General features: G+C 34.1%; 9 protein-coding genes across 24 annotated transcripts; 4 read left to right on the top strand and 5 right to left on the bottom strand.

Moving 5' to 3' along the window:
- Positions 1–3555: 3555 nt before the first annotated feature.
- LDOX (leucoanthocyanidin dioxygenase) lies at positions 3556–4996 on the top strand. Its single transcript, XM_068613075.2, has 2 exons — positions 3556–4175; positions 4264–4996. The coding sequence occupies exons 1-2, from the start codon at positions 3676–3678 to the stop codon at positions 4823–4825; spliced, it is 1062 nt and encodes a 353-aa protein (XP_068469176.1). The 5' UTR covers positions 3556–3675; the 3' UTR covers positions 4826–4996.
- Positions 4997–6001: 1005 nt separating this feature from the next.
- LOC137811370 (YTH family protein) lies at positions 6002–9993 on the top strand. 15 transcript variants are annotated; one of them, XM_090298552.1, is made up of 10 exons: positions 6033–6337; positions 6433–6469; positions 6813–6915; positions 7440–7669; positions 7802–8053; positions 8155–8218; positions 8308–8692; positions 9282–9341; positions 9450–9507; positions 9590–9993. In XM_090298552.1, exons 3-6 carry the CDS (start codon positions 6825–6827, stop codon positions 8164–8166), a joined length of 585 nt encoding a protein of 194 aa, XP_090154678.1. In that variant the 5' UTR covers positions 6033–6337; positions 6433–6469; positions 6813–6824; the 3' UTR covers positions 8167–8218; positions 8308–8692; positions 9282–9341; positions 9450–9507; positions 9590–9993. The 15 variants fall into 15 exon arrangements, with proteins under 15 accessions (XP_090154679.1, XP_090154675.1, XP_068469171.1 ...); XM_090298550.1 differs by having other exon boundaries at positions 6433–6543; XM_090298551.1 differs by having other exon boundaries at positions 6433–6543; positions 9413–9507.
- A 1499-nt stretch (positions 9994–11492) lies between these two features.
- LOC137809690 (subtilisin-like protease 3) lies at positions 11493–14228 on the bottom strand. The gene is made up of 2 exons (XM_068610786.2): positions 13503–14228; positions 11493–13244 (listed from the first exon to the last, which is right to left on the bottom strand). The coding sequence occupies exons 1-2, from the start codon at positions 14207–14209 to the stop codon at positions 11654–11656; spliced, it is 2298 nt and encodes a 765-aa protein (XP_068466887.1). The 5' UTR covers positions 14210–14228; the 3' UTR covers positions 11493–11653.
- Positions 14229–18092: 3864 nt separating this feature from the next.
- On the bottom strand, positions 18093–21538 carry LOC137811369 (subtilisin-like protease). Its single transcript, XM_068613066.2, has 3 exons — positions 21045–21538; positions 19142–20278; positions 18093–19006 (listed from the first exon to the last, which is right to left on the bottom strand). The coding sequence occupies exons 1-3, from the start codon at positions 21484–21486 to the stop codon at positions 18345–18347; spliced, it is 2241 nt and encodes a 746-aa protein (XP_068469167.1). The 5' UTR covers positions 21487–21538; the 3' UTR covers positions 18093–18344.
- Positions 21539–25315: 3777 nt separating this feature from the next.
- Positions 25316–31968, bottom strand: LOC137811368 (protein TPX2). The gene is made up of 18 exons (XM_068613065.2): positions 31302–31968; positions 31069–31203; positions 30669–30761; positions 30130–30271; positions 29655–29763; positions 29212–29262; positions 28860–28957; positions 28694–28769; positions 28548–28610; positions 28162–28248; positions 27841–27899; positions 27673–27751; positions 26430–26495; positions 26274–26336; positions 26026–26103; positions 25886–25930; positions 25671–25753; positions 25316–25588 (listed from the first exon to the last, which is right to left on the bottom strand). The coding sequence occupies exons 1-18, from the start codon at positions 31495–31497 to the stop codon at positions 25570–25572; spliced, it is 1542 nt and encodes a 513-aa protein (XP_068469166.2). The 5' UTR covers positions 31498–31968; the 3' UTR covers positions 25316–25569.
- Positions 31969–36337: 4369 nt separating this feature from the next.
- On the top strand, positions 36338–40343 carry LOC137811366 (1-aminocyclopropane-1-carboxylate synthase 6). Its single transcript, XM_068613064.1, has 4 exons — positions 36338–37723; positions 37798–37923; positions 38016–38176; positions 39011–40343. Exons 1-4 carry the CDS (start codon positions 37370–37372, stop codon positions 39855–39857), a joined length of 1488 nt encoding a protein of 495 aa, XP_068469165.1. The 5' UTR covers positions 36338–37369; the 3' UTR covers positions 39858–40343.
- Positions 40344–41002: 659 nt separating this feature from the next.
- Positions 41003–45026, bottom strand: LOC137811364 (putative LRR receptor-like serine/threonine-protein kinase At1g12460). The gene is made up of 2 exons (XM_068613063.2): positions 42907–45026; positions 41003–42821 (listed from the first exon to the last, which is right to left on the bottom strand). Exons 1-2 carry the CDS (start codon positions 44067–44069, stop codon positions 41330–41332), a joined length of 2655 nt encoding a protein of 884 aa, XP_068469164.1. The 5' UTR covers positions 44070–45026; the 3' UTR covers positions 41003–41329.
- Positions 45027–49593: 4567 nt separating this feature from the next.
- LOC137811363 (Golgi apparatus membrane protein TVP38) lies at positions 49594–52975 on the bottom strand. The gene is made up of 4 exons (XM_068613062.2): positions 52439–52975; positions 51809–52045; positions 51491–51708; positions 49594–50302 (listed from the first exon to the last, which is right to left on the bottom strand). Exons 1-4 carry the CDS (start codon positions 52679–52681, stop codon positions 50122–50124), a joined length of 879 nt encoding a protein of 292 aa, XP_068469163.1. The 5' UTR covers positions 52682–52975; the 3' UTR covers positions 49594–50121.
- Positions 52976–63318: 10343 nt separating this feature from the next.
- Positions 63319–67830, top strand: LOC137811361 (putative sodium/metabolite cotransporter BASS5, chloroplastic). 2 transcript variants are annotated; one of them, XR_016518616.1, is made up of 8 exons: positions 63319–63689; positions 63805–63905; positions 65268–65395; positions 65567–65760; positions 65836–66088; positions 66220–66420; positions 66500–66582; positions 67300–67830. XR_016518616.1 is itself a non-coding variant. In XM_068613059.2 (8 exons), the coding sequence occupies exons 1-8, from the start codon at positions 63515–63517 to the stop codon at positions 67381–67383; spliced, it is 1272 nt and encodes a 423-aa protein (XP_068469160.2). In that variant the 5' UTR covers positions 63319–63514; the 3' UTR covers positions 67384–67830. The 2 variants fall into 2 exon arrangements, 1 of the variants encoding a protein (XP_068469160.2); XM_068613059.2 differs by having other exon boundaries at positions 66167–66420.
- Positions 67831–69503: the final 1673 nt, after the last annotated feature.

Below are 69503 nucleotides of genomic sequence, written 5' to 3'. Positions count from 1 at the left end.
AACTCGACTATACATCGGCCCAGACCCAGACGGCTTGACATCGGCCCGGACCCGGACAACACTACATCGGCTCGGGTCCACACGACTGGACATCGGCCCGGGTCCAGACGACTCGACATCAACCCGACACGGACGACTCGACATCGGCCCTGGCCCAAACGACTCTACATCGGCTCCGGCCCGAACGGCTCGACATCGGCCTGGGCCCGAACGACTTGACATTGACCCGGACCCGCTTGGCTCGACATCAGTCCGGACCCACTCGGCTAGATATTGGTCTGGGCCCGCTCGGCTCGACATTAGTCGACCCGCTTGGCTCGACATCGACTCGACATCGACCCAGGCCCACTTGGCTCGACATCGGTCAGGCCCGTTCGGCTCAACATCGGTCCAGGCCCGCTTGGCTTGACATCGGCCTAGGCGACTCGACATCAGCCTGACCTTGCTTGGCTTGACTTTGGCCATGGCCTGCTCGGCTCGACATGGGCTTGAGACTACTCGGCTCGAAATGGGCCTAGGCCCGCTCGTCTCGACATGGGCTCGGGACCGCTCGACGTGGACTTGGACCGACTTTTCTCAACTAGGGCCCGAATTGTCTTGGGTCAACTTGGATCGGGCCAAGTCAAAATCCAACCCAAAATGCAATTTGGTTAATCCAAAAATGTATCCAATCTATATCTAATTCATATCCAATTAAATTGATTGGATTTAAAATCCAAAAATATGGATTTGGATTTGAGAGAAATCCATTTAAATGGATTAAAACTAATATGAATTTGGATAATTATGGATTGGATTTTGTAATTTGAATTTTTTGTCCACCCTTAACTATGCCATATCAAGCTAGTCATTTCTTCTATTTACATTCTCCCCTTTTTGCTAATTTTTTTGTAACAAATTAGATACAGGTAGAAAAAAACTCTGATAGCTAATTAAATACTAATTTAGAAATCATTTAACAATAATAAAAACTAATTTAAAAACCTTTTTTTTTAGTTTCTAAAACGGTCTTTAATTTAGTCACTATAACAACTAATTACTTTTTGTCTATAAAATTAGTTTCTATTTCATAATTTTCTTGTAGTATATATTTCAAAAATTACTTTCTATAACACATTTTTAGCTTTCTTAAAATTTATAAAAGGTATTATGAAATTGAATAAGTGTTCTAAAAATACTTTTGAGAATATTAATAAAGTAAAAATATGTTTGAAAAAGTACATTTATGCTTCCAAGGAGAGTCTTATGGAAAAAAATTCCCTTAATGATATTTTATTTTTAACATTCAAAACCATAATTGTTTTATTAATTATTTTGAAGAGACAACAAAATTAACTAACGTTTTCACAAAATACTTTTTAAATGCTAAGGAAACAAAAATGTAATTCTAAACTAATATTGTTGATTGTAAGTATATGAGATTGTTTCAATAAAATAAGTACGATGAATATGTATTTAATTGAAAAATGAGAGATGGAAAAGTAAAAAATATTATTAAGGGACTATTATACTCTTATCTATATAGGTAATATTACTCTAAAATTCTTAAACCCCACATTAATGACCCAATCAAATGGCAACTACTTGAAAAAAAAAACTTACTCAATTGATCATGTTTATGGTAGTTCCATAATTGACTATGCCCAACTATATGATCAGTAATATCAAAACAACCTATCACCATTAATATAAGATGTGAAAAAGTTATCGTAACTCCAATTACAGTAAATTTTATTTCTATCTTTGTCGTTGTTGACCTTCCACAACTTCTAGCAATCACAGCAAAATAATTGTAACATTACAATAAAAATGGCAATAATTGCACAATACTAAAATGTAAAATAAAATAAAATAAAATAAACATAACGTCCCTTTAATCGTCAACTTTGTTAGGTGGGTTCAAATGATGGAATAGGATCTTCATAGGTTGAGAACCAATTTTTTCTCATCTACTTACAATCAATAATACTACTATATATTTCAATATTTTTTTTATATTATTTAATTACAAATTTATTTTTTATTTTATATATATATATATATATATATATATTTACTAAAATTATGACATGAAAAATTGTATAGGTTTTCAAAACATTTATACTCAGGCAAGGATAAATGGAGGGAAACATATGTTCTAGAAACCGCGATCCATGAGGCTGGTGGTTTTGGTGGCATGCCTCTGACCTTATCAACCATTCTCCCATCCAATATAAATTTTATCATTTCATTTTTTTTTTCTCCTTTCTTTAATTCATTTTCAGATCATTTCAATACATTACGTACTGAATAAAATCCTCTAAGAAAATAACAGAAAAAATCGACACTAACTTTTTTATAAGCTTCGTAAATTTTAATTTTGACGCGTGTATAGATTAATTTTAATTTATGAAAGAAAAAAATCTCACACAAGAGTTTACGGCTAAAATTGTCTATGTTACATCAAACATTTTATCAATTAAAATTTGACTTTAAGTATAATTTGAATTTTTTTATCATATTAAAATAATTGAGAATCTGAAATTGTTGAATGAATAATCGCATCTTTGATGGAATGGCGCTGTAGTCATTTCTTTTAGACTGTGAGTTTTACATGTTTAAATGTTATGTGAAATGTGAAGGAAGAACTTGGATTTTTTAGATTTGACTACTAAAAATGAAATATGTTTGACATTGTTGGTTAGGTGCGTCCATCTTATTTTACTACATTTATCTTTTTACTTTCTTCTTCTTATTTACTCGATTGTTTTTACAGAAAAGATTAATAGGAAATGTTATTTAGATATTTTTTTTCAATTTTAATAATTAATTACTACATTTAGTGAACTCATTAATATTTTTTTTAGTGAATCAAGTTGTGAATCCATTGATGAGTTGAGGTTTTTTAACATATTTTAAACGCTACCATACCCGATTTTAGAAAGACCAATGACAGAATAAAACAAATTGGCCCGTTTCCAAATTTGAGATTGATGGATACCCGATTATAGCCGACACGACATTGGAAATTAATTTCTTATAAGTACCAATATATTTTAATATATGTATATAATATATTGGTTGAATGGAGAATTTATTTGAGGGAAGGAAGTGTAATAAATAAAGGGAGAATAAAATTGGTTTTTAGGCAGTGTTGTAGGGGAGTTAAATGTGGTTGATGGAAGTGTTATGAGGCTCGAAGTTTTCAATACAGCACATTGGTATTTGATCGGTAAAGTGTTTATTTTATAAAATATTTGTTGAAATTTTGATAATTTTAATATGGTTTGAATTCAATTTAAAGTGATATTTGTACGTAAATTTTTATTGTTACTCTATAATTTTTATAATTATATAATATATACATTTGTATTATAGATATTATAATATGTATTTTTGTGTTTGTATTTGTGTATGTGCAGTGTCGATGTACATAGTAAATGTGAAAGAAAAAAAAGGAAAGAGAAGTTTGAGAATGGCGAGGGTTAGGCGGAATGGTGTGCATGCAGATGAACCCCCAGTCAAGGGGCGTTGAAATTTGGTTTGTTGAGGAGTGTCACGTGAAGACCAACGCATATGCATGGGGACTGTTAGGGGTTTCGAATATAAAGGCCAAGGAGAGGAATTGGGTGTTCAGGAAGTTAACGTTCAAGAGTTGAATAGTTGAAGTGAAGTAAAAAGCGTTGAATTGGAGAGATGACGGGTATGGTGGCTCAAAGAGTTGAAAGCTTGGCTAGCAGTGGGATGAAGCATATCCCGAAGGAGTACGTGAGGCCGCAAGAGGAGTTGGACAACATAGGGAACGTCTTCGAGGAGGAGAAGAAGGAAGGGCCTCAGGTTCCAACCATTGACCTGGCAGAGATAGATTCCCCCTCCGAGGTTGTTCGAGGGAAGTGTCGGGAGAATCTTAAGAAAGCGGCGGAGGAATGGGGCGTCATGAACTTGGTCAACCATGGCATCCCTGAGGACCTCTTGAATCGGCTGCGTAAAGCAGGGGAAACCTTCTTCTCTCTTCCCATTGAGGAGAAGGAGAACTACGCCAACGACCAAGCCTCTGGGAAGATTCAGGGCTATGGGAGCAAGCTTGCTAACAATGCCAGTGGCCAATTGGAGTGGGAAGATTACTTCTTCCACCTTGTTTATCCCGAGGAGAAGCGTGACCTCTCCATCTGGCCAACCAAACCTTCTGATTATACGTGAGCATTCCTCATCCCTTTTCTTTCTTCTTTCACTCTTTTTTTATTTATAAAACTTTCTTAATTATCAACAAATTTGACATCTCAGTGAGGCTACAAGCGAATATGCAAGGCGATTGAGGAAGCTTGCGACGAAGATACTAGAGGCACTTTCTGTTGGATTGGGGTTGGAAGGTGGAAGACTAGAGAAGGAAGTTGGTGGAATGGAGGAGCTTTTGCTTCAATTGAAGATAAACTACTACCCAATTTGTCCCCAGCCAGAATTGGCTCTGGGAGTTGAAGCTCACACGGATATAAGTTCACTCACCTTCCTCCTCCACAACATGGTGCCAGGTCTGCAACTTTTCTACGAGGGCAAATGGATCACAGCAAAGTGTGTGCCTAATTCCATTTTGATGCACATTGGGGACACCATTGAGATCCTGAGTAACGGCAAGTACAAGAGTATTCTCCACAGGGGATTGGTGAACAAAGAAAAGGTTCGAATATCATGGGCAGTGTTCTGTGAACCACCCAAGGAGAAGATAATCTTGCAGCCACTTCCTGAACTTGTGACTGAGAAAGACCCAGCTCGTTTTCCTCCTCGCACTTTTGCTCAACATATTCACCACAAACTTTTCAGGAAGGACGAGGAAAGTCTCCCAAAATGAGTCTGTGTCTCCTCCTTCAATGCCTTCTCTTCTGCACTTCTTAGTTCTTATGGCTTGTACCAATAAAATGACCATTCATGTGGTCTCCTTCTCATTTTCATGTTAAACTTTGTTTTTTCAACTTCTTCTTTTTATCCCTATTATTAACATTCCCTTCATCATTATCCAAAATATGCTCAACTCTTCACTTCTTCTTCTTCTTTAAATTAAATATATTGATCAATTGCAACAACTATAAAAAAACTTGTTTTTGAGTTTTTTTATGGGATAAATCTCACTCACTATTTAAAGATATTTCAAAATGTCTTAATTCTTTCTCCAAGCAGCTCAATTTTATAAATATAAATATTATGTTACCCATTAAAAATATAATAATAATTCTTATTATATGTAATAGTCAAATCTGGATTAAAAATATATATAGAAATTGTAAGTTACTTAAACTTCTCTAAAATCTCTTTCATTAAAAAAATAAAATAATTTTCTTATCCATTATGGGTTACGGTAAATACCACAAATTACATTTTGAAATATATACGAAACAATTAATTCTATTTATGATATGGATTAATATAAATTCACTACTTTTAATATAAAAATTCAAATATCTATTAAATTCTGACTATATTGGATTAGAAAATATTCATTAAATGTTGATTAGTTTAAATTTAAATATCTATTAAATGTGTTCCTTTGTAACAAGAGTAACTCGGTGGTGTCTATACATAATTTTAAATATTTTTTTATGCTTTCAATATTAAATAATAACTAAGACTGATTGTAATTACATGGAAATAATTATTTTTATTTAATTTTTTAAAAATAAAATACATAATTAGTACAAATATTGTTTCACATTTATGATTTGTTATTATAAGTGTTGCTTAGACTTGATATTTAATTTTTTATTTTTAAAAAATCCTGCAATTATAATCTAATAGTAAATTTTATGTATGCTACATTTATTTTTGTTACATTAAACTGTATAGAGGAGATATTAATTTAAAATACAGTAAAAAATATAATTATTTAAAATATAAAATAATATAGAAAACAAATTAGAAGTTAGATTAAAATTACAATGTATTTGTTTTAAATGGAGTGACAGAAAATACAAATTGAATAAAATAATATTTAAAATTTCAAAATATAAGAATAATTAGAAATGAATGGATAAAAAAGGGAGTGGGAAAAGACATGAAAAAGTAGGCGTAATGGGCGTTACAGAAGCGATAAGGATACGACTCAGAACGCGAAACTCATAACACCCGCGCTTCAGACTTCACTCATCTCTTTCGTCAGTCTCTCAAACTTCCATTCCAAATTCTCTTCTCCTTTGTTATGCCGAATTGGAATGCGTTCTTGAATCAAGATTCAGTGTCTTTGTTTTCACCTGAACCACCACACACATCACCACATTTGCAAGCCTTTCACTGTTAAAGGGATAGGTTATGTGTTACACCTTACCTTTTCTTCTTCTTCACCAATCACGCCGCACTTAGGATTCAGGAGGTTATGTTGCTTCTTTTTCTTTTACTTCGAATTTTGTAATTCTTGCTGTAATTAACTGTAGTACCTACTCATTATTCTCTTTGCTTCGACTTTAGGCAAAATAGGAATTTCTGACCAAGGTTTCTCACTGAGGTCAGCTTTGACTTATATCAGTATTCTGTGTTCTTGAGTGTGGGGAGAGAGAGACAGCAAGATTATTCGGGCAGGTTGTTTACCCTATATCTTACATTAATTATATTTAAGTGCTCATAAATACCGAAGAACAGGCGTCGTCCTAGGATAAAATTGCATAAATATCTGCTTAATTTTTTGCGAAACCATGTTAATAACTTTAGCTAAACGGTTATTTATGAAAATTGTGTTGCTATACCTGTATTCTGCATAGTTGTTTTGCCGTTCTCTTCCTAGTTTTGGTATTGGGTGGTTGTAATGTTTACTTTGCACTCTGCTTTTAACTTTCATAATTTGATGACAGGTCAATTCGGATATGTCTTCTGATAGCACAAAGGAAAATGCGTCGGTAGTTGATTCATCAGTCACTGAATGGAGGAATGACATTGGAAATTCAGATGATCCAGGTTTTGATAATATTTCTCGTCACATGCAGATCAAGTGGATTAAGGAGCTTGCATTGTGTGGGTGGGTGGGGGGAGTTAGAGAAGTTATAGATTTAAATTACAGAACATTTAATGTAAGAGAAAATATGTAAAACAAAATGACTGACAAGAAAAAGTAAAGTTACAGATTTCTAACCTAAGCAAAATTTCCTGGCATGTATGGAGGGTTAACCCCCTCGTCCCACATCCTTCCTTCCATTGTTTAGTTATACTTCCAAATCGAGAATCACCTTCTCAATCCATCAAATCTCACAAATCCAAACATACTCTTAATTAGCTAATTTTTCTTCGAGTTTGTCCAGATGATCACTGACTTTGGCATGTGTAGTGAAGATTGGGATAGCGAGTTTATCATATACTCAAAATTATTCACTTACATATCTATTTTTAGCACAGATGCATGCATGTGAGCTTTTTCCCTCTCATTTCTTTTGTATTATTTTTTTCTACTTTGAGTTCTGATTTATCTGTGATCCTTTTTTCAGAGAGCTCCTGTTACAAGTTTAATGAAAATAATAATCCAATTCGGGCAGATATAGCGGGACACTCTTATGGTCTGGTAGGGCATCCAACAGGAATTGGAGTGGAAAAATGGAATGATATTAAGTATTTCATCATTAAGAGTTTGAACCGTGAAAATATCGATTTGTCTATTAAGAAAGGAATTTGGGCTACTCAAATCATGAATGAACGGATTCTAGAAGAAGCTTTTCATGTAAGTAACCTCCTTTTCTGATCTCCAACTGTATTGTTGAAATAGTTCTAGGCTTTAGGGTCCGTCAAGAATTAGGAAATAAATTACCATAAGATAAAAAAAATTCTTGAGAATTATCAGCATATTTTGCAGAACTCGGGCTGTGTAATCCTTATATTTAGTGTCAACATGAGTGGTTCCTTCCAAGGATATGCACAAATGATGTCCTCCATTGGAAGGGGTAGAGACAATGTTTGGAGTGAGGGAATTGGTAAAAGTAATCCTTGGGGCCGCAGTTTTAAGGTCCAGTGGCTGTGTTTCAATGATTTGCCTTTCTACAAGACTCTACATCTCAAGAATCCATTGAATGACTATAAGCCTGTCAAAATTAGCAGAGACTGTCAGGTTTCCTTTCATTTTAACCTTTCAGATCTTTCAAAATTTGTGCATATGTTATGCAAATTATAACTCTAAATCAAGTTCCCCCTCTTAGGAGTTATCTCCAGACATTGGCCTAGCTCTTTGTGAACTCCTTGATGGTAAGAACGATACAAATGACCTACTGACCAGGTATACCTTTTAGGGTGGTAATTGATATCGTGTTATTATCAGGCACTGGTTAGAGGAGGCTTCCTGCTTATTGGTTTTTGCATGTGCAGTTCATCAAGGGATGATTTTTCATTTAAGGGCCGCTATGTGAATACTCCAAGTTCAATGGGAGACGAAGACTGTAATTTTCCTCCATATCCTATGTCATGGTCAATGCCCCTGCCTTATTCTTCCATGTTTTACCAAAATCAACCTGTAGTAAATGAATTTCGTTCAACAAAGCAGAGATTCAGTGGGACAATGCTTACTGAAACATTGCCTATCAATTCTTGTGTGTCGCCACAAGTGTCAGGGATTAAACGTGCTCATTATAGTGGACATATTCCAGAGATACAAACAAAGAAGGACGTGGCTTGTCAATTAGATTTTTGGGGTGTGTCTCCAGGCTGCCCTTTAGCTGGTAGTACCCTAACTGAGGATGATTTTCTTGACATGGTACTGGGAATATATCTTTCTTCCTCCAATCAATTATTTTATATTTTTTCCATTTTATTTCTGATTGTTGGTTAGACAACCTTAAAGGAATGACATGCAGTCAAATGGCTTTGTCAAAGCCAAAGCCAAATATAAGAGCTTTCTTGTTCTAAAAAGTGGTGCTATATTTCAAATGGCCTTAATCTGGAAGGTCTTATTTTTGCTATTAGAATGTAATATTGAATCACCATTTAGGCAGACTCTTGATTTGTGAAGAACTTTAAATCATATTTATGTATTTGCTCTGCAATTATAATTGCAATAAATGAATATTCTCCATTACTGGCTTTTGAGGACACTGGTCAGATCTGGTTAGAGAGCATAGCATACACTGAACAATTTGTTATTTGGATTGGATCATTTGACAGCTCAAAAGGCATGTAAAGGTCGAGCATGCTTAGTCCTCTACTTTTTACTCATCCTATTGCAACTTTGGTTATCTTTTTTTTTTGAATTTTGGTGTCTGAGAGTTTTCCAGTTTAAATTTGTGTCTTCTCTATATTTGTGTCTTCTGCTAATTCTGATTGAAAGTATGTTGTGTTGGTTGTAGTCCTATGAAGAATACCTGGAGGAGGTGCATAGCAGAGGCAGGAAACAGTTACGGATCAGTGTCAGTATTTAGATAAACATCATTTTGCTATTTTCTTGTGTTTTTGTTTATCTGGACATGGTATCTATCAGTCACAGGAAACCATAACCAAGCCATCAAAATTCTCAGGCAACTAAACCATGTTTGAAATGACTGGAATTGCCGAGAACTTACCTGATGATGATAGGTGAATGTCTTCACTGTAATCAAATTCCAAATCGTAATAAGTAGTCAATTCAGTGATTCCATAACTAGGATGTATTTTGCAGGAACATAGAAGAATGTGCTGATAGAAATAGGAGCAACCCTCGTGGGAGGATACATCAGTCATCTTTTCCATGGATATAACTTCTCCAATATGCCAATATGGTAACCTTTTGGGCAAGGGGGCCCTTTTGCTGTTTTCATATAGCAAAGACGACATGGAAGTTAATTGTAACTGTCTAAAATTAGGACTTGATATTGAACCTCATATTAATGCGATTCAATTACAAGGTTACTTCGAGGCTTGTTGACAAATTGTACAAAATTTAGACGTTGTACAAAATTTAGACTAGAGTTGGAATGACCAAAACATACCTTGTGTATATAATATGCTCCCTTTCCCTATGCTAAACCGGCATTTTATCCCTCTGGAAAATTGTCAGCAAAGTTGATGCTGATATTGGTTTAATGTTTAAACTGTGTTCAATTTTTTTAATGTTTTGTTAATCTGTTTTTCTTTTAAGATAAATACGTGTTCGATTACTCGAATTTTGTACACATTTGAGATATAGAGATTGTTTGTTTTGGAGTTGGACGGTGATTTTGTTCTTAAAACTTAGATCGGAGTTTAAGTAATATGAAGTTATTAGGTGTATTAGAACAAGTGTTGAGTTAATGGTTAAGGAGAAAGAGAATTTATTTTTGAAAACAATTTTCGATCCTCACATGTTTCCTCAATTCCTTAACTTTAATTAAAATAAAGAGCAATTATAAGTTTAACTTCCTTAAAAAAAAAACTTTTTAAGAATAAATTGTCATGTAGTTGTTTGATTGTTAAAAGGATTATTTTCCATCCTCAAAAGAAAAATAATTTGACAACTTTATTTTTTATCTAAATAGCTACTTGATAATTTTTTTAATAATAAAAAATCAAAATGTAAATGAAATTATTCAATAAAGGTGAATTAAAACAATTTGTAAGGTTTTATGCAATAATAAGGTTGGTAACGTATCACAACTTTTTTTAAAATCATTGTTTTAAAACATAATTTATAATATATATTAAGACATTATTTATATTTTAATAATAAAGTATCATATTATATTCGGATGAAAAAAATAATTATAAATGATTGTTGGGTGGTTATATAAAAGAATAAAGTTTGTTTCATTTTACAACTATTTTTTGGAATAAAATATTGTAATAAATAATAATTTATCATGTATAAAATGAATGTAATCACAAACTCTATAAAGATATCATTCGTCTATATAAAATATAAAAGTTATCAACATATCACAATCCTTATATTTAACCGAGGAGTGCGTTTAAAGATATTAGGATTCTAATATGTTCACAGTCCTATTATTATGTACATAATTCTCAAAGGTTCTATAGGAAAAAGAAGGAGGTCAAACTATCTTTTTCCAACATATTAGCATATTTCCTTTAAAATTATGTTAAAATAAAACTTAATTTAGGTAATATATTTTTAATTTAATGTTAGACTACCCGTTGCATGAAGCTAATGATTAGAGGCGTGTCTCTTCTCAATTATATCAAATGTTTTATTTTCTTGAAATTTTGGAGAGAGAAAATAATAATTCCTGCACAGACACTAACTATGTAAAACCAAATAATATTTATCAACCACTTAGACAACTCATTTTTAGAAGTAATATGATAGTAATTTTTTATATTTATAAAAGGAAAAGAAAAGATGAATGGTAGAACAGTGGATGTAACTTGGGTATAAAAATGTATGGGATGTTAAATTAACATGTTACAAACATTAATAAGTGAATTTTAACAGCTAAAACATATTGATTCCACCTAGTTGTGCTGGTGTGAAACCAAACTCACTTGTCTTTCATAAAATTACACCTTTTAATATTTGGTTCAACAAAATAAGAATTGATTAGTTCAACTAAAAAGAGAATATCAAAGGAAGTATACAAGACTATTTAAAACTAATAACTTCATATTATTGAGAGAGTTACAGTGAGACCTACACATTTTGAAACTGAACTGATGTCATTGCGCATCAACCTGTCTCTTTGGAGAGTTCAGGTTCCAATCTTTATTCCTTTAATACAAAATAACATGATGCTGCAACTTATCCAAATTTTCATAGGAAAACAACAGCTATAGGGATGCTAACAGAGTACTTGCCATTGCCAGATACCCACCTGATAGACCCTTGAGAAAACGGGTGATTCCCTCTATTCTTTTTGTCTTCCGGAACAAATCCAACAGAGTATGTAACCTTCTGCTTCACCTCTGTGAATGTTATCTCAGCAGGGCTTATGCTTATGCCTACTCCCAAAGGTGCTTCAATTTCTACGTTGTAGGTTACACTGGCGGCTCCAACATTTGTGAGTGTTCTGGTGTAGAATTGTGAAGTAGATCCCAACCGAATTGAAAACGAGGGATAATTGAGTTGAGCCTGAGGTATGCTTTTCACCTGGGAGCAGTCCACATTTTGGTTCAAAATCAGTCCAACTTCTTCATCAGTGTAGTTCAAGCCACACAAATAAGGAATGTAATCATTTGGTTCAATATCATAAACGAGGCCGGGATCATTGGCCTTCAAAGGGTTAACATGTCCAGCTCCTGTGGCAAAAACATCAGCAGGTAGAAGCCTTTCATCCAATATGGACTTCCCTCCAAGGTTTACTGCATTAGCACTGGTCATGATTGCTGATTTTATGGCAGCAGGAGACCAATCTGGATGAGAGTTTTTAAGCAAAGCAGCAATGCCACTGAGATGAGGACAAGACATTGAGGTGCCTGAAAGGATGTTGAATGAAGGCACATTGTTGTCCAAAGACACGGGCCATGCAGCTAGAATGTTCTGTCCTGGACCAATGATGTCAGGCTTCAGAATTCCCGGGCTTGCAAAACTTGGACCCCTCGAGGAAAAGGAAGTGACTGCAGGTGCAGAGACACTTCCAATAACGGTTCCTCCGAACAAGATTGTTGCTGTTGGTGTTGAGGTTGAGTTTATGTAACTTTTGATGGCTAACCCGGCAGGGTAACTCACGTGTGTAGCAGGAAGAACGTGAACATCGGCAAATGGATTGAAGTCTTCCTTTAGTGAGTTCATGAGGATCATGGCTACACCACCAGCGTTCTTAACTTCTTGTCCTTTGCTTACTCTTCTAATGAATCCACCAACCTCGCACAACACTACCTTTCCCTTCACGTCTACGTTCTCTAAGGATCCAGGGGCACACAAGCTCGACGAGGAATTTCCAATTGAACCTGCATACACAAGTGGGAGTAAAGTGGAGGTGAAGTTGTTGGGTTGGAAAACAGATTCCCCGTTGAACACTTGCCCGTTGCCAAGTTTTGCTGCTGCTACTATTCTTCTGTCAATGGTGCTTGCACCAACGGTGAGAATCCAGGGAGCCTCATTGGACAAAGTGGTATAACCAGGACCAGAGTTACCAGCTGAACAGCTAACGAAAATTCCCTTTTGAATTGCACTGAATGCACCAAGTGCAATTGGATCGTCAAATAAAGGACCAGAGCGTCCCCCAATGGAGAGAGAAAGTACATCCACACCATCCTCTATGGCAGTGTCCATTCCAGCTAGGATCGCACTTTCTGAACAACCAAAGATGTCACATACCTTGTATATTGCTAAGTGTGCATCAGGTGCCATGCCAACCGCTGTACCCTTAGCATTGCCAAAGACATTAGCACCCTGCACAAACCTGTGAACAGAGAATCTCTTACACTTCTCAAATTCTAACTTATAAAGTATATACTGTAAATTACATTTAAAACCATATTTATCCTATAAATTACATTTAAAATCATAGTATAAATAATATTCAAAACTAGAATTAACGTATTTTAAGGACAAAATCTTTAAAAATAGACATTATCGGTGATTGAACCTAGTAATATTATCTTCCGGACTTGAGTTTAAAAAGAAACCGATGACATGTTGAGTTTAATGATAACAAAACCTTCCTGTGGCTGTGCTGGCTGTGTGAGTCCCATGTCCAACATGATCCAGTGGAAGGGATGAGTTTGAGCTTTTGATAAAATGTCTTGCACCAATGAGCTTGTTGTTGCAAGTCCTCCGTCCTGAGAATTCACAGAGCCCCTTCCATTTTGCTGGTGGAAATGGCATTCCTTCATCAGAGAAAGAAGGGTGATCAGGGGTTATGCCAGTGTCCAGAATTCCAATTATGATGCCTTTGCCAGAATCGGAATTGCTCCATAATCCTCCCAGTCCTTGTTGCAACCCCAAGAACGATGGAGTGTGAGTTGTGTGTAATGAAAAGGTCCTTTCAGGACGTACTGACACAACCTCCTCCTTCTCTTGAAGAGCATCGGCTTCTTCTGGGGTCAATTCCACGGAAAATCCATCCATCACGTTGCGGTATAAGAAAGTAATGCGGTTCTGCTTCTGATCGGATCTGGTACTGGAAGGGAGAAGCGAATGGTACCAACTATGGAGGTCCATAGACCCAAGAGAATCACCATCCCCACCCTCATCACCCTTTTTAACGCGAACAATGTAAGTCAACAAGCTGTTTGGAACATCAATTTCCTGAGTTGGAAAATAATGTTCCTTTATTGCTTTCACGAATTCTGGATTTCGATGTGCTGAAGTCTGACATATACTAATTAGCATGAAAATAAGAGCAAGAGGCAATGCAAGTTCCATATTAGTGGAGAATGTTACTGTGATGTTCTCAGAATGGTAGCAACTGGGAACTCCACGTGGTTATATATACTGTGGAAGAAGACATGGGTGTTAACGTAAGGGGAATATTAACATTGAAGGTTGGGTTGTTCTCGACTATACCAAGGTTTTTTTTCATCGGAAACTATAGCAAAGTATATATGCAAGCAGAGGCTAGCTGGTTAGAGCTTAACAAAGTAACAAATTATTATTATCACGTAAATTCAGGCAGTTGCATGGTGATGCCCGCTATCCAATATCAATGCTTTGTCTGGTAGCTAATTAATAATGATTAAAGTGTATTATTTTTTTTTTACGTCTGTGTATTAATATAATAATTAATTATGTTCGATTAATCATGCTATATTGGATTTGTCACTCTACAACAAAGATTGAATTAACTAAAAATTAACGAAAGTGTAGAATGGGTATGATGCGAACGACTTAATCTTGAAGCGTCTTCTGCACAAATCTTAAAGCGTCTACTGTTGAAGATGGGTCTGATTAATTAAAATTTTGTTGTTTTTCTAAATCAAAATGAAAATAAAAGAATTAGAAAATAAAACATATAATATCTCATAAGCGAAGACTAAAAAATTTTATTAAATAATAATTAAATTTAAAGATAAAAAATAATTTGTTATTATATTAACTAAATATAAATATTAAACTAAGACTAAAAAATTATTCATATTTAAGGTTCCTATTATTAATAAAAATTTATGAAATGGTTTCTAAAAGGTTTCTATTATTAATAAAAATTTATAAAATGGTTTCTAAATTTGTACCTAAATTAGTTATATAATATTTTAGATTCTAGATTAGCTAAAACATTAGTAGTTAATGCCTATATACTAATTTAGAAATCATTTTATAAATTTTTATTAATAATAAAAATTACTTTAGATAACAATAGTCTTTTTAGTTTATAAAATGGATTCTAATTTAATCAAATAATAACTAATTATTTTGGTCTCTAAAATTAGTTTTTACTTAATATTTTCTTGTAGTGGAAGTTTATTATCTAAAAAAAATAAAAAAAAACAAAATACAAAATAAATTTAAATTTTTTTGAAAAGTTGGAAACTAATAAATAAAATGTATAATTACCTTATTCGTCTAGGATCAATATTCAATTTAGTACAGTAATTTTTTTTAAAATTAATTGGTCTCTATTTTTAAAAAACTATCCAATTTGGTTATTTTCATTAAATCACCCCTTATAACGATAAGTGCTATTTATATTAATAAGAGAGATGAGATTAAGAGATTGAGGTGTCAAGTGTAAGATCGTAACCCCGCCGAAGTAACTCCTCCAAATGAGCGACCAAGCCTCCGACAGCGCGGCACCAATGAGCTCCCCACCAGCTCTAGTTCCGGTGAACTCTCCCCTTGCTTCCTGCCCTACTCCCGTGGTGACGCCGATCATGTATGGTACCTAGCATATGTGAACCTAAGTTATGGTTATGGTCCTTGTTTGGTGCTCTGTTGCTTTAAGAAAGTTATCTAAGTTTTAGCCAAAACGACTCCAAAAAATAATTTCACCCACTACATTAAAACTCCAAATACACAAGAGATTAAACTCATAATGATAATTCTCACATAACTTATATTGGTGTTGAAGATATTCTTTAAAGGCACAGAGCTTGCTCAGCTTTGGGGCTTGTGAATGCTACTGTCAGTTTATTTGATCTATGAGGTAGAAGAAAGAAAAGGAAAGAGACTTCCACTCCCATTGCAACTACAGGGAATCAGATTTTCTAAGATTAATGATTCAGTGCTATTTTAAGTAACCAATTCTTATTTTAGCTTAAAACGCTGATTCACCAATGTACCAATTTTTTTTCTTGATGGTAACTATTTGTCTCTTTTTTCGTATTTATTTCCAACAAAAGAAAATATCAGAACCTTTTTGTTTATTAACTCATGTGCCAGGAGTCTACAGTAAGAAACTAGGAGTTGGATGGAGCAGTCTTTTTATTCATAGCAGTAAATGCATCACACAAGCTTTTATTCATAGAAGTAGTAGTAGACGCATCATATGTGCATCACCACTTTTCACAGCCATACACACTACTTGGAGATTACTCTAGGCATTGCCAAGAACCCTTTAAGTGCTTCAGAATCAGAGTTAAAGCACCAACCATAATCCATATAGTGATTGGGATAACGAGCACAAAAGTTTCCACTTCCTTTCTTCATGCATTCTTCATCAGATTGACATAAGTTGGGATGTTCATCTATCATCTAGGCCTAAGGGAGAGCTCACGGGAATTAGAGTTGTACTGGCACCAGTGGCTTGGTCGCTTGATCACGAGTCACAAGGGTGGGAGGAGATGCTATCCAGTTATGATTCTAGGGGAAGTCACTATTTGACACCTCAGAACTTTTAATTTCATCTCTCTATGACATAACTAGTATTTGACGTAGTGTGACTGAACGAAAAAATTAATTTGAATACATTTTAAAAAATATATTAAAATCACTATATTAAATTGAATATTTTAAATTGAATATGATCCTAAGGGTAGGAACAAATAAGATAATTATACCTAAATAAAAATAAATTATGTGAGACAAAATATACACTACTAGAAAATTATTAAATAAAAACCAATTTTAAAGAGTAAAAATAATTAGTTGCTATATTGACTTAATTAGATACTATTTTAGAGACTAAAAAAAATTATTGATTTCTAAATTAATTTTTATTTTTGGTAAATAGTTTTTAAATTAATATTTAATTAACTACCAATATCTAGATTCTAAATTTGGTAACAAAAACTTTGGTAGCTAGTTAGATACCAATTTAGAAATTATTTATCAATAATAGAAACTATTTAGAAACCAATAATTTGTTTAGTCTTTAAAATAATATCTAATTTAGTTAATATAACAACTAATTATTTTTTATCTTTACAATTAGTTTCTATTTAACGATTTTCTTGTAGTGATAATTTTGATATACTTGGAGCAATGAAACCTATAAAAAATATAAGCTTCAAGTGAAAAGGAAGAAAGCTCCACACTGGATACATGTTCATGAGGATTATAGTTTTCTAATTTTGCTTTTTTGTAATTTTTGTTTTACCTTCACATGAATGTTAAATTCTTTTGAATTGATTTTATTGTGATTTCATAATTAGTTATGATGTTTTTTTGCAATTAAAGTTTTATTCTTCGATATTTATAATAGATCAATCTTCACTAGATGGTTTGATATTTTTGAGTTCCAATTTATGTTATTATAATTGTTTTTGGACGAATGTTGATGACTCAATTCTATTCTCTAATTGAAATTCTTGTTTAGTTTAGTTTTCATATTCTGATGTTGGAGATCTCACATCAACTAGAGATGAAAATATTTCATTATATATAAATGAGTGCAAATTTCACCATATGAGCGGGTTTTATGGGATTGAGTTAAGATTAAAGTTCACTTTGTAATATGGTATCAGAATCATTTAATATCTATCCTAATGAGTATTTGTTGGACAGAGGCTCGAAGAGAAGTAGGTTTTTAATTGGGGGTTTGAAACCGTAGTGGTTTAGCCTTGGTTTAGTGCACGGACTATCCTTTCTTTTTGGCGTTGGTTGGTTAGAGTTTGACTCCTTTTTTGGGATGAGGTTTTTTGCTTTGCTTGCTTTATATAAAAGATCTGTTGGTTATAAGAGTTGGGATACTGTTGAAATGCTTTTTTTATATAAAAAAATATTATCATTTTCTTTAATCTCTGCTCTTGTTTAAAAAAAAAATATGGGGGAAGTTGTGGAAACATTATTCGTCCCTAGGCTTAATTTGGTGATACATTACACACAAATTTCAAGAATTTGAGAAAATGATCTCAGTTTATTTGAAGAAGAATACAAATAATATCATATTGGGTTATTTCAACAAACTTTATGAAGTCCACCCTGCAGAAGATTAAAGACAAACACTATATTTGATTTGAAAACTATTCCATTAAAAAATAAACGACAACTTGTGCATTTCAACCATCAGAGATGATCTTAACACAACAAGGACCAACTCTTGAATTAACCTAATTAATCTTTCATCCCTTCTTTATTTCTTGATCATCATCACCTCATCCTCATGCATGCATGCAAGTATCCATCACTTGAAAATAACAGATAAGGGGATTCTAACAGTGTGTTTGTCAGACACCCTGATCCAGGAGAGAGAACCCTGAGCAAAAGTATGGTTGCCCCTATTTTCTTTGATTTGTGGGATAAACTCCACAGAGAATGTAACCTTCTGGTTCACCTCTGTGAATGTTATCTGACTAGGGTTCACGCTCATCCCCATGGCCAAAGGCACTACAAGATCCACGATGTAAGTTGCCTCTGCAGGTCCAACGTTGGTCAACGTTCTGGTGTAGTACTGTGTATCAGACCCCATCACAATAGAAAACGAAGGGTAATTGAGTTGTGCTTCTGGTATGGCTTTTACACCGGAGCACCTCACTCTCCTCTGCACAAGAATTCCAATTTCTCTATCCTCGTAACCCAGACCACACAAATAGGGAATATAATCATCTGACTGAATATCATAAACAAGCCCCGGATCATTTGCTTTGTTAGGGTTAACATGGCCTGCACCAGTGGCAAATATGTCAGCAGGAAGAAGCCTCTGGTCCAATATGGGTTGTCCTCCCAGGTTCACTGTGTTTGCAGTCGTCATAATTGCTGATTTTATAGCCGCAGGGGACCAATCAGGGTGTGCACTTTTCAGCAATGCAGCAACACCACTAAGGTGAGGACAAGACATTGATGTTCCTGAAACAATAAGGAAATGATGTTTTTATAATACTACTATTTAACTTATATAAATATATATAATAATAAGAAAATTTATAATTAAATGATATAAATAAATATTAAAATAGTAGTGTTAAGGTTGTAATGTGTCACCTGAAACAATATTATATGGTGGGATTTTGTTGTCTACAGAGACAGCCCATGCAGCTAAGATGTTGACTCCTGGTCCAATAATGTCAGGTTTTAGAATCCCGGGACTAGCCTGGCTTGGACCCCTTGAAGAAAACGAAACGACTGCGGGAGCAAGTGCATCGCCAATGACGGTTCCTTTGAACGAGATTGTTGCAGTTGGTGAGGTGGTTGAGTTTATGTAAGACTTTATGGCCAACCCAGCAACGTAACTAACTTCCACAGCAGGTAAAACATGAGCAACAGCGAAAGTACTGAAGCCAAGAGACTGTGAGTTGGCGAGAATCATGGCCACGCCACCAGCGTCCAGAACTACTTGTCCTTTGACTACGCTTGAAAATCCTCCACCTATGTCACACACCACCACTTTTCCCTTCACATCAACGTTGTTTAAGAATCCTGGGACACAGAAGCTGGAGTTGAGGATTCCGTTTGCACCAGCATACACAAGTGGTAGCAGAGTAGGGGAAAAGTCTTCGGGTTGGAACAGAGATTCCCCTTCATATTCTGCACCATTTCCTAGTACTGCTGATGCTGCTATCTTTCTGTCAATGGTGCTTGCACCAACGGTGAGGATCCACGGGGCTTCGTTAGAGAGAGTGCTATACCCAGGGCCAGAGTTTGCGGCTGAGCAACTAACAAAAACTCCGTTCTGAATAGCTGCAAATGCACCAATGGCAATTGGGTCTTCAACGAATGGAAGAGAGCCTAATCCAAGGGAAAGAGAGAGAACATCAACACCATCATCAATGGCTATGTCCATTGCGGCTAAGATGGCACTTTCGGTGCACCCTACTTTATCATTGCACACTTTGTACATAGCTAAGTGAGCATTAGGTGCCATGCCTGCTGCAGTTCCCTGAGCGTTGCCAAAAACACTAGCGTTCTCTACAAATCTTCCCGCGGCTTCTGCAGCGGTGTGAGTTCCGTGGAAAAAGTTTTCAAAAGGAGGCTCTTCATTAGCACTTTTGAGCAAGTTCCTTGCACCAATGAGTTTATTGTTGCATGTTCTTTGCCCTGTGAATTCACAGTGCCCTTTCCATTTTGGTGGTGGAGGTGGCATCCCTTCATCGTTGAAAGATGGATGGAAAGGGTATATACCTGTTTTTTTTATAAAAAATAAATAAATAAATATCTCAACCACTCAAAGTTGATATAATCTCATATAAAACAACAAAACAACGACTTATGAAGTTTGACTTATGAAGTTTGGACACTCTTCTTGACGTGTCGGTGTCAGATACACGTAGCAGACAACGACACTCATACTCGTATGATACTTGTAAGACATGTATCCGTAAAGTGTCTAATTCAAAAAATATTTATTGGATTTCTGACAATTGTAACACAGTTCTAACACAATTTTAAAAAATGAAAAATATATTAATTTTTAAAAACTCAAATTTATTGTATAAATTTTTATTATGATTATAAAAATAAGAAACAAATAATTTTGAACCAGTCATGAAAAATATTTTTCTGCTCCAAAAAAAATTGAAATATATTTGTACTTATAAATCTTTATTGTCAATTTATATAATTTATAATTATATAATATATAGATCTATTTACCGTGTCCTACATTTTATACGTATATCAATGTCTCTCTTTGTGTCTATGCTACATAATTCCTCACATTTCTCCTTACACCATAAACTCAACCTATTAAACAGGAAAACTTGAAAACACCCGGTTACTTAATTAAAAACATACAATTCATATAATAAAACACCAATCAGAATAACAAAATCAAGAATATACATTTAATTCCACCAAAGAAAAACTTCATTAACATCAACATCATACATTTAATTCCACCAAAGAAAAACTTCATTAACATCAACATCATAGGAACAAGGGTATATACCTGTGTCTATGACTCCAATTATGACGCCTTGGCCAAGGTTGGAACTATTCCACAATCCTAGTCCTTGTCGCAGCCCCAAGAATGATGGAGTGTGTGTGGTGTGTAGAGAAAGTATCCTTTCAGGACGAGCTGACACAATCTCATCTTTCTCTAGAAGAGCTTTGGCTTCTTCTGGGGTTAACTTCACGGCAAATCCAGAGGCAACGTTGCGGTAAGAGAAAACCATTCGATCCTTGTTGGAGGCCTGTGGAAGGAAGGAGTGGTACCACTTATGTAACTCTTCTGATTCAATGGTAGCTCTACTTTCTGGCCTTTTCACGTGAACAATGTAAGTTTGCAAGTTGCTGCCATGGTCTTTGGCAAATGAAGTTGCCATGGTGCTAAGCATGAAAACGAGACCCAGAAGAAACGCAAGCTCCAACACGTACTTGCTTTTCTCCATCGTTGGGAATTTAATTTGGAACAAATGATAATTACTTGGGTTGAGGTTGGCTCAATCCCATCTATGTATATATATAGGAGAACACAATGATTGTGACTAACAATGGCCAGTTGGTCAAAGTTTTACCACACTCAGCAAACAAAGAAGGAAATAATGGGCCTGCAGTAATTAAGGAATATTATTGGTGTAGTTAAGTTTTTTTTTTTTTTAATGATAAATTGATAATTTCAATTTTTTATACTCAATTAATATTATTATTTTAATATTTTTTTTATATCATTTAATTATAAATTTATTTTTTATTATATATATTTATTTTTAAACTCATTATATCAAGAGTTTTATACAACTTTAACTCTTCTTTCAAGAGTTGTGAAATTATATTTTTTGTCATATTAACCTGGCTCTGGTATCAACTTATACATATTCAGACCATTTGTTTTGATTTTAATAATAAGAAAGAAGAGATATTTATTATCATATCCTTTGTCTTCAGTTTACTCTTTTGTTCATCTCTGTTCTATTTTGTAATATGGTATCAAAGTCATTTAAAGCCTATCCTAACGAGTGTTTGTTGGGTTTATCAAGTCACTCACTATCGAACCGTTATCGGATCACCCATAATATGTTGTTTCACACACGAGCTGTCACTCTTGACGTGAGGGGTGTGTTGGAGATCCCACATCGATTAGAGATTAAGGCATTGTATATAAGTGGGTGCAAATATCAACCTTATGAGCCGATTTTATGAGATTGAGTTAGGCTTGAAATCCACTTCATAATACCTCTCTTTTATATGTTTATATGTGGTAGAGTGTATTGTATGAGAAAAAAAAAGACAAGTATAAGGCGTAATTTCTTACAATAATTTTGCTGGCCCAAGACGGTTTGTTGTGGAAGTAGAACCCTAACGAAATAGTAAGAAAAGGAATAGTTAGGTTAAGGCACTAACATGGTAATGTTCGCTCTAACTCATGTGTGATAAATTAATTGGCGGAGAATACACTCTACCGACAGCTGTGTTCTATAACTTTACTTCATATCGTATACTCTTCACCTTCTCAATGAATTAGACAACTTACATATTTATATATACAATTTTTTCTATAACTTATTTGAAATAAAGTTTTCTTGACAACTGCAAATATAGTAAAAAATAGTCACTTCACACCTCTTTATAATAATATACTAATATTTTTAATTAAAAATAAAATAAAAATAATAAAAATATTAATTTATTATGATGTTAACTAAGTGTTTTTATTATACACGGTATCAACTTATCAACACTCAATTATTTGTAGTGACTATTTCTTTTTTTTCTCTATAAATTTTACTTCAAGTTTATTTGATATTGTCAATGTTAAAAAACACCCACCTCCTTGTAATAATATAATAAATTTAAATTAAAAAATAAAGTAAAATTCATTAAAATATTAATTTATTAGAATGTTAAGTGGGTATTTTTAATGTGATGTCAATTTATCTGTCATGTGTATCGGCACTCACAAATTTTATACTCATAAATTTCTCCTTGTTTTTTAAAATAATAAAATAATATATATATATATATATATATATATATTAAAAAATTTACATATGGATTATTATATATGAACAGATATCCAAATCCGTTTACTAATAATATTGTCTATCTACTTTGGCAATTTCTCTCTCCTTCTTCATGCAACTATCAATTCTGAAAAATTTGTTTTAACTCTTTTAAAAAATTAAAAAACTCTAAATGAAGTAAAATCTCACATTTTTAGATAACTTCAGTTGCACCGTCGTATTCCTTACATCCCTTCCAACCACAACACTTTCGTTTTTCTCCAGCCACAAAATTTGAAAGAACAGTTTTATCATTTGTTTGAGCATGTATGAGAGGTTTAACAAGAAGATTCGTTGTATTTCACGTTTCTCAATGCAAAAATAATTATTTTTTTTAGTTTTGTAATCCATTTTTGTATCTCACTAGTTTTTTCTTCTTCTGGGTTTTGTAACTTTCAAAAAAATTAAAAAAAACATTAAAAATAATACAAAACTTATATCAACCATAGATGTTCCATAAATTCAGCAGTACATACCAATTATGATGATAGGTAATGTTTCCAAACATTTTTATATGTATATTATTAATATTAATAATATTATTAATGTTATTAATATTAATATAAAAATAATAATAGTGTTATCATTATTCATTATTATTATTATTATTTAAATAAATAACAATATTAATATTGATAATAATACTAATAATATTAATATCAATACTAATAATATTAGTAATAATAATAATGAGATATATAAAAAATTATATATGAATTTATTACATATCTAATATTATCTATACAAAATCTGTATGTAATATTGCATAAGGAAAAAAATTTGTATGTAATTTTTTAATAAATAACTTTATTATTAATATTACTAGTAATATTAAAAATATTATTTCTGTATGTGAAATATTTTATACACTTTTTATATCCTTATGTACTTATGTGAATTTTATTACACACTTTCTTTTTAAGCATGTTTTCGGACACATACCAATTGGAGTATGAAAATGTAGCTTCTTTTATATAGTTTGTAATCCATTCCCACCCTTTGAATTGAGCAATAAGTTCCATAATAGATATTTTGAAAAAATGTTCCGGAATGATCAATTCAAAACACCAACTATGTACCTCCACTTCTGAAAGAACAATCCGAGAAGCTTTCGGAATAATCAATTTGAAAAATTCCCAGATCATGATTCCAAAGCGTATAAAAACACTCACTCACCTATTCTTTCACGAAAATTGCAATGGAGAAACAGAGGTGCAACGATGACAATGTGGACTGTAATGATGCCACAACCAACAGTGGTGGAAAGCAGTTGTCTACTGCAAACCAAAAATCCACGGTCAAAGCAAAAGTAGGAAAAATCAGGTTAAGTAAAATTACAAGTCAAGGGTATTTTGGTCTTTTATATTCACTATGGGGGTGCAGGAAGCAAAAGTCGAACAAAGTGTCAGAGTAGCCCAATTGCGTGTAGGCCCAATATCGAGGCCTGAAATCATCCTTGCTGAGCCGTGCTTGATTCTGTTTTTCAGCCTTGCCTCTCTCTCTATACAATGTGTTGTTTTGACACGAAGAAAAGTAGAAAATGTTTTAACATTTTCAACAGTAAAAACATACAGTTTACACATTAATAAATTAATATTTTATTTATTTTTATTTTTATTTTCAAATATTATTATATTATTACAAACAGTCTCTTATGTTATTTACTATTTACTATTCATATTCATAGTGTCTAACAAAATTTTTCTCAGAAAAATATATGCAGCTACTCCTGCATTCTATCAAAAGTTTATCCCTCCATCCCTAGTATCTGTTACAATTTACTAAGGAAAACTTCCAAACCAATGCATCTGACTTCTGAGGTCGATTCTCCTGAGGCAGGAATCCAAAGTTACAAAATAAATAAAAAAATTCATCTTAACAACCCTATATTCCAAAATAAATAAATAAAACTAAATCAGTGGCTTGACTTCACTTCAGTGCCCTGCCAAACAACCATTGTCCATCACTCCCAATTTGAATATTGGTTCAAATGTATAGATTTGATAACTAGGAGCTACGTAGTACATTTTTGGCTGGCTGATCGATGTTATAATCAGTTCAAGTATAATATTTCATTAATTCATCTACTTATTGGGCTTAAAAAGATACAAGTGCATAATTTAGTATGCTAACTTCTGTCCTCACAGCAATTTTCTAAGATTCTGTGTACCGAAAAATAAAATCTGAGAAAGTTGCTGGCGCATGTTAGATTCAGCCATGTAGTAATGCCTGTTAACGATTTTATTAATGGATTGTGATCTAGGAGAAGTTGTACAAGATGCAGAATTTCGTATGCTAACTTCTGTCCTAACAGTAATTTTCTAAGATATGTGTACTGAAAAAAAAAATCTGAGAGAAGTTGTTAGGCGCCTGTTAGACTCAGCTACGTTGTAATCGAAGATGTTGCTCGGTAGAGACATGTTTTCCCAGCAATCTTGTTTCCTACATTGGCCAATAATGTTTATACTGCCGTCATCGAATACCCAAGCTCCTGCACCATTTGAGTTGAAAGTGGATAATATAGCTAATCAAATTTACCGAACATAAACAGCAGCAGCACCAATTATGCATACCTCCTCGCAGTTAACAGAGTACCAGCTTCACGGACGCAGCCTTCTCTCCCACTTTGCTTTCCTCCAAATATGAAAGGCGTTTCCTACACCAATTGTGTCAGCTAAAAGATGAATATTTAACATGAAAAGCATACAAAGGTTAAAGGGGAAGAAGCAAAAATGGAAATGAATGAAAATCATAGGCTAAAGTATTCTTCATGCAGAGCTATTAGTACCTTTGCATCCCCATGAAAAGAACTCCCTATATTTTCTTTTGAATCCTTGCACCCAGAAAGAAACAACTCAGTATGATACCAAGACAAATGAAAAACAATATATGATCGTCATATTCAATTCAAAATTATAGAATGAAAACCTCTCTAAACACTTTCGAATGCCGATGCATTTTCAACTGAGATCCATTATTTGACTGGACTTCGGATGTTAGGGACATCTGCTAACATTTTACAATAGAAAATGAATGAGAATAAATTAGTTATCTCGAATCAAAAGTTAAAATTAGTACCTTCAATGCAAAAAATGGCTCAGGAGTAAATTAAAAGAAATTGCAGTAAAGAAAAAATATATATATAAGGAGACACAAAAAGATTAGCCTGAATTCACCTTGCTAAAGAGTTCAATTGGTGGATTATGCTGAATCCTCTTTTCCGTATGGAAATTAAATTCCTGTATGAATTGTAGTAAGATGTGATATGGACAAGTTCTTTAACCATTCTACCGTTATTATTAAAGGGTGAAAAAACAAGCAAACCAACTCACCATTGGCACAGTGGTTTCCTGCTTTCTGTTCCGAAAAACACCAATATCTCCTTTACTTGAAAAAATCTGCATCGACACTTTAAAGTTGGTACTACAGCAGACCAAACAAACAACAGGGAAAAGAAAGGTAGAACATACATGATGCAGGTAAGAGAATGAAAATGAACTATTCTTATAGAAATTCGTGTGAATTCCCCCACTTTTTCATTGACACATCTTTCACAGATCAAACTATTTCAAATACAGAAAAATCATAAGCAAAAGATGGTTTAACAAAAGTTACCATACGTCCATTTACATAATTTATTTTGACTTTGGGATTAAGTACAATGAATTGAGTTTCACAGGTAGAAAAAATGTTAAAGAAATAATTGATGTTAATCCTAAGAGTTCGTCATGAAAATAAATATCAATTTTAAGATACAATTCATAACTAAAACTAGGCCACGAACGTATAATAAATGCCAACCGGATCACCCACTAGGTAATGATATGGTAGTGCCTGGCAATAACTTGTTTGGGTTTTGCTTCTCCTTAAAACAAGAAGTTATGCCAAGCAGAATTTTAAGATCTGTAACTTAAAAAAAAAAACATTTACTTTTTAATGAAGAGAAGTTCTAAAAGGGAACTCTTAAAAAACTAGTTTTGGGAGCTTTGGTTTTGACTTCTTTTTCCTTCTTGATTATTTCAACCTGAAATATTATATTTTAAGCTTAAATAGTTACAGAATACCAAATATCTTTAGCATTTCGAGTTATTATTTTTAATGTTAACTAAGCTTTTAAGTTCTAAGAAAATCGAGCCAGACACTAAATCAACCTTTTTAAATCTAGATACGGATGGCAAGTTTTATATAATATAATAATTGCAACACATTTCTTATTTTCAAAATAACTGCTTTAATACATCAAATTGAATTACTTTGAAGACCAAGGGCCTGTTTTTTTTACACCAAGAATTACTTTGACGGGTGATATAACTTGATATAACTGAAATTGTATTTGCATGAATGATATACACACATTTTATGATAAAAAACCAATTCGTTATGCAATTTACTTATATATATCCCTTGAAGAGATAAAATTGTATAAACTATTTTAATTAGAGATATAAGCTTGGTTAAAAGTTAAGAAATTTGAAAATCTTAACTCAGACAACAACTGGAATATAATTTGAAGTTTATTGTTTCATTTATTGTCCAGGTATCTTCATACAAAATATATTGCTAATATCTGGTTACCTTCTTATTAAGAGGCCGAGCTTTAAAACTATGTGCAAAATCCAAAACATTATGCTTTTGAGCACCCATGGCAGATGGCCTGTATGCAAAGGGAGTATTTTGAAGTTAGATCACTGTTACATGATTTATTGAGTCAGAATGTTAATTCTGCATTTATCATCACAGTACCTTCTCAAATCCCTGATTCTATTTTCTTGAGCAAAAACAGCGGTAGGTTTGTCCGAATCCTGCAACTTGCAAAGTTCAGTTTCGCACATACTATTCACATCTATCTTGAAACAATTGTTTGACATATCTATATTTTGTAACGAAAAACTAAAGCAAGAAAATCTAGGTAAAAAATCACAAGCAATTGAAGCTTCAGAAATTTCATAACCAATGTAATTCATATGTTGGGTAAAAGAAAAATGAATGAGATTGGCTTAATCAAATAATACAATTATGTGAAGAGACATTAATATGCTATTTAAAATTGTGCGAACTAAAAACCTTATATGAATCATTGCAATGAAGTGAAGATGATGAAGAGGCAGATGTATGCTGCATAGCCCTCTCCTGTGTCTTGAGATGAAATTCCTGAGAAGCAAGAGATAAAAAGAACATGAGCAAGATACACAATGCTTTCTCCAGTAAATAATTGATTCAATTCTTTTCCACGTGCTGTTTTATTGTGTTTAGTGTGAGTCTCTAGTACCAAATCTGTGTGTATAACAATTAGGAAAACTGAATCTTTGTGTTTATTATATTGACTAAATAAATATGAAGTCCATGTTGTACTTGAAACACAGTTTCAACCTATGTTTCTCTTTGCATGCTCTGCGTATGAAATGGTAATGAAACTGGATGGAGAATGAAAGAAAATGTCAAGAGCTTACTTGAAATTCAGGCAATCGTGGTGTGCTCCTCTTGGAAAATGGTAACAAAGGAGCATCTAGAATCTAGATTAAGAGCATAATCAGTTAGGGAAAAAATGACGTAAAAGGTTACAAGCAAAATTAACCTAAACATAGCAGGTACCAACTTTTCTATTTAAAGGGCGGGCTTTGAATCTGGGGGCTGCCACTGTTACAACTTCTGCCTCTGCAGCTTTTTTAGGTCTGGAAAGCACGTGTATAATAAATTGACTTCAATTATGTGAGGAGTAAAAATGATCTTCACAAAGATTTTACTACACTAGAATAACAAACCTAATCCTTTGTGCTCTGTGAGCTGTTTCTAAGTCAGGCTCTCTAGGAATTGTAATCTTCAGCTTGGAATGTCCAGAATTTTGATCAACACTTGCAACCTGCAAGTATATGCAAATTATCAAACCCTAATTAAATACAATCCCCTTTTCCCTAAGGAATTTAACTACTTTAGCGATGCAAATTAAATTTGCAAAACAATGAGGATGGGATTTTTGTGCTTTGTTTACAGAAAATCAAATAGGGAGAGCAATAATGATAACAACAAAAATATACATGGGAAAGAATATGGCAAGTCAAAAGTATATTTGAAAAGTACAATCTACTCAAGGAGTCTCTGCATCACAATCCTTACCTTCTTAGGTGCCTTGTGGACAAAATTAACTTGCTGCTTTTCATCACCAACCTATCATAAGAAGATACAGTAAGAAATTTCAATTGCCCTGTCAAAAATAAATGGAATGCCGGCAAAGACACATTTAAATTCTCAGTACATGGTTTCAAGTACTTATGCTACCTGGCAAACATGGTGGCAAAACAAATTCTAAGTTCACCATGAAAAAATTCTAAAAGTTCTCAAAAACTTTCTTTAAGCATTTTTTATACATTAGAACGGAAAACAATGTTAACAACAAATGTATCACCAGCAACTTATTAAGATCTGCACAAAATTTTACAGCACTAAATGCTAAATTTCTGGCTTATATCCAAGCATTCAATCAGAGACAAAAGTAACAGTTGGCACTTCAGCTATAAAAGATAATCACAGGCAGAAGTAGATTAGTCAAATTTACAGACCTTGTGCAAGGTGCCACCTTCTAATTTCTGTCGTTTGGCAGCTTGACACTCTATGCCAAAATAGGTAGACAAATTCATTTTTTTGTTTTGATCTTGTGCTTTCTGAAACCTGAGGGCAAGGGAATAGTTGTGTTGTAGATGATATAAGGAAAAGCAGTTTTTTTACATACATGGATAGAGAAAGCTAGATACTACAATTGTACCATTAAACATCACGGCACTTGAGAGTAAGTAGGGAATAAATGCAGTAATAGTCTGGCATACTTGATAAGAACATAGCGACCATCCAAGCAAGAGAGCATTTAAATAAAAGCACCCTTTTTTAGCAAAAATACATCTCATGGCAAAATGCAGTGATATAATTCATTTAAAAAAAGTGCTTGCCAACTAATCAAGTGGTGCTTGACTGTTTGATTTTTTACTAATAATTCATGCCTTGAATCTTGACAAAGGGGCAAGTTTCTCCAATAATCACCTTGAGCTAACAATTTGATGGGGCCGATTTTGCTTAGCCAACTGACTAGCAGTAGGTTTCATTAGTGTTGAACCCTTCACGACAGCAGGTTTAACTTTAGAGCTCAAATTGCTATTGATTGTCTTGCTGCTAAAGGTCAGTCCTGGAAAGATATAATTAAATGTCAAGCTCAAAGAGGTGGAAAAAAACAGGTCGAGATAGAAGGTAAGAGGAAAAATACTTAAAGAAAAATGCAAAAACATAATGTCCTAAATAATAGAAGCAGAATCTAATGATTTATAGATTATAAAAAACAAAGTTTAAAAAAAATGGTTGGAACATAGACCACCAGGTTCATAATTCATACGATATGAGTGCCTCGGACTCCAAATTGGGTTTAAAGAATATTTTTTTTCATGAAGCCAGATTTGAAGTGGTGCCACTATTCAGTTTATGCGTGGGAAGGCTCATCACAGGATGCTATATCAACAAAAAAAACTTAAAAACTGTCTCTCCTTACTCAGCACATTCATCATCACGCCATCTATAAGATTAGTTACCTGGAGTTACTGGTAACAGTTTCCCACTAATATCCCGTGGAACTCCACTCAGAAAGGCAGACATGTTCCCGCTCTCATCCCCTCCTTTTGAACCTGGCGAGTAGAAAACATACATCAGTGAGCTCTCCTTCTAAAATATTTATTAATAACAAATTGGAGTCAACTCTCCTATTTCTGTCATTGCAAGTGTAGTTCATCATAGTCCTTTACAAAATTCTCACACTAATCCCTAATCTTTTTGCACAAAAAAGTTTGGATCAAAGTGAATGTCGTTTTGAAAAATCAGGATTAAGATGAGCATAAAGTTAAAGGTAGAAGTGACAAATGCGCACAACATTTCTCAGACTGTGCTTAGCGGCACGAGAGTAAATCAAGAGAATAAGGGAAGTAGATTGCATACCGCCGTCATGGTGAAAAACGGTGCGGGAAAATCCAATCCCTGACAAAACATTATCAGGCTTGGCACCGTGAACGGTGGTTGCGCATTCCAGACGCTCTGATTCGTCCTCTCCCACCACTAGCTTCGCCACAAAAGCTGAAATAAAAAAAAAAAAAAAAAAAACAGTGATTAGCGAACAACGGTCATTTATGAAGAGGAATGAAAGAAAGGAAGACAGAGAGGGTTAAACGGACGGGAAGGAGGGTAGCTGACGGCGGATTGAAACCAGAGTTGGGCTTGGCGAGCTTGCGCAGGAGTTTCTTGTTGACTGAAATCGAAGAATCGAACTGCGTCGAACTCGTAATCCAAGTCAATCTCATGAGCAACAAACAGCTGTGGCTCTTCTATTTCCATATCTTCCTCCTCCGTCATCATCATCATCATCACCATTGCCGTGCCTTCTTCGTCCCCGCTGAGATAGGTTTTGGTTCAAATGTGAAATCGCAGCGCCATGATTATTACTATATTGTATTATATTTAATGTAAATAAATGTTTTGTGTGCGTTCAAACTCGCGAACTGAAAGAAAGGTTGGCACTGGCACTCTCGAAGTGTTTCAGTTGAGTGTTGAGGCTTGGTAATTACACCACAGCCACAGGGAATAGAAAGAGAAATAGTATTATATTATTATTTTAATTACTTCATAATTTGGATAAACGTAAAATATAAATGAGAAGGCATTGGTTTTGTAATTTTGTTTGTCTGGTTAGTGTGGGACCCGCATGAAGTAAGTGAGTAACGACCAACGATCCAAAATTTGAATTGTATGGGACAGTGTGTTTGGACGGATTCGCCCTTGGCCTACAATTTGAAGGGAAGTGGTGCTTTGGGCTGCGTCATGTGTGGTCACTGCTCAGAGACTCTGCAATTTCGGCGCCCCTCCTTCACCTTTCGTAATCCATCATATTTCCAAACCAATTTCTCCCTAACGGCTCTCTTTATTCCTTCTTGGGCTGGGCTGGCCAACTCAAAAAGTTGCATTTGCCAGTGGCACATCCTGTTTGATTTTCACAATCCCTAACTCTTTTTTACCAACCTATCCTTCATCTAATTCAGGAATTGTCACTTTACATTACAAGATTTGAAAGATTATTTTCCTTCTATTATAAGTTAAAGAGGGATAGTCAATGTACAATAGATAACAAAAATAATTTTTGAAAATGTTTTTGTTTTGCATTGTTTAAACCTTTCCTATTTATGTGCGTTGTTTATCTTTTATTAAATAATCCAATAAATTAATTTAATTAAATTGAATACTTAATTTTTGTTTATTTTAAATGAATTTAATAATTGAATAACTAAATAAACAATAGATGAAGTAAAAATATGAAACAAATCAAAATAAATGTATATAGGTGACATCAAGATTCTAAATTGTGGTCCAGCAATTCCCGTAGCAATATTGCTCTTACAGTACAATTTTTGAATCAAATTGGTGTAACTCAAATAAGCTAAATTACAATGGAATAATTGTGTTTGTTTTGTTATATTTTTAAATAGTAAAAGGAGATATGTTTTAAGTTATAATTATTTTCCTTAACATTCAAGCCACCAATCAGTAAAGTTAGTAGTTTGACTTTTATGAAAATATTATTGTAGGTTTAATTGTGCTGTGATCCAAGATAGATGGATTAAATTATAATCAAAATTGTGATATTTAAATTATTATTTTTTTAAATAAAAAAAGTTGTGATCTCTTTCACACGTGACTGTAATGAATTTTGCATTTTAAATTTAGTTATAATAAATTTTTAAAATTGTTCTACTTCATTTTTATCAAAATAAAAACAAAGATCAAGAGGATAAACATTACGTATCTCGGTTTCTTTTGTCTTTCAATCTTTAATATCTCAATCAAGTCTTGCGGTTGGAATCAGTGCAATAATATTGTAATGCTTAAGTTAATTTTAATCTAAGTAAGGGCATATACGGCTGAGATTGGTAACCCATTCTTGGGTCATTTTTTAATTTCTTTTATATTTTTTCTTTTTTAGTAACTTTTTTGTTGTAATTATTAATATCAAATTTTGGATAATAAAAATAAAAATATAAGAAAAATAAGTAAAATTGAATTAAACTTTAATATGATTATAAAAAAAATTTAATGAATCAAGTATAAAAAAATTATTGTTAATAAAGTTTTATATAAAATATTGACAATTATTTAAAAAAAAACATGATATTATTATTTAAAAATATTAAAAGTAATGGAATGTGAGTTACGACAATTCAAAAAGTTAAACCGTCCCAGGAGATTGACGAGCACAACCCACTTTCTCACCCTATGTGTCAAAGGTTATTCATTTAATTACCTTTTAACTTTAACTTTAGAATATTTGCCTGTAATTGTGTTGAACTCTTACTTACATGTGTATATAATTAAATTATGCTCACATATATTCAGGTTTCTCTAATCATAATTTTTTTTATCTTTTACTGCTCAGTGTTTGTTAATTATGCTGCCAAATTATTAATTCTGAATTAATCATAAACTTAACCCACATACCTAAATATCTAAATATCGAATACAATCTCGATATCGAATAGAATCTGGACACGTGGAAACCTCCGAATTACAAGGGAAAGTACGTGAGAGATATTAAACAAATCTAGTGATAAACTTATGTGCGTAAACCATGTCAACACCATTTTAAGTAAATTGACACACAAAAAGGTTATCTAATTTAAAAAGATACCTTGGAAGGAGTGCACATAACTTATATGATGTCAAACAGGGACCTCATTCAAATCACCTAACCTCCCTCAAATGTCTTCCATCTATGAGTACGTGTACGTATAATTTCCCATATACGTATTTAATTATAATTGCACCTACTTATGTCAAAATTTTATTATACATATAACATGATGTATAATGATATATTATGCATACTCTCTACGTCCACCAATATATCACAAAAACTCTATATAATAAAAGAACATTAAATCTTTGTCAGAATTCATTTATCAGTAAATAATAAATACAGTCATATAGGTACAAAAAGTACCATAAATAATAGTACTACATATACTAACACATGAGATAAATTTTGTCATCACAATCTAAATAAAAGACTATTATAATTCCTAACTCCACCCAATTTAGTGTTCATCTATAACACAAAAGTGGGTGTGTACAACACAAATAACATACTATGGTTCAATCTGTGTTTCTTTACTAAGGTAGCCAAAGACACACCTCAAATTCCTATCTTTAGTAAAACAATGTCCTTAATTTATCCTTCAAATGTATCACATGAACTATTTCTACAAGGACAACTTTTTTTTATCTCTAGATATGAAAGATATTTAATTTTGATTAAATGAAAGATTTATAATATTCAGCGTTATATCAAGTATCCAATAACACAGTTTAGATGAAACTAATCACAATCGAATTAAAGTCTTTAAAATATTTCACTTTTAAGTTGAAAGATTTAATTGTTTTCTATCAATTTTTTCGTTTGGTAATAAACTTTTGATAAAACTTATAAAAATAAAAATAAAAACTGAAAAGTTACAAATTTTAAAAACTATGAACCTATTTAATTTAGTACTTTGCTTTCAAACTCTTTACAGACACTGGAGCTGCTAGCCAAGAATTAAATGATGGAGAAATCATAAATTTGTTAATATCTAATGGCTAGTAGTAGCAGAGGAATTGGGATATTTTTCTATACCAGGTGGAAAAACTCATTCTTATCCACTATTAACTTGTTCTTGGAAACTTGTCCTTGGATTCACAATTCTTTGAAGATTACGCATAATCTTTGTATACTGTGACGAAATCAGAGATGCAGAAATTCAGGGTGAAGTTAGCAGCTTTTGGAACAACTTTGATTAAGATAGTAAAGAGCATAAAGTTTGGTAGAGACAGATAAAAAAATTGTTATCTAGTATTTATATAGAGTTCAAATATTGTTAATGCTTCTATAGTTTAAACACAAGGTAACAATTTGGTGTGGAGAATTAGAAAGAGATGATGTATTTGTGATAAATTTTCTGTTCTTTTTCCGATTAGATTGATTTTATATTAATAAATTTTAACTAATTTTAATCAAGTGTAAGGCTAGATTGTAATTTACACCGTCCTCGATTTTATAATTTTGTATATGTTTATTTATTATATATTTTAAGCAATTAAGTCATTTCTTGATGATAACTTAAAAATGAAAAATTATGTCCTAGATTTAATTAGATCAAAACAAAATAAATAAAATGAATGCAAAATTATTTATTAAATTAACAAATAAAATATTTTATAAAATATGAAAACCAAATTGAAATGTATCAATAGAGTTGGATTTTATTTCAATATTTTTAGAATGAAATTTATTTTTTATTAGTTTTTATGATTCAGATGCGAAACTTATAGTTCGAATTATTATTTATGACTATGGTACAATTTTAAATTATAACATTAACTATCTATCTATATATATTCATAATTCTAATAGAATTATTATAAATTTAATTTTCATATTATATAAACCCTAAATCTTAAATTCTAATTAATTAATACTGGTACTTTCCAGTAACTAAGATAATTTATATATATATATATATATATATATATATATATATTTATTATGTTAGTGAAAAAAACCTCTAAATTAGTTATAACAATTTATTCTATAACTTTGTAGTAACTACTTAGTTATATTATAGTTCAATTCTAACAGTCAAATATATGAAATAATAGGGCACATTTAGGAAAAATATGTACGAACAAGAAGTAATCACTTTGTTTTATTGGACTCATATATAGAAAAATAAATCTATAAATATCATAAGTAAATCTAATCTATTTTTTCATTAATCTATTTTTAAAATCACCATATGTTCTTATTTATATGAGTATCAATTTTTTTTTTATAAAAGCTCAACCATTCGAAAAGCTCACACTATAGTATAGATATCTCGAAAAAAGACATCACATATAAATAACATTGAACATAAATATATATTTTGAAGTAATTATCATAAAAAAAAATCAACAACTTTAATTAGACGACCATGTAAATGATTTTCACATTGTGACATGCTCAAATGAAACTCTTAAATCATTTAATTAAATCTAAAATTTTAATTAAATTGATATAAATCAAATATAATATCAAAATCTAAAATAAATTAATCAGAGACAAATATATTTAATAATTTAAAATCAATTAACGGGCATATACAATTCTATAAAACTAATTTAATATTTTGATATTAAAAAAAATTGTGTGGTATATTGAAATTTCTGGCAGGCTACGGTGAACGGTTTGTTTGTTAGCAATGGCTTTACACGCAACCGGATTCTCATCCAACCCTCAACCGCAAACGTCCACGTCTGTTCTTATGCACAAATGAAAAATCTTATGGATCATATCATCATCATGCTAACTTCAATCGCTGCCTTCTATTATCAAACTTTCTTTCTTTTTTTTTCTTTTTAACTTTCTAGTGTAATTTGAATGGATATACTTTATAATTATTTCCCTTTGTAATCTCTCTTACCATATAAAACTTACTGTAAAATAATTCACATAAAATGGAGATGGAGTACCTGAGCTGAGATTATGAGCGTTATGATTTGCAGAGCTTATTCCTCCACTCAATGATGTTTTGTTTGTTTCTCCTCTCCTACCTGAATCATTGCATAGATTGTGCGTGAGCGATGTCATTTTGTGGCCCAGATACTCTCTCTTTTTGTTTCTTTACTTCGCATTTGTGTTTCATATCTGCCGTTCATTTCGCACACTGTTCTTCTCATCACCCGTGATAAACTTTGCCCTACGTTGTTGCAACTCTCTATCTATCTTTCTAATCAACCTACAAATTGAACGGTGCATAAACCAATTGGCCACACCATGAATTGAGAATAATGCACATGTAGAGTTTAAATTTGTAGTTATGATAAAGGAAATGGATTGGTTGATTCTTTCTCTTCATTCCACATTGGTTTTTGGGAATGATACAGCGAGTTCGCGGAAAGAGGAGATAGAAGGAAATAAAGAGAAGAGAGTAAAATGATGGGAGTTTAAAAAGAGAGGTGATAGGGTAAAAAGAGGGAGAAATTGTAAGGCTATCCCAAAGAAGGAGATTAGAGTATATTGAATTGATTGCGTTGAGTTCAGTGTCCACACGCTACTAACAAGTAACAACAAGAAGAGTTTGTTTTGTTTTGTTTTGCATTGGGCTCTATCTAGAACCTTTGATTTGATTGTATGAGTAAGATAACAGAGGAATGGTTTTAGAGGAGTAGAAGGAGAGAGATGAGAGTGATAGTGCCTCTGCAGGGGGTTGTTCAAGGCACAGGAGGTCTTTTCTGGGGTTCGGTCATTCCTTGTGCCCTCTTCTACTTTCTTCAACTCTTCTTCAAAACCAAGACACGTCACCACCAACCACCACCCTCCCACAACCACAAGGAGGATTCCACCACCTTCCACCGCTCTCTCTCTCTCACTCCAAGGCACTCCTCTGCCTCTGCTTACGTCTCCCCTCGAGCCAATTCCATAACCGCTGCTAACTCTTCTTACCATCTAGCTTTCAACAAGGTCGCTGATGATCCCTACCACGAAACTCATAATCCCGATGGTGTTATTCAACTCGCTTTGCACCAAAACACCGTAAGTGACTTCTTCTCTTCTCTTGTTTTCGCAATCGAACTATAGTTCACTCTGTTATGTATTGCTGTTTGTAGCTATCTCTTGATTTTATTCAAGATTGGATTCACTGCAACGGAAGCGCTGCTATATTAGGAACACCTCTCAACATTTCTAGGATTGTTCCCTACCAACCTCTCGATGGATTGATGGAGCTTAAACTGGTAATTCTTGTCTGTTATTTTATATGATGAAGTGATTGTTGCTGAGAAAGTTAGATGAACAAACAATCTATGTTGATCGTCTAATCCTGCAGGCTGTGGCTGGTTTCATGCCTCAAGTTTTGGAAAAGCCGATTTTCTTCAACACTTCGCGAATGGTACTGACTGCAGGTGCCACCTCTGCTATTGAGATTCTGAGCTTCTGCCTAGCAGATCAGGGAAATGCATTCCTTGTTCCCACGCCTCTTAGCCCCGGGTAACAATCGCTTCCCCGTCTCTCGACTTCTCATTTTATGTTGCAGAAAAGGTTTTAAGTTGGAGCTACAGTGGCAGTTTTGTCGTTATCCTTGTCATGATACTATAAATAATGGCCTATGTGACTGCAACTGTAGTTGCCGAAGCTCTAAAAAGACATTTGGTCATAATCTGAGTCACGGGCAGTTTTTTTCAAACCTTAATAGGCTTTTTAAATTGGGGTTGTAATAGCATTGTCACAGTATTTTACTTGTGTATTGTAGAAAATTGCATATGTACCTTAACTAAAAGTCATTATGGTTGCAGACTTTTTTCAAAAAAAAGGAAGACATTTTGAAATATAGTTATAAAAATATTAAAATTATATACAAATGAGTTTAAAAATAAATATATATAATAAATAATATTAAAATAATAATATTGAGAGTTATAATGAAATTGTATAAAAAAATTGTGGGTTGTTAAAGTATTATTAACTTTTGTATGCATCCCAAAGTTGATCCAAAATGTTGATTTGCATAAAAAAGAATAAAAGAGAAAGTAATAGATTACAGGATGAGATATACTACAAAGAAGTTATTTGACAATTATATTATAATAATAATAATAAAATATAAATAATTGATGAATTAAATACAATTACTAATAAGTTATGGGGTGGTGTAGTAAAAACCATTCATTTGACAAATCTTTAAAATAATATTTTAATCATATTTATTTTATTTTTTAATTTAAAATATTATTATAATGTGGTGTGAAATATATGTTGTGTCAAAGAAATTTTTTCCTTTAAGTTATGTATGGATTATTTGTCACTTTTAAATACAATATGCAGTTTTGACGAGGTTGTAAAATGGCGCACTGGAGCCGAGATAGTACCTGTTCCATGTCGCAGTGCTGATGACTTCAATTTAAGTATAACTTCACTTGAGAGAACCTTCAATCAAGCAAAGATGCGTGGTCAAAAAGTTCGTGGAATTATAATGACCAACCCCTCAGACCCTGCTGGCAAATTGTTGAATCGGGAAACACTGTTGGATCTTTTGGACTTTGCTAGAGAGAAGAACATTCACATAATCTCCAATGAAATGTTTGCAGGCTCTACTTATGGTAATGAAGAATTTGTGAGCATGGCAGAAATCATGGAGGCAGAAGATCATGATCGGGACAGAGTTCATATAGTGTTTGATTTATCCAATGAGCTTTCTCTTCCAGGTTTGAAGGCGGGTGTTATCTACTCCTACAATGACAGTGTCGTGGCTGCTTCTACCAAATTGGCAAGGTTCTCCACTGTTTCTGTCCCAACTCAAAGATTGCTTATCTCCATGCTTTCAGATACAACTTTTGTTCAAAAGTTTATTGAGGTTAACAGATTGAGGCTGCGGAAAATGTATAATGTATTTGTGACAGGGTTGAAGCAGTTGGGAATTGAGTGCACTAGGGGCAGTGGTGGTTTTTGCTGCTGGGCTGACATGAGCAGGTTGATTCGGTCTTACAGTGAAAAGGGGGAGCTTGAGCTGTGGGATAGATTGTTGAATGTTGTTAAGATCAATGTTACCCCGGGTTCCTCATGTCACTGTATTGAACCTGGATGGTTTCGTTTTTGTTTTGCTACATCAACTGAAAAGGATATTTCTGTAGTGATGGAACGGATTTGGAGAATTTCTGATTCAGCAAAGTGAACATAGTTGATGGGCGGACAATTACTTCTGTAAATTTAGTTGGTTTATTGATTCTTTATTCTTTTGGAGAACCAGCATCATCCTCGTAGGAATAATCGATCATCAAGGGGAGTTGGATGACCTGTTATGCGATGGAGTTGCTTCAAAATAATAGGTTGTAAATTGTAATTTTAAAACCTACGCTTCAAGAATTAAATATTTCAATGTGTAGTCAGAACTGGTAGATCATTTCTGAAGTCTTCCCATTTGGGTTCACGTGCAATCAAAGGAGAGTGTTCAGCTTGAAATGAGAGAAGAGTGTGAAAAGAACCAAAAGAAAAACTCCTTCGGTTATCACCTTAAGGGCATGATAGTAGTTTTTTATTTTTATTCTTCACCTTCCTTTTTTACATTTGTTTTATTTATTTTTAACTGATAATAGGGAATCACATATTTTTTTTGTAAACTTATAATAGAGACTAACATATCCTTTTCCAGCTTTGTAAAGTTCAGTACGAAGGTCCTACTGCATATCTAATATTCGGCGTGATAATTGAAAAAATTGAGGCAGAGTTTAATAAAATATCCTTCTTATAAGCTGGTGTAGACATAATTTAATTCTATAAAACTAGTGCAAAACACTTATTTGTACTTTATTTTAATAGTATCTATGGGCTTTCCAATTCTTGATTGATACAGGAAGTTTGATGAGTTTTTTTATGATGTATCTCCTCCTAAGGAGTTCTTGAAGTCGTTTTGTCAGGTGAGTTCCTCTTCAAAAAGATGGATAAAATCTAATGTTGATAGCAACTTCAGCAGACAACCTAAGCAAAAATAGTTTTGTTTGCTTTGTCCATGAAGAATGAGGAAACTGCACATTTTATAAGGCATCGTAGAGTGCTGCAATCAGAGCCAATAGACATGGTCCATATGAAGAAAAACAATGTTTGGAGTAATGACAGGTATGCATTAGCTCTTGGGAGAAAAGGCACAGAAAAGAAAGAAAAGATATAGACCAGAAAAGTCACATAACTGTAAGATGAAGTTTGCACTAAGACATATACTCTATTTTAGTCATATCATTAAACGGTATGTGTGAACTCCGACATTTTCACATACAGTGGTTTATCCCTCATGACATGTTACCGAAGCCAAAACAGTATAAGTAGGGAATGAATAACAGCCCGTTTTGATTCATGCTGGAAAACACGCCAAGTAATGGAATAAACAAATGCCTTTATTTGCAGAAGTTACAAATTTTATGAAAAAAATAATGGCAATATAAAAAAGAATACAAAAGAATTTTTATCCTTTGTCTTTTTTAGGTTTTGGGTGCCGAGTAACATCCTTCTCTCCCTTGCCCTCTTGCATACACAGTCTATCCTGATTCAAATCTCCTTCCATGTATGCCTAAATCTGATATCCTGTCCATGAAGAATTTAACAAAAATTAAGCAATCACTTCCATCTGAGCTATGGAAAAACTCAAACTGGTTAATGGGAATCCAATCCATTTCTAATGGATTCAAGGACCTGGACAACCTCAGCCATGCTTGGTCTCCTTAAAGGATCATCCGAAGTACAAATTAGTCCCAATCTCATAACCTGAATTAATTCGTTCTCGGTAAAGCCCAGTAAATTTCTGTCAAAGCAATCTGAAGCTGAGCTAGTCTCTAACAAACCTCTTACATATTCACACAAGACCACCACCTCATTTGTGGTTGGACTTTCCACAGGCTTCCTCCCTGTAACCAGCTCCAAAAGAATGACTCCAAAACTGTAAACATCACATTTCTCACTCTGCCTCAGGCCTTGAGCCAACTCTGGTGCAACATATCCCACAGCATTGTGGATATTGGTCAGACCATAATTATCCAAAATGGGAAGTAACTTTCCTAATCCATAATCAGACAACTTAGCTTCGTAGTTGTCATCTAGGAGTATGTTAGAGGATTTAATGTTGAGATGAAGAATTGGAGGTCTGCAGTCATGGTGGAGATAAGCAAGGGCTCTTGCGGTTCCCACTGCAATTTGAAACCTTCTGGACCAATATAATTCCCTATTTCCTCTACTAGTGCTGGTTCCAGCATAGCCCAACCCATGTAGATTATCATAGAGATTCCCATTTGGGACAAACTCTGATAGAATCAACTGCATTGAAGAGGACCAATAATAACCTTGAAAAGCAACTAAATTAGGGTGTTGAATGTTGCCTAGTCTCCCAATTTCATGCTCAAATTCCTCCTGGTTTCTGATCCTTCCCATAGTCTCGAGCTTCTTCACTGCAATTGAGATCCCGCTTTCAAAATCAGTTCGGTAGACTGTACCAATTGATCCACCACCTATCAAAGACTCTTTATCAAGCAATGTTTTGGTACCAGCCTCCCAATCTTCATATTTTGATGGTAAACTTTTGCTGAAGAGAACCAGCTTTCCAATTATAAGATTTGATTCTGTTGATCCAAGTGGTGTGCTCTCAACAATCATAATCGGTTCTTCTTTTTCTCTGTCACGTGCCATAATATTCATGATGGTCACCAAACAAACCCCAGCAAGAATTACAGCTGCAGCGACAATTGCAATAATTGCTGAGGTGCTTAGAACTTTAGCCTTCCCAGGAGATGAAGGTGATGAAGCTCCGTTTACCAAGCAAGGGGTGTCCAAAGGACGACCACAGAGAAAAGGATTATTGGAAAATGCAGATGCACCAAAACTCTGTATGTTTGCAATCTCAGGAATGAAACCAGACAGATTATTGAATGAGAGATCAAAATGTGTCAAGTTATTTAAATTTCCAAGGGAAGTAGGGATTGGGCCAGAAAGTGAATTATGTGACAGATCTAGGTATTGAATCCTTAATAGGTTTCCTAGGCTTTGGGGGATGCTTCCATTAAGCTGGTTATGTTGTAGGTTAAGGGATTTCAGGTTTGTCAAGTTGTAAAGAGTCTGAGGAATCTCACCTTCTAATTTATTGCCAGAAACGTCCCTGCAGCCACATAAAAGAATGATCTAAGATTTTATTCAGAAGATTTAACATAATCCATAGCAGTTAGAGAAAGTTATAAACTCACAGCTCAAGAAGAAACTTGCAATTGCTTATATCATCAGGAATTTGGCCAACGAGGTTCAGATTGTGCAAATCCAGCAATTCAAGAAGCTCAACGTTGCCAAAGCCCTTGGGGATCATTCCACCAATGGAATTATTACCCAATTTGATAACTATTAGTTCTCGCAGTTCCTGAATATCCACTGGGATATTCCCCTCCAGCCTATTCAACTCCAACGCCAAAAGCTTTAGGCTCTTGCATTTTGTTATGCTGGAGGGAATCTCCCCATCCAAAAAATTCCCTGAAGCATCAAAGATTTGCAATCTCCCACTACAGGTACTGATCTCAGGAATATGTCCTCCAAACCCATTATACGATAAATTGAAATAGGTAAGATTTTGCATTCCAAGGACACTGAATGGAGCCAAATCAGTGAATCTATTACTTCCAAAATCCAAATGTTCCAGACTTTGGCATGAGGAAATGAGATCCTGCACGCTCCCTGACAAGGCATTGCTTCTCAGAGACACATATGACAACCTTGGAATGCCACAAAGCCGCGAAGGGACAACCCCGCTAAGGTTGTTGAAGGAAAAATCAAACCCTTCAAGGTTAGAGCAGTTCACCAAGGAGGCAGGAATTGAACCGGCAAGGTTGTTATGAGAAAGAGAAACGAACTTTGTTTTGTAGCAGTACCGAAACAAAGCCGAAGGTATCTGCCCAGTGAAGCCATTCTTGGATAAATCTAGAAACCGAATGCTAGGCAAATCACCGATGAACTCAGGGATCGAACCAGATAAAGCATTGGAACTCAAATTGATCTTCCACAGTGAGTGAAGATCACCATACCCTTCTGGAATATCACCCGAGAAACGGTTCCCGAACAACGTCAATATCCTCAATCTCTTCAACCCCGAAAGCGACGAGGATAACACCCCTCCCAAGCTAGTGTTCCACAGTACGATTCTCTCCACAAACCCTTCAGAGTTACACGAAACACCTTTGTAATCGTTGCACGGGTTCCCACTTGAAACCCAAGAACTCAAGCTGGCGCGTGGATCGTCCGTTATGTTTCCTTTGAATTCAAGCAAAATTTCCTTCTCAGTCACTGCAGAAGCCGTCACAAGACAACAAAAAACGGTGCACAGTAGAGCATGAGAGAGATGAATAGCACGGTGTCTTCTCATGCTCGAAACAATGTGATCACCCTTTTGACATCATAGCTCTCACAACCGAAGTGGGTTCGATTCTGAGGTGTTGCTTCCTCAGCTACAACGTTTCGGGTAATCGTAAAGTAGGTCCAATAAGATACAAAACATCACGATCATCACCGACGGGGAGCATTCTCACAGAGGACTGGAATTGCAGGAGAGAGAAACAAACCCAGAAAAAAAAGAGAGAATAAAGAGAGTACCCGTTTAATCTCTCACTGCTTTTTCCTTCTGGGTTGTCCGTATAAGCACGAAGAACAAAGATTCAATAATGCCCATGCCATGTTCCGCGTTTTTTAATGGTTTGTTTGTTGTGGGGTGACATAAAAATGGGAGCTTTTGGGGAAGGAAGAGAGAGAAGGAATGGAGGGCAGGGTGGAATGGAGGGAAGAGAAGAGTAAATGTGGTGAAATGAAGAAGGTGGAAATGGTGGCTGTACCTTTGCTGGAAAGGAAGCAGGTGAGACAGTGGGAGGGAATTAAATAAAGTTCTTTTAATAGGTATAAATTCAGAGATTGGCACCAAATGAAGGGTGAAGCACGTGCATGAGAGAGTTGGAGAGACCCTCTTTCTCTCTCTAGACTTTATAAGCCAATGATGCCCTTCAACAATGAAAACCCAATCTGTGTCTGAGTTACTACTCCTCCTAATCTCACCACCATCTCTTGTGTTGCTGTGTAGGGCCTGCTTCTCTTACCCGGCATTTATTCCTCCCTACCAACCAAGCCACCACCTCCCCCGTCGCTATCACCAACACCATCCCAATAAATATGCAAGAGGAGACGGGTAATGTAGTAGGAATATTGGGGAAATAAAAGAAAAGTTGAAGGAAGAAGAAGATGAGAGTGGAAAAGAAAAGAGTTAGGGAGTGTCTTTGTTTGTCTGTAGTACCGTTTCATGGCCCCTTCCTTGCTTTATTCTATCTATCCGTTTCCTTCGCGACACTTTTCGTTGGAATTCGTCGTAATTAGCAGCTGCATTGCCAACACAAAAGAAAAATACTCACCTCAAACCATTTTCCAACCTCATTTGCTTACACTTGTATATTTATATTAGTGTAATTAATTACCCTTATTTTTTTTTATGTTTTGTTTGGAACCAGAAGGAGTAAAAAATGAAATAAAAAGAAGAATAAATGAAGATACGATTTGTAGTAAATGTTTTTAATATAAGAAATTAAATTAATTGTGTAATATAATAAATTACAAAAATGTCTAATTTAATAAAAATGAAAATAAATTAGATTTGGAAAATGATAAGATAGAAATTTTTAATCCATGTAATAAAAATAATATTTTTAAAACTTTATTTAATCTTTGAAATTAAATATATATTTCACAATAATAAACTAATATTTAAATTAAATATCTCATAAATTAACACAATAAGCTTATTTAAATTAATTTCTGCATCATTATTTAGAATGCATTTTTTAAAAAACACTTGGATAATCAGTTGATAATTTAAAATAAATATTCATGAGTAGTTGTTGACGCACGGAATCGCTAGATTAGTTAAATAAACATGGGTATTATAAGTCCTGTAACTATAATGCACCACAATCGTTACAAAGCTTACAGTTATGAAAAGAATTAAGTTGATAGTTAAATCATTATTATATTTTAATGAAAATTATTATTAGGTCTTTTCGTTTGACTGAAATTATTACGAGAATATTCTGTCCAATAGTTAAGGTAAAGTAGAAAAATACGTAGGTGGTCTGATTCTTGACACGTGGCATTTACTTCTGGCGATAGATGACTGTGGGCGTCCGATTGAAATAGAAAAAGATTGGTCCTTCCCATTTCGTCTTCTAACGTTTTATCTTTTTCTTTATTAGGTATTTCAATGGTCTGAAAAGTCCTTCTCTAAAACGTTATTCCCTTTTGTTCAAATCTGTCTTTTAGCATTTGAGCAGTAGAGAGGGACAAGAATCTCTTCACTTCTTTTCTTCTTTTCCTTTTATGTAAAGGGGATTTTTCTTACTTAATCAACGGTTTAAAAGACCAACTTTTGCAAATCACATACTATGTAAGCACAAATCAACATCTCCAAAAGCTAGGTTTCCATGCTTCCATGGTTTGAAAAATGCATTTGATTCAATGCCTTTTTAATGTAATAAGTAAGAATGATAATAATAAAGGTCATGCTTTACACACATCCTTCCCTCTTGTGTTCCATGACATGGATTAACTCGTCGGATTATCCGGTTAACCCATCATAATTTATAATTTAGATGGAGTACATTAACATTTTGAATTCGTTAATATGTATTGGTTTAATTTGTCTAACTTGTTAATCTGATGAGCCACAAATAAGATAAGATAGGATGGACAGATCCACCTTATGACGAGTGAGTTATCAATTTCAACCCGTATAATCTTAATGGATCAGTCTAGTCTGTCCTGCTTTTAACGAGTCAATGATGGAATGAATCAAAACGGTTCGGACTAACCCTATTTTTGGCACCGTTAATCACCAGGTTCTCCTAATCTTTGGATCCTTTTGTGTCTTCTTTTGCAAAATTATACTTCTACAACCTCTAATTCCATGTTGAATTCAACATTCTATAAGGTGAATGCTTAAACTAAGAAGAGAGAAGTTGATCTAACAAGTTCACTGTTCATCATTGGTTAGTGACTGTGTGGCTATATTATCTTATAGACCATCCCAGAAAGAGTACACCTCAACATTGACCCATGTTCCCCAAAAGAAAACAAATAAGAGGGCCAACTGACATCAACAGTTCAATGTCATTTATGGAATCCACGTCATGCACCCCATTTCATCTTGCAATCAAATTCGAATCTGCACCTGTGTGTTTATGTCTTGTGAAACAGTGGATACACATTAAGACAATTGTTAAAGGACACTTTAAGCACCTGTAATATATTCAACAAGCGTCATTCTCACTTCTAACGTTTTTTTTTTTATGAATGAACCAACACATACAACCAAGGAGAACAAACCCAAATTGCTCTATTGAGTTGTGCCGCACTCAATCAAAAACACAGGACACATGAACATATCTCACACCACAACACTATAAAAAGTGTATGCCCTATATGTTGTTTCAGACATCCACTCTTACACTTACTGGAACCCACCTTCCAAACTTCAAAAACTTTAAAGACATACATTAATATCTAAACACACTTCAAATAAAACGAAAGTACACAATAAGAAGCTTTTATCTTTTGAATCAACACATAAACAAAACATATATAAAACATATATATATATATACATAAGAAGGTTTTAATAGTTTATAGGAGGACACTGGACACACCTCTTAAATTATGTGTCCGTATCGAACACACGTATCAGTTAAGTATCCAATTCAAAAAATATTTATTGAATTTTTGACAATTCTAATAAGGTTCTAACACAATTTAAAAAAAATACATTAATTTTTTTAAAAATCAAAATTATTGTATAAATTTTTATTATGATTACAAAAATAAGGAACAAATCATTTTGAACCAGTTATGAGAGATATCTTCCTATTACAGAAAAAATTGAAACCTACTTGTATATATAAATCTTTATTGTCAATTTATATAATTTATAATTATATAATATATAGATTTGTGTCTCCGTGTCTTACATTTTAGAGATTATACGTATTTTCGTGTCCACGCCCATGTTACATGGGCAGAACATTGTTTAGCATACAAGGAACTCTTAGCAGTGAAGTTGATACATCATTTTTCTGCACATGTGATTTAATTATTATTGAGACATTTATTTTCTTATTTACAGTCAATTTACTAATTCACAACACATAACATGTTTACTTATTAGAAAAGTAAACAAAATTTATTTTTACAATCAAATGAAATAAATATGATATTGTTATTTCATGTAGAGTTGTGATTGGGTAGAGACCCAAATAAGACAATAAGAGGAATGTGTGGAGTTCAAAAACACCCAATTGCTACCGTAATCTCATTGGCACCAATCTTGTATTGGTAGACCGCATGACATATTACTCAGACATTCGATCTAAGTCGACCGACACCATAACCACAAAGATAATTACGTCTATGTAGAATTAGTGAGGTTAATTAACGATCAAGAGTTAGGTACTCTTAAACATGATTCAACTCTTTAATCTAGCTTAATAAAAAAGGCTCATGATAATCATATAAATAAACACAAATTTCCAAAAATTAGGTACGTCATTACCCAGTGTTTAGGGTAGCGAGTGCCAAATACTGAATTATGACTTGAGCGTCAGAGTGTCTTTTGCAGGTACCATCTGAGCCTAAACTTTGCGGAGACCGAGAGGTAGAGTGAAGAAGGAAGAAGGAGAAGTTCATTCAGAGAGGAAGGGAGAAAGTGCAGACCGACCGATCGAGGAGTAACTCAAATCGTTCTCTTAGTTCCAATTCATTTGAGAACAAATCTTAAAAGGAAAAAAAATTGTAATTTAGAAACATTAACGAAAGTTGTAGCATGAATTATATGATGATGGAGAAAATCTTCACTCTTGGAAAACCCATCTCTAATTCTGTAATTCATGTTAATCCTTGCATTTCTTATAATTTAAAAGATATTTATGTAGTTAATTAAGATGTCATGCAGACTCCAATTTTCCTGCATGGAGCTTTCATTAACGCAGATTTCTATGGTTTTTCTTTAGTAGATTATTTACATTTTACAATTATTCAGAAAAGGTGTGTGATAGATACACCTATACGACAAACCAGTGAAGATATGAGATCATTAGTGGACAAGTATGTAGCTGGAAAAAAACAGGAAACATTAATAGAACTTGTCAAATTCAGGGAAATGAACGAATCCCATGTGAATCGTACACATAGATATAATATATTCAATTAAAATTTATCTGAATCCAGTCCATTAAACCTAAAATATCGTACACGGGAGAATCTAAAACGGTCGAGCATTAAGGAGTAGGAGAAGAAATTCATGGCTCACACAAACTCATTTCTCCCCGTCAAAGTTTTGATTTTGAAATCAGATCAAAAGTTTATATGGTATAAAGGAAAGAAATAGAATAGATGGTAAATATAAAATATTCTTCAGGTTCAAAGATTTTTCAGAATTATGGTGGTGTATAATGGGTTTATTTAATCTCTCTCTTCTTGAACCACTCACAAAAATTCATCCTTTTTACAAAATAAAAAAAAAGGACGAAAAGACAGACAAATATCTAACAAATAAAATAGTAAATACCGGTGAATCTATTGTGTTTTAGAATTACTTTTTTTAATTCTCTGCAATCAAACTTCCTTAGTTTTATTTTTAATCATGTGCTGTATTTTCACTTACCAAACAAAAACTTAAGGTAGACCTCACTATGTCACTTCTTTTATTTGAATAGTTATCTTTCCTCTTTCATAACCAGCAAGTCTAAAATAATTCAGAATCGTTGATTGAATAGAGTGTAAACAAACTACTCATTGTAATGTGCAAAAAATATTATATTATTGGTTATTGTGCTTTCCATCATAACAAAAGGTTCGAAGAAAAATGAGAAAATAAGGAGGACTATAACATTGAATCGATCATATGACAAGTCCACAACAATATACTTGACTTACACACAGACAAAACTTAGCTAGTTAAAAACGACCACTCCAAAAGTTGGAATTCCATTTCATTAATACACAGAATGTTTGGAAATCCAATGAGAATGAAAAAATTACATCTAGAATGTGGATAGTTTTTTTAATATCGCACATTCAAGACGTGCAAAATCACATCCAAGATGTAGATCCAAACATGCCAATAGTGTAATGAGATGGAAGCATCACCACAGAAAACAGTTACTGCGGGCAACATAATGAAAAAAAAATAGAAATGGTGATGTAAGCCGTGTTAGCTTGTTCTGCGGTGAGCCTTTAAAAAATTGGACTTTAAACCCTCCCATAGATGAGGCTACTTAGAAAATTAAACCTCAGTCGATTGTGCGTGTGCATCATCAACATGTGCCAGTATAAGATAATGGTAATAACTGCCTCGTTTAGCCAGCAAATAAACCCAGACTAAACCTACTATATTATTTCAACAGCAGATCATCATCTTTTCGTAGCTCCTTGAGCTTCTTCTTAGCATAGACGGTGAAAAAGATTATTGTACCAACAGTTACGCAGAAGCCAGCAACATTGACGATAATTTCCGTTGCAGATAGAGTGTGATGTTGATGTGTAGCATTAGCCAATGTTTTTATCAAAATTCCCCTGCAGTGGAAGACAATGAATTCATGATATTCCGCATCATTAGATCTTAATTCCTACCTTTGTAAACAGTATATACAAATCAACATTTGAAATGGCTAACAACAAAGAATACATGTCAAAATGCAACGATGAAAGTATTAGTTAAGGGCAATCATCACTGGTATTAGCTGATAAAAAGATTTTAATGGAGATAGAAGAAGCCGAGCAAAGAAATAACAGTTCAAGTGCAATTGAGTTTTGAAAAATGACCCAGGGGAGAGGAGGACTAAGAGGAAATACTCCATAACATTCACTAATAACACATCACTGCTCAAAGAAAATCATAAAATAGCAAGGACAGAGAAACATTTACACAATTAAAAATGTACTTGTTTCAAAGATAACAGTGTAACATTTATGAATGGAAACGGATCAACAGGTATTGATCTATTAAATGAACAAACTCTGAAGACATCAAACAATCGTTGAGTCTGGTCTGAATTACAAATAAGAAGTTTTATATGATTAAAGACTTCACGCACTGAAAACACCAAAGGTGAGAAAAATCTCGGGACATACGAAATTAAAAAAGAAAAATAGAAAGACTATGTCAATTTTAGCAACAGATATTTTTGGGGCATACAAAAACAGTTTAGGTTTCAACTTATAACCTCACGAAAACTTCCAAAATCCCTCCCCACTACTAGGCCAATATTTATTAATAAGATTAATTAATCCATCCAATCATTTCCAGATATATTTATATTATTTGACTAATCATGAGCAATAACATTACAATTTACAGCAAAGGATATATATATATATAGTAAAGCAGGCTGGAGAATCTCAATCATATCACGTGTTAAAATCATAACACCAAATTGAAGCAATTATCAACGAATGATATGTGTCATGGTCTAAGAAGTTATCTTTTTCTGAAATAATCCTCCTTACTGTGGTGAAATATACTCATATTGGGGGAGGCAAAGTAAGCTGAACCAACTACAGAACTACCGAAGTAGAGTATGGACACTCAAAATTGAGCAAAAACTCGTCATCTTCTATATTTTCTGATGCACATGGCAACTTCTACATCTACTCACAATTATTAGATATTCAAAAAGTAAACAGTACGAAAATGGCCAGGCGTAACAAAAGGAAAGTAGTAAAATAAAGAGTGCAGTAAAGAGAGAAGAAGGAAGACCCTACGTATAGATTGAAACAAATATTTCTGGCATCATTCCTACCAAGGATCCGACCAAGTAAGGCCAATACTTAACACAGGTTGCCACAGCACAATAGTTGTACAGTATGTATGGGAATGGAGAAACCCTGATTAAAGCAACTGCCCGAAATTGATGAAACCAAGTTCCCCCACCAGCAGATCTTAGCAGAGAAGCTTTCTTTGGATACTTTTCTAACCACTCCTGCAAAGAATGATGAAATGTCGAGTCCTAATTATTAGCACATGTGAGGCAAACGCATGAATATAGATACCAAGTTAAACTAAAGTCACAACACATGTACCTCAATTTTATGATGGAAGATTGAACCGATCATGAAAGGAAGTGATACTCCGATTGCTGCTGCAGAGATAATTAGCAAGAATCCAAAGAAATAACCAAATGTCATCCCAGCCACCCACATAGAAGGCGAGGATGGCAAAACTAGGGTAGGGAATAACGCTATAGTAGCAAACACAACAACAGCTAACTCCAGAGAACTGAATCTGTTCGTCCCCCAATTTATCATCGGAATAATCGCCTGAAAATAAAAGTAACGCATCATGAGATTGAGATAGGAGTTTCAACATTCAATAATCCAATTTACAAGTGCAAAATATGTTTGTGATGATATTCTCTTTCAAAATAAGTTTCATTTCTATAACTTATATTACCAACACGATCTTCCCGCCGATTGAAATCTTATCTGTAAAACTTAAACTTATCGTTAGAACAAACTTTTACTATGTAGATTAGCAAGAGGGGATTCCAATTCTGATTAAAGATCATTGCAAGAAAACTTAAGGAAGTGCATGTACAATTTACAAATGATGTGAACATTGAGAACACATTGCATTGAAAGAACAAAAAAAAAGAGCATATGCAAATGCAAACGCATTGCATAAGGCATTTGGAAGGAAGAATAAGAAGAAACCTTTTCTATGAACAATGGGCCAACCCATTTGATGGCAACGAGAGCTAAGAGACCCAGACATAGGAAACAGAGCCCCGATTTGACCCAATACCAGAGACGCGAACCTTTCCGGTCGGTGGTGGTTGGGGCCTCCGATTGGGGGTCCCACCTCAATTTGATGTATTCTCCTCCGTCGTGATTACGCATCACGTCCTTCGTGTGATCACCGTCGACGTGAATGCCATCCTCATTGAAATATGTCATTGGAATTTGAAAGGCTCGGATGGATTCGACGGTGTCAACGGTGGCTTCAACGCCACCGGAGATGAAAACGCAGTCTCAGCGATTTGTTGGGCCCAGTAACGGTTTGGATTCAGCACAACACAAACTGCAACCGCTAACACCCGCAAAATTAAGGGAAGAAGATTACAATAATGGTAATAATTTTATAATAATATATAATCAAATCAATGCCTCTGAACGTTTTGACCATTTGGAACTCGGCATTTTTACAGTGCAATTTCTCCCTCAAATTACACAAATTGGAAGACTTTTTCTAAAAAAGAAAAAACTTTCTTTCACATTCTAAATAATAAAATCAATCACTCTACAATTGCACTAAAATAAAATCTTATATTATAATAATTTATTTAAGTGACAAATGGATGAATGAAATTAGTATGAAGTTATCATTGTTATTCTAAAATTACATTAATGTTTGTAAACACCACTTTATATTAAAGAAGTTCATGATTTTTTTCGGTCTCATTCTAAGATAAGAAAATAAGTTTTTTTATTTATTTTTTGTTAAAATCGTGCTACCAACATTTTTTATTTTTATTAAATCATGCCTGATTGCACGTCTTACTTTTTTTTTATTTATTTCACGTTTCAATTTTATTTTTCTTTTGAATCATGCATGTTTATAACTAAAACAAAATTGTGTTTTTAATTTTTATAAATTTGGATAATAAAATTATTTATTTATTTATTTATTAATTAAATTCATTTCGGATAATTTAAACAATAATGTAGTCAGATATATTTAAATAATTTTCTTAAAAATAGTTAAATATAATGTTATAATTTTATTTATGTATTTTGAATTAATTTAATTCATTAATGAAATTATTTATGTAATTAAATGCAGTTTTAAAAAATTGAAATAATTACACAGCTAAAATATATGTTTTTATTGACATAAAAATAAATAAAAATAAAAATAAATGTTCACTAATAACAACAACAACCATATTTATCTTTGAGAATCACTGTCGGTGGCCTTCTAAAATGTTGCATGATTTTTTTTCAAACTTTGTTTAAGTCTTGTTATCAAGCACATTTTTTTAATTTTTTTTTGTATATTTTAGATATGTCTGGTTGCCCATTTTTCAATTTTTTGGAATCGAGATTGTTAGCATGCTTTTTTTAATTTTTGTTGTTGTTTTTAATTATGTTTGGTTTTATGTTTTACAAATCTTAAACAAAACATACAATTGAAAGTTATATAATTGCATTTACTCAATCTTTCTCATCTTAATTCATGTAACCACACTACCATATATCAATCTTATATAATATATTCAATTTCGTTAAGTATATTCAATTTCGTTAAGGATAGACCACGAAGACTTTAATGTCCCATTGAGTTTCATTCAATTAAGTCACAGCATGTTTCTTTTCAGTTAATGTCCTCAGTTAATGTCCTGATTTTATGCATCCAAAATTCTATTTTGTTATTAAGAGTATAAAATGCACAAAAGAAGCACATTAGAAACGAATATAGAAAAAAACCATAATTGGTAGGTTCTTCATCCATTGGAAAAGAGGAATGATAGAAAACAATATAATTAAAATAGTAATTTTATCTTGGGAAGAGTGAAAGATAGCTATTTACAAAAATTAATAATTGATATTTTCTTTCATTAAATTCATAAGTTGTAATTCATGAAGTAGTAAGAAACTTAAAAGGAAATTCCAAAATACATGTATACATTAAAATTAAAACCTTGCAAGATGTCTCAAGAGTAGCATGAGCCTATCCTATAAAAAATCTTTCATCAAATTGGATTGCTTTTTGGACCTTATGCTTATGTATGACCCATTTTATTAAGATGTCTATGATTATAGTATAATACGTTTTCTAGATGAGACATCTAGATTCTAATATTAGAGTATACATGTATTTTGGAAATTAAACATAACGCAAATAGAAATACTCTAATATTAGAATCTAGATGTCTCATCTAGAAAACGTATTATACTATAATCATAGACATCTTAATAAAATGGGTCATACATAAGCATAAGGTCCAAAAAGCAATCCAATTTGATGAAAGATTTTTTATAGGATAGGCTCATGCTACTCTTGAGAAGTCTGCCATTATTATTATGTATTTTTCAGTTTAAAATATTTTGTTTCTTTAAGAATTGTAAGACTCATGACCTACTTTTACCCTTAAAAGGGACTAAGCAGTATGAATGAAGACAAAAAAAAAGTTTTTTATGTTAACCCTAATTTAGTATAGCAATAGCAAAAGCCTAACAAATTGGTGCTATCATGCCTCTCAAACCAGCCTCCAAAGACATAGAAAAGATCATCAACAACATTCAAGCACAACTCGTGTTGATTTAAGGCCACCTAGAGGACAACTCTAACACATAATCCACCCTAGAAATAAAGAATAATCATCGTCATTCTACCTTCACATCCTCATGGATCAGGTAACAACCATTTCTCATTCTGAGAATAAACTCCTACCCGTGAGCCACCATAACAACCCCCAATCCACTCCTTTCCACAACCACCATCAACAACCTACCACCCCTACCATAAAACCACCAACACTTAACCTCCTTTTTTTTATGGTACCAATCCACTAGATTGACTTTTTTAGGCAGACCAATATTTCTCTTTCTATCAAATACCCCCGGACTAGCGCCTACCCATAGTGGGATTTGATATGCAAGGAGAAGCTCTATCCTGGTTTAAATGGTTGCACAATAACAACCTACTCACTGATTGGAATGCCTTCATAAGAGCCTTGGAACTCCGTTTTGGGCCATCAACATATATCAATCATCATGTAAAGTTGTTCAAACTCCAGCAAACTACTTCAGTCACAGAATACCAAGGCAGTTTGAACGATTATGCAATTGTAATGTAAGTCTCACTCCTGAGACTATACTTAATTGCTTCATTTCTGGGTTGAATACTAAAATTCATAGAGAGCTAACCATATTGAACTCATATTCTATAACCTAGGCCATTGGTCTAGCTAAGCTTATTGAAGACAAACTCGGAGATTCCAAACCCAAACAGAACCGTTTTCCCATATAGTCCTATCATTAACTTGCCACTACAACCTCTTCCACAAACCCACCCAGACCCACTATCCTTCCACCAACATCAACTAATATCCCTATCAAACGTCTTTACTCTTCTCAAATGCAAGAAAGAAGAGCCTTAGGGTTATGCTACTACTGTGATGAAAAATTCATTCCCGATCACAAATGCACTACTTCTTGTTTCTTATTATTGTTGGATGACCCAATACCTAACATTGACCCCACAGAGGATACATCCCCATCTAATGAGTCCACCAACACGATCCACTTTCACCTTTCACCTCAAGCTCTCACAGGTACCATTTCCCCCAAAACCCTTAAATTCACAGGTTTAATTCACAACCTCCTAGTAACCGTCCTTATTGAATCGGGTAGCTCTCACAACATTCTTTAACCTCGCATTTCCCACCATTTAAACCTAGCCATCTCACCCAGCCCACCCCTTTCAATAATGGTGGGAAATAGCGTTTTCATTAAGTGTCAAGGTATTTACTCAGTAGTGGACATCTATCTCCAACATTCCACGTTCACTATTCCCTTTAACCTTCTTCTCATTGAATGTGCAGATGTTGTTTTGGGCATTGAATGGCTAAGCACACTAGGATCCATCCAAGCAAATTTTTCAATATCCAGTATAGCCTTTACACAACAACCAACATGTCACTTTACAAGCCTCCACTCCAACCACCCCATCAACCACCACTTATCACCAATTTTGTCACTGCCTATCTAATAATTCTATTGCTTCCTTACACCTTTTATTGGTGGAACCACAAACCAACTCCCTTATACCCATAAAAACAAAATGTAATAACCCCACTTGCTCTCACCCATCCAATCACTTCTTTAAGAATATTAAGGCATTTTTCAAAGACCACGTGGGTTACTTCCCCAAAGACCCCATGACCACCATATTCCTCTGTTACTTAATACCTCACCTATCAAAGTGAAACCATATCGATACCCTCATCACCATAAGGAAGTTATTACCTCACTCATTTATGAGATGCTGCATAAGGGTATTATTCAACCCAGTACTCGCCCCTTCTTTTCCCTAGTGCTCTTAATAAAAAAAGGGATGGAACATTGCGTTTTTGTATGGACTATAGAGCCCTAAATGCAACCACCATTCGTGACCACTTCCCCATTTCCTCCATTGATGAATTACTAGATGAGTTAGGTTCAGCTACTGTTTTTACTAAAATAGATTTACACTCTGGGTACCAACAAATACTTCTAGTTCCAGAAAACACTCACAAAACAGCTTTTCGCATTATTGATGGCCACTATGAATTCTTAGTCATGCCATTTGGTTTAACTAACGCTCTTTTTACTTTTCAGACAACAATGAATGATCTACTTAGACCACACCTATGCCGATTTGTCCTAGTTTTCTTTTATGATATTTTGATTTATAGCCCAAACTTGCAGGATCATATTGTTCATCTAAAAACGATATTGGCAGCACTACAAAATAAAAAATTCTTTGTCAAGCTAACCAAATGCAGTTTCGCAAGCGCGAAAGTCAATTACTTAGGTTATATAGTTTCTGCTCAAGAAGTCCACCTAGACCCGAATAAGGCCAGGGTCATCCATAAATGGCCTCAGCCACGATCACTCACAGAATTACAGGGTTTCCTCGGCCTTACCGAATTCTACAAAAAATTCATCAAGCAATACGCCACTTTTGCCGCCCCTCTCACCGACTTATTACAACACCATAAATTTACATGATCTCAGACTGCGCAACAAACATTTAAAAATTTAAAATTACACATAGCAAAAATGCCTACCCTACACCTGTCGGACTTCAAACTTACTTTTGTGGTAGAAACAGACGCCTCCGTTGTGGTCGTGGGAGTTGTCCTTAGCCAATCCGGGTGTTCGCTGGCCTTCTTCAGCAAAAAAATGAGTCCCAAACTTCAGGCTTCCTCCGTTTATGTTCGGGAGATGTACGTCGTTACAAAATCAATAAAAAAAATGGCGTCAGTATCTCTTAGGTCAGCATTTCAAGACAGAGTGAGGATCACTCAACAATCTTGCTCGCTTTATCCTCACCCATTTCTCAGCTGGTTCGCGACCTCCAATAATATCTTGCAACCACAAAAGGTCAGGAAGTGATCCAAGCATGCACAGGTAGTCAACATCAGCCGAACCTTTTCTCCACTAACCAGGGATCATTATTCGTCCGCCACCAGATTTTTGTGCTAGCAGCGAATGATTTCCACCACCGAATCATGATCGAATTCCATGCTTCCCCTTCTGACGGCCATTCCAACGTCAAACCCACTTTTAAGCGCATAGCTGCTTCATTTTATTGGCCGAAATGGACCCGAGACGTCCACCATTTTATCCAACAATGCTTCACATGTCAACAAAACAAATACATGCCAACCAAAACTCAGGGGTTACTCCAACCATTACCAAATCCAAAACAAGTATGGGAAGATATATCAATGGACTTTATAACTAACCTTTCAAGTTCGGTCGAACACTCAATCATTTGGGTCATTTGCGACAGACTCACAAAATATGCCCACTTCATAGCCTTTCCTACGCACGTCACGGCCTAACAGCTAGCCAAGCGTTTTTCAGTGAAAATATGTTACCTTCATAGACTACCCAAATCCATTGTATCAAACCCCTTGTTCGTGAGTACCTTTTGGTAACATTTGTTCAAGACACATGGAACAACGTTAAAATTCAGTTCGTTTTACCATCCTCAAACTGATGGTCAAACGGAGGTGTTAAACCACGGATTGGAAGCTTACCTGTGATGTTTCGTGGGAAACCAACCTAAGAAGTGGTATCAATATCTGCACTTGGTAGAACTGTGACACAATACCACATACCATTGGGCAACCGGAACCTCCCCGTTCCATGCGCTTTACGGTCGGCACTCACCTACTATCATCAATTTCGTTAACATCCCAAAGGTGGGGGCCACCATTCAGGAGACGCTGATGGAGCACACCGTCATCCTCCATGACCTCCGAAAACATTTTTGCCGCACCCGCCAGCGCATGTGCGACCAAGCTAATCGTCACCGCACCGACCATACCTTTGACCCCGACGACTGGGTGTGGGTACGCCTCCATCCCTACCGGCAACACTCGTTGGCTCGACGCCCAAATCAAAAGTTGGGATCGCGTTTCGTAGGGCCATACAGAGTCCTCCGTCACGTCAAAGCCATGGCCTACGAACTCCAGTTACTAGAGTCCGCTCACGTCCACCCGATCTTCCATGTTTCACTTCTAAGACCATTCAAAGGGTCATCTAGGGAGCACCATATTTCCTCTACATAATCCACTAATTTTCCCCTTCCAACAACACTTAACTCAACTCAAAACCCCATTCAGAACTCTTTGAACTCATCGCACATGGAGACCAATGAGTGCACACCAGGTGTTCCACTCACAACTGGCACAGACTTACCTAGCATCGAGCCTCACGCGCATGCGCTCCACCAGTAACGCCTTTCCACGCATCATAATTACCTGAACACACCTCCTGCAGGGGCCAAGGGCAGCGTGCCACGCGTCCCACTCATAAGGGTTGTGGCTTCCCCGTGCCTCAAGCCCAACGCCAACGTTCAAGATGTCCCAACCACTACAAACCCTAATTCCACAATGACGCCCCTTCCCAAAACCCTAACACACCCATGACCCATCCTACTGACCTCAATAACCCAACATCTAATACTAAGCCCAACACACCCTTCACAGCCCAAATTATGGCTACACCCCCGCCCCACCACCAAAGCATAACATCCTAAAACACTAAAACTGCTTCAGAGCCCATAACGCCCAAGACCAGTACTATCAAGCCCACAAAGCTTCCCACGACCCCTATTTCCGTTGCACCCTCGCGCCATTCCCAATACACCCCATCGCATAACCAAACCAATGCTCACGTGGACCAACTCCAACCTATTTACCCACCAATGACCCAACTGAACCCAAGCCTCCACTTTGAGGACAAAGTGCCTTCTAGGGTGGATAGTAATGTTATAATGGGTTCGTACACAAGCACAAGGCCCAAAAAGCAACCCAATTGGATGAAAGATTTTTTAATAGGATAGAGTCATGTTACTCCTTGGGAAGTCTGCCATTATTATTATGTATTTTTCAGTTTAAAGTGTTTTGTTTCTTTAAGAATTGTAAGGCTCATGGCCCACTTTTACCTTTAAAAGGGACCAAGTAGTATGAATGAAGGCATAGAAGTTTTTATGGTAACCCTAGGTTAGTATAGCAGTAGCAAAAGCCTAACACATTGCATCCCTATTTTCAATTCCATCAACTTCATAATCCCAATAGAGGCTCAAACAAATTAACAATGGAGGAATTCAAACCAAGAATAGCAACAACTCACACAAACAGATGAAGAACAGAGAATGAAAAAGTGGAGAGTGAGCTTTGTAAGGTGATTATGGTTTCAAATTAACAGTGAGAGTGTAGGACAAACATTTCTTCTTGGTGAAGCGAATGAACTTGAGGTTTTGCGAAGATATCTAACAGCTAAGAACAATAATCAAATAGTTAGAATGTGTTTATTTCAATAAACTATAAGTCCACAACTGTGTAATGAAATATTCAAATGTCACAATATAATTAAAGAAAAAATGAGTAATTCTTATTCTATACAACCACATGCATGATGGTTTCCAGTGTGCAAATTCTCAATTATTTGTTAGGAAACTTAACAATTCAAAAATAGAGAAGGGAAAAAAGGGGTAGAAAAATAACCAAAAAGAAGAATGAGATTCACATTTTGCCTGCCTTCTCTCTTGCTCTCCACGCCTCATATTCACGTAATCCCTTTTCCATTTGGGCTCCAATCGTTTCCTCATGGATCTCCTCAATCCATCCATGTTTGAAAAGTTTGTTATGCCCTCTTGGTCCACGTATCCCTGTTCACATGCATTTCCCTCTTTGAAATATTATGGCGTTGTATCACTCTGTTTCATCTCTTCCTCATTACGGTAAGTCTTTCGAATCTCCCAATGAACTGTGCAAACAACATAGTGCTCTGACACTAAACATTTGTAACAAGTTGGAAAACCATCTTGGTGAAAACCTCGTCATGAAGTGGATCGACAAGAAATTAAACAACGAGGTTTGCTTTAGGTTTTTCATGATTTTGTACTATGTTATTTTGTGAAGGCAGTGAAAATTTTACTTGCCCCAAGGTGGATGCCAGTTGTTTTAGGTAAAGAGTTGTGTGATGAAGCATCTCTTTCCATATCAATGGAAGTAAAAAAAATCACTTTTTTTAATTCCAATATTGTTGTTTTTATAGATAATTCAAGCCTTGAATAAAATCTAGAATCACCATTAAATTTCATGTAAGTGCAAAAATGGATGTCTATATTTTGGAAGTTAGTTGTGGGTCTTCATTAGGATCTCGACAATAGGTTATTATGCCGCCAATATAACCCGTATTTAGGGGGTTTCCCGAACTGATCTCCCAAGGGCTAATCATTAGGTCTCCCAGGAACCGATTCACACTAATAATCGAATCTCCTAGGAACCGATTCACACTAATAATTGGGTCTCCCAAGGACCGTTTTACTTAATTCATCAATCGTTCGTTAAGAATGAATACATAGCGTTCGTGGAGTGACGATCATAGTTTCACATGTAAGTTGTTTAAAGAACACCAAACATATCACATCATTCAGTCGTACAATATCCGAGAGAGTACATACATAAATAATAAATTCATTAATTTTGTTACTCAAAAACTAATATTACATTGTGCTTTTTTTTATTCACATTTTTATGAAATAATGAAGAATAGTTATTACTCCAAAGAAAATAGTTATTAAAAATAATGAGATGAATTACACAAGGTGGTGCAGTTTATCGAAATCAATATATAAAGTGTAGATAATAAATATTTTAAAATTTAAAAAATAACTAATGATTGATCTAAGAGTCTGATTTGCTATACAAAGCACAAACAAAGAAATAAAACAATACCATATTATCTTTGCTCTTAGGTATAAAGCGTTTGCATTTTGAATTTCGCTTTTGTTTATGACTTTTTTTAATTATTTTTTATATAAACTATTTTAACTTGAATGTCCTTTTACTTTTTTCTTTTATAAAAAGTTTTCATGTTAGGCATCACTATGCACTTGACATATCAGCTAGGCTGACACCTCAAATAACAACAATCATCTGCCATCTCATGAAAAAAAAAATATTATTAAAAAAAAGAAAAAAGAAAGAAAATACAAAAATATGGGGGGACTAGACCAAAACCCATTTATTAACAACAACGATACATAGGTAGATTATACCTATTCATAAAGAATTCTAAGAACAGACTAGCTGGGAGTCTATTATACCAATGAAATTATTCTCTATGAATAAATCCTAAATTAGCCAACTTATCAGCACACACATTCCCTTCACGAAAAATATGAGTAACCCTAAACCTGATTGTCCCACAAAAATTAACATAAGTATTTCATCGATTCCAAAGCATCCACAGAACATTAGTCCTAGCAGTAAACGCAACACAAACCAAGGCAGAATCACATTCAAGTCATACATTAGTAAGTTCCATTTTTTGAACTTCCTCCATAGCATGTATAACTCCATAAAACTTGAATGTCATTTTACTTACTTAAAAATCTTTCCACCTAACAATAAGAACTAACTAATCGACATTAATTAGTTTGAAAGATTGTTATTTTTATAGGGTAATGATACATTCACATTCCACAATTTTTATACCTTATTACATTTTCATTACTATTATTTTAATATTTTTTCATATAATTTAATTATAAATTTATCCTTTATTATATATATTTATTTTTAAATTTATCACATTTGTATAAATTTTTTTGAGTTGTCAACTTATATTTTTTTTATAAGAACGAATCGACATTGATTAGTTAAATAAAAAGATTGAAGTAAAAAAAAAATAATCCTGGTAATTTTATAAATACAAATTTTGACAAATTTAATTTTTCCATTCAACTTTTTTTTTTCAAAAATCTAGTCATACACAAATATATTAAATGACTTACAAACCCTCATTTCTATTAACAATATTTACTATAAATTATTCACATTCCACATTTTTTAAATATAAAAAATATTATTTAATATTCCTTTCATTTATCATAATATTATTAAATTTCAAACTTAAAAAAAAAAATTCTTATCCAAATTTTGAATACTCAATTACTTTTAAAATATATTAAGATTTTCATAATAATAATAATAATTTCATAATTAATATTAATATTCTTGTATGAATAAAGTTATATACTATATATATAATATAATACAAATTATTTTAATTAATTAAAATGTGCTTTAAATAATTAATTTTTTTATTTTTTTATATATACAAGAACAAATTTATAATCTTATAATTTAAATCATTAAAAATAATTTAAAATATTCTTATAACCATCCCATTATTTACGTATTTCAATAAATTTTTTTCTCTAAAATGCATCAATTCAAACATTGTCAACTTTCTTGAGAATCAACTTTTTTTACAATTTCTCTAAAATCCTTACACTCCCACTTCTCCGCAACCATAAGTAAAAAGAAAGTCAACCCATATTGAATGCATGTTTTGTTTTGCAAAAAATATTAATATAAGCTGAGAAAAGTACAGAGTGTGGTCGTCAGATGTTCAAAGAAACAGGAGAAAGAAGGTTCAGCGGCATCAGGTGCAGTGAATCAGTTTCAAAATATTCAGCATCATCACGTTTTCTGGAGAATGAACACTACCATGATTTCAAGTGCAGTGAAGCAGTTTCACAACATTCATTCCCCGCGTTTCTCTCTCTTCCGTCTTTCCAAACCCAAATCCCCAATTATACTCCCATCATGCTTCTCCACCAACAATAACGTCTCTTCTCCAATCTCCATTTGCTTCAATTCACAATTCCCATGTAATTTTCACTGCTACTCTCTTTTCGCACCCATTTATGTTTCTCTTTTCAAACACAATAATTCATTTCATCATCCTACTTACTGTTTCATCCCTCCGTTCTTCTGTTTCTGCAGACCGGACCTCCAACATTCCTAGCCTAAAATGTGCATCGCTCGATTCATCGGATTCCCTCCCACCCGATCCCTCCCAGATTCCAACCTCTGCTCCCGTCCAGGTATTTTTATTGTTTGTTACCATCATTCTAAAAACAAAACCAAATTTTGGTTCAAGCACTTCTGTAACTTACAACTGTTTGAACTGTTTCTGTAAAGAACAAAGCACATATGCAGATCTTTTCCAATCAGAGTAATTTTGCCTCAATTCTAGTTAGAGAAACCACCAAAATACCTTAATTCTTAAGTTTTCCCCCATTTTTAGAAGTTCTCCCCTGTTCATAAAATTTTAGCATTGCAGAGTAATTTTATTGTTGTATACAATAAAATCTAACCAGTTCATACTTTTAAATAGATGAATTCGGTCTTTCAATTTTTGAAAATATTTTATTCCTCCTTTATACTTAAATTTAACATTTTGTCACTATTTCTTCACAGAATTCATAGAAAGATTAAATTCACATAGTTTGAGAACTAATTAACTAAGTTTTATTGTTTTTACTTTAAACTGTTAGATTAATAAATGGTTAGGATTGTTGCACAGGGTCCTCTATGTGACTTCAAAGAGGAGAGGATCTAAATAATTTTTTCAAGACATGACCAGCACAATTAGTTGATATTGATGCTGACCTCTTTTGTGTTTGTCCTAATAAAAGATAGTTTGCAGACACTTAATTAGGAGTTAGGACTCGTTATAGTCCAGAAACATAGTTTTAACCCCAATAAATCAAGCATGCCTCGTCACAGCCTAGAGCTACCAATAATTTCTATTCTACAATGGCACAACTAAGACCTCTATTTGTCCACTATGCTACGGTACCGGATACATGAAATCTTTTAGCTCAGAGAGTGGCTGAAGGATAATCCCGATATGAAAAGAGTGAACGTATTAGTTGAAAATTGGAAGGATGCATGATTGCCATCCTTAACCATTTGCATGATATTATATGCAGTTCTTCTTTGTTTCATCGGTTAAAGTATTTTCCCTCCTGGTCAATACCTTTACAAAATCAGTTTTATTTTTTCAAATACTAGTGATTTTGTGAAATTCATGTGCAAGCACAACCCACTGAATCATTTGTGTTCCACTTCCTATTTAATGATGCTCACATATATAATTTTTCCAACAACAAAGTGTGTTAAAAAGAGTATGTTTCTGATATTTCTTATGCACACATTTCTATATGTCGATGAATATGATGACAAATCTGCTGAAATATTAGTTTTAGTACATTTTGCAATATTTTTTTTTTCTTTTCTACCTTTTCCAGCAAGATTCAGAGCATTCAGGCTTCTTTCCTGTAATCAAGCTTGACTTACAGATATGCATCTGCACTGTGCAGGCTTCTTCCATGCATGTAATAAAATAAAAAGGAATTAGGGCATCTTCATTATGGTTTTTTTTTTTTTTTCTTTTTTCTCAGATGGAGCAAAATTCAATTTCTATTCTGGAGATTCTGAAGCAATCAAATTCGTATCTTCCTCATGTACTCATTGCTAGCCTACTGCTCGCTCTAATCTACCCACCTTCTTTAACGTGGTTTACCAGCAGGTATGTAGATGTTGATGAATTGATAAATAACAAGATTGTTATATGATTAGTTGCAATTTTGCAAATTCAATTAGTCAGATGATTTGCTGTTACTGAAGGAACAACAATTATCTCTGATATAGAATTTCATGCTGCATCTGTTCAAAGTTTAAACTGCAAATATTCTTGTAGATACTATGCACCTGCGCTAGGTTTTTTGATGTTTGCAGTTGGGGTTAATTCAAATGAAAATGACTTCATTGAGGCATTTAAGCGGCCCACAGAAATTGCCACTGGTTATTTTGGCCAGTTTGTTTTGAAGCCTCTTCTTGGATATCTGTTTTGCCTGATTGCAGTAACTGCTTTAGGCCTACCAACAACAGTAGGTGAGTGAGAGTGCTGTCTCTTAACAATAAAAGGTGCTGTTCGATGCACTAATTATTGGCTGTAAAATGAATCAGGTGCAGGAATTGTCTTGGTGGCTTGTGTTAGTGGTGCCCAGCTTTCAAGTTATGCTACTTTCCTAACGGATCCAAATATGGCACCGTTAAGCATAGTTATGACATCACTGTCCACTGCTTCAGCAGTTTTTGTCACGCCACTCTTATTACTTTTGCTCATTGGGAAGAAATTGCCTATAGATGTAAAAGGAATGGTGTTTAGCATTACACAGATTGTGGTGGTACCTATTGCAGCTGGCCTGCTTCTAAATCGGTAATACCATGGTCTCCAACATGTTAACATTAGTTTTTTTTTTAAAGGTGTCATCTTCTTACCCATTCATTTTTACAGATTCTTTCCTCGTATTTGTAATGTTATTCGACCATTTTTGCCTCCTCTGTCAGTATTGGTAGCAGCTATCTGTGCTGGAGCACCACTTGCCTTTAATGTTGAGATTATGAAATCCTCCTTGGGAGTTGCTATCTTGTTTCTTGTTGTTGCTTTTCATTTGTCATCTTTCATAGCTGGTTATTTCCTCAGTGGATTTGTCTTCCGTGATTTTCTTGATGCAAAGGCACTGCAACGAACAATTTCGTATGAGACAGGTACAAAGTTTCTCAATTTTCAGACATCAAATGCCTGTAATAGCATGTTTACTTCAATAGCCTCATCTATCTAATGCAGGAATGCAAAGTAGCCTGCTAGCCCTGGCTCTTGCTAATAAATTCTTTGAAGATCCAGCAGTGGCCATTGCTCCAGCAATTTCTGTAAGTTTCTCCGCCAGTTAAACTTAAACTATTATCACATGTCTGGTAATACAAATCCTCTTTTTGAGTCTCTTTCCTGTCACATGTAATATTGACTCTGGGTATGTACGTGCTTACCTCAATGATACATGATTTTAAATCTCTAAAAAAGATGAATAGAATGATATATGTTTTAAATGCATTCACTGCATACTTATAGCAACGCAGCCGATAGCTTTTATGTTTTGAAAAGTGAAAACCTTTGCTCTTTTTTCTTCAACAAAATATAATGCATTTGTATCTATTTGTTTATATTGAGAGGACAGTTACGTGAACAGCAAGGTAGTTTTTTATGCTTTTAGTAATTATTGGGCAGTTTTACGTTTAGTAACCATTTTATAGTTATGTATGCGTGTTTTTCTGATATGGCATGTTAGCTTGTGCTTACAGTGTGGGGATTGTATTTTTAGTGTGATCCAGAGAGTAAGACTCGCTTTGGGGGCCTAAGCCTGTTTATTGTGTATTGTGTAGTGAGAGATGTTACTCTGAGGGAATCTGTTGTAACCTTTTTTCTGGTTTAATCCAGATAAAATAAAAATAAAACTACCGAGTTTGTGTGTGTAATTTTCTTGATAACATATATTATTGCATGACTAGAGTCTTCCTAGAGAAGTAGGGTGTGGTGCTGTTAAAAAATTATTATTGTATTGCATTATAAGTTGCTAAATTTGCTTGCAGACTTCAATTATGTCTTTGATGGGATTTGGTCTTGTCCTGATTTGGACCAGAAAAGGAAAGAGTGAGACGAAAAACGGCTCTTGAAAGGTATTGGTACAGGGATATGCACTGGAAATTGGTCCATCTTGTATTGAAGCGAGCATCAGTTCTGCTTCATAGAGGGACCAATGACAGTCACAGTGATAATAATATCACATGTATTCATGATTAGGGACCTCATTATTTAATATTTTAGGAATCTCAAATTAAAATGCAACTTGATGATCAATAAGATCCAGGTCATCACTGCCTTCTGTGATTTGATATTTATTTCTTTGAACGGACAAACCAAGGTGCTGTCTAACATACGCCAGATCCTCCTCAAGCGTTAATGGCCGTTAGATTTATAATTGCTGGGCTGAGGTTCGTTACCTGCGACCGAGGGAACTGGTCTGGTTAGGGGTACCTTTCAAAGAGAATAGTCCACGAATGTACATAAACTTCCTAAAAACCTGCCTTCACTGATCTAAATAACATATTTATAGTTTCCTACATACAAGGCCCAAATAACGGTTGCGCCTACAATTAAAAACTGCCACTGCTACGAACAAATTCCTATGAGACAGGTACAAATTTTAACCATATTCAATGAATATGGTTAAAATTTATTCATCCATGAGATGCATGTTGTAGCGTTTTACCCAAGTGACTTATTTGTATATTCAATTGCAGGAATGCAAAGTAGCCTGCTCTGGCACTTGCTAATAGTAAGTTGTTCGAGTATCCTGTTGTGGCTTTGCCTCCTGCAATTTCTCTATCTTCTCCTTCCTGTTAGATTTCAATTTCAGTTATATCGTAAACCATTTTCACGTAGGTTGCTTTGTCACATTAATTCGTAAAAGTAAAACTACAAAATTTCAAGTAAATTTTTAAAAATTTCGACTAATTTATCTAAATTTCCGAACTTTAACTACTTATTATGATTTTAATCCTTTACTATGTGTTAATATTATCACATAACTTACCAATTGTTTTTTCAGAAACTTCTTCAACTTTTAGAAACTATCATTGTTTAAAAAAGATCATGGGCCTTTGAAGCTCTCAAAACTAAATTTTTGTGCTTCTTCTCCGTTGGTGTTTAGCCGCTGCTTTGGATATGAAGGTTTTGGTAAAAGATTTTGGGCTTTTGCTTACTGCACCTCCATAGCTTCTCCTGGCATCCCCATACATCAGGCAAAAACACCATTTTGTCCTTCGAAAAATACATTTTGTATTCTACAATTTTGGAAAACACCATTTTGGAAATGTATTTTTTTACACATCCTGAATTTTAAAAATAAATTCTGGATTTCATAATTAAGAAGGTATTCCCAAATCTTTCGAATTCTATAATTTAGAAAGACCTTCAAGATTACATAATCCGTAATTAATTAAAATGTGAGTACCTTTATGATTGGACAATCCAGAACTTACTTTTGCTCTTGGATCTGGATAAACATTTCAAATTATGTAATTTAGAATATTTATTATGGATTGACTAATCTAGAATGTTTTTTCAGATCCATGAACAAGTTCTAGATTGTGCAATCCAAAATATACACACATTTCAATCAATTCTAGACTGTGTGATCCGGTGAATCTTGAATCTCGAGATTACAAATTACACCATACCAGAAACTATATAGAGACAAAAAAAACTCACTAAATACTCACTGTAGACGTGCACCTCTAACTATGACGATCACCACAAACAATCGTCAACCACCTTGCAACTCCACATCAATCAACATTCTCACCTTCTCTAATGTCTTCACGCACCAACACTAATCACATCCATAACCAAAACTTTATTACAAAAAAGCATTTATGGAATACAAAAATTTATGAGGTGCTACAAGAACGTAGAGATGCAGGAATGATTTTGTTGAAAATCCGTTTTGTAAAGGTTGAAGCTGGGTAGATTTGATAAGCATTGGATGATTTTCTTTTTCCAACTTTTGGTTGATTTTTCGTCCACCAGTTCAAATTCGCACCCAACACATTGACATGAAATATTTATTTTGCTCTTAATGATTTAAATTTTTTTGTCTTTTGAATATTTATATCCGTAAATCAAATTATAAAGTTTTGGATATACAAATCCAGAATTAATATGTCACTTTCAGATTTCACCATCCAGAAGATTACCTAGACAACATAAATAACCTTTTGGTGTCAAGATTCAT

The sequence above is a fragment of the Phaseolus vulgaris genome, chromosome 2 (genome assembly GCF_051622355.1).
Source record: "Phaseolus vulgaris cultivar YP4 chromosome 2, ASM5162235v1, whole genome shotgun sequence".
Taxonomy (NCBI): Eukaryota; Viridiplantae; Streptophyta; class Magnoliopsida; order Fabales; family Fabaceae; genus Phaseolus; species Phaseolus vulgaris.
The sequence above is the reverse complement of the archived record's forward strand: the minus strand, read 5'-3'. Positions and strand labels throughout refer to the sequence as shown.

What these genes read in the sequence shown, in the direction of transcription:
- LDOX (XM_068613075.2), top strand. Translation starts at nt 3,676, where the DNA reads ATGACGGGTATGGTGGCTCAAAGAGTTGAAAGCTTGGCTAGCAGTGGG. An exon ending in ACCAAACCTTCTGATTATAC is followed by an intron (nt 4,176 to 4,263) that starts GTGAGCATTCCT and finishes TTGACATCTCAG; the next exon opens with TGAGGCTACAAGCGAATATG.
- LOC137811370 (XM_090298546.1), top strand. Translation starts at nt 6,825, where the DNA reads ATGTCTTCTGATAGCACAAAGGAAAATGCGTCGGTAGTTGATTCATCA. An exon ending in ACAAATGACCTACTGACCAG is followed by an intron (nt 8,219 to 8,307) that starts GTATACCTTTTA and finishes TTGCATGTGCAG; the next exon opens with TTCATCAAGGGATGATTTTT. An exon ending in AGGATGATTTTCTTGACATG is followed by an intron (nt 8,693 to 9,281) that starts GTACTGGGAATA and finishes TGTTGGTTGTAG; the next exon opens with TCCTATGAAGAATACCTGGA.
- LOC137809690 (XM_068610786.2), bottom strand. Translation starts at nt 14,209, where the DNA reads ATGGAACTTGCATTGCCTCTTGCTCTTATTTTCATGCTAATTAGTATA. An exon ending in GCCAGCACAGCCACAGGAAG is followed by an intron (nt 13,245 to 13,502) that starts GTTTTGTTATCA and finishes CTCTGTTCACAG; the next exon opens with GTTTGTGCAGGGTGCTAATG.
- LOC137811369 (XM_068613066.2), bottom strand. Translation starts at nt 21,486, where the DNA reads ATGGAGAAAAGCAAGTACGTGTTGGAGCTTGCGTTTCTTCTGGGTCTC. An exon ending in AATTGGAGTCATAGACACAG is followed by an intron (nt 20,279 to 21,044) that starts GTATATACCCTT and finishes TAAAAAAAACAG; the next exon opens with GTATATACCCTTTCCATCCA. An exon ending in ACCATATAATATTGTTTCAG is followed by an intron (nt 19,007 to 19,141) that starts GTGACACATTAC and finishes TTATTGTTTCAG; the next exon opens with GAACATCAATGTCTTGTCCT.
- LOC137811368 (XM_068613065.2), bottom strand. Translation starts at nt 31,497, where the DNA reads ATGGTGATGATGATGATGATGACGGAGGAGGAAGATATGGAAATAGAA. An exon ending in CGTTTTTCACCATGACGGCG is followed by an intron (nt 30,762 to 31,068) that starts GTATGCAATCTA and finishes TCTACTCGCCAG; the next exon opens with GTTCAAAAGGAGGGGATGAG. An exon ending in AGGAAACCACTGTGCCAATG is followed by an intron (nt 26,337 to 26,429) that starts GTGAGTTGGTTT and finishes CAATTCATACAG; the next exon opens with GAATTTAATTTCCATACGGA.
- LOC137811366 (XM_068613064.1), top strand. Translation starts at nt 37,370, where the DNA reads ATGAGAGTGATAGTGCCTCTGCAGGGGGTTGTTCAAGGCACAGGAGGT. An exon ending in TCGCTTTGCACCAAAACACC is followed by an intron (nt 37,724 to 37,797) that starts GTAAGTGACTTC and finishes TGCTGTTTGTAG; the next exon opens with CTATCTCTTGATTTTATTCA. An exon ending in CCCACGCCTCTTAGCCCCGG is followed by an intron (nt 38,177 to 39,010) that starts GTAACAATCGCT and finishes TACAATATGCAG; the next exon opens with TTTTGACGAGGTTGTAAAAT.
- LOC137811364 (XM_068613063.2), bottom strand. Translation starts at nt 44,069, where the DNA reads ATGAGAAGACACCGTGCTATTCATCTCTCTCATGCTCTACTGTGCACC. An exon ending in TGCAAGTTTCTTCTTGAGCT is followed by an intron (nt 42,822 to 42,906) that starts GTGAGTTTATAA and finishes ATGTGGCTGCAG; the next exon opens with GGACGTTTCTGGCAATAAAT.
- LOC137811363 (XM_068613062.2), bottom strand. Translation starts at nt 52,681, where the DNA reads ATGACATATTTCAATGAGGATGGCATTCACGTCGACGGTGATCACACG. An exon ending in GCCCATTGTTCATAGAAAAG is followed by an intron (nt 52,046 to 52,438) that starts GTTTCTTCTTAT and finishes TTTTATTTTCAG; the next exon opens with GCGATTATTCCGATGATAAA. An exon ending in ATATTTGTTTCAATCTATAC is followed by an intron (nt 50,303 to 51,490) that starts GTAGGGTCTTCC and finishes CTTCCACTGCAG; the next exon opens with GGGAATTTTGATAAAAACAT.
- LOC137811361 (XM_068613059.2), top strand. Translation starts at nt 63,515, where the DNA reads ATGAACACTACCATGATTTCAAGTGCAGTGAAGCAGTTTCACAACATT. An exon ending in AGGCCTACCAACAACAGTAG is followed by an intron (nt 65,761 to 65,835) that starts GTGAGTGAGAGT and finishes AAAATGAATCAG; the next exon opens with GTGCAGGAATTGTCTTGGTG. An exon ending in CCATTGCTCCAGCAATTTCT is followed by an intron (nt 66,583 to 67,299) that starts GTAAGTTTCTCC and finishes ATTTGCTTGCAG; the next exon opens with ACTTCAATTATGTCTTTGAT.